At 40.1% G+C, this 72,089-nt stretch overlaps 2 protein-coding genes across 3 annotated transcripts in view; both read right to left on the reverse strand.

Annotated features, from left to right (window-relative positions):
* Positions 1 to 17,153: 17,153 nt before the first annotated feature.
* Positions 17,154 to 53,003, reverse strand: LOC127422268 (beta-secretase 1-like). Of its 2 annotated transcripts, XM_051665668.1 has the most exons (10): positions 52,471 to 53,003; positions 37,785 to 37,873; positions 37,454 to 37,670; positions 28,042 to 28,179; positions 27,715 to 27,849; positions 26,681 to 26,737; positions 25,780 to 25,881; positions 25,310 to 25,459; positions 22,708 to 22,879; positions 17,154 to 18,864 (listed from the first exon to the last, which is right to left on the reverse strand). In XM_051665668.1, the coding sequence occupies exons 1-10, from the start codon at positions 52,741 to 52,743 to the stop codon at positions 18,620 to 18,622; spliced, it is 1,578 nt and encodes a 525-aa protein (XP_051521628.1). In that variant the 5' UTR covers positions 52,744 to 53,003; the 3' UTR covers positions 17,154 to 18,619. The 2 variants fall into 2 exon arrangements, with proteins under 2 accessions (XP_051521628.1, XP_051521629.1); XM_051665669.1 differs by lacking the exon at positions 26,681 to 26,737 and having other exon boundaries at positions 17,155 to 18,864.
* Positions 53,004 to 68,232: 15,229 nt separating this feature from the next.
* LOC127422291 (apolipoprotein A-I-2-like) overlaps positions 68,233 to 72,089 on the reverse strand; it is a 3,860-nt gene continuing 3 nt past the window's right edge. The window contains exons 1-4 of the mRNA XM_051665714.1: positions 71,987 to 72,089; positions 71,377 to 71,423; positions 70,507 to 70,651; positions 68,233 to 69,099 (exon numbers count right to left, since the gene is read on the reverse strand). The exon at positions 71,987 to 72,089 is cut by the window's right edge and continues 3 nt beyond it. Coding sequence (XP_051521674.1) covers positions 68,514 to 69,099; positions 70,507 to 70,651; positions 71,377 to 71,416 — 771 coding nt within the window. The 5' untranslated portion in view covers positions 71,417 to 71,423; positions 71,987 to 72,089 and the 3' untranslated portion in view covers positions 68,233 to 68,513. The remainder of the gene's footprint in view (positions 69,100 to 70,506; positions 70,652 to 71,376; positions 71,424 to 71,986) is intronic.

Below are 72,089 nucleotides of genomic sequence, written 5' to 3' on the forward strand. Positions count from 1 at the left end.
AAATATATGTTCATCTTTATAATCCAGCCTAAGAAAAAGTCTAGAGCTTCATTCTTCAGTATAAGCAACAGAACTTTAAATTAAAATGCTTAATGAAGGCTCAAATGTAAATATGTAAATATTATACAAATTATGTAAATTATATTGACACATAGCCAATAAATAACACAGAATAACAATGTTAAATTTATTGTAAAATATGAAGTAACAAAATTGGTATTGAGAACATAAATATACATATTAATAGTTACAGTAGCCTACTATACTGTTTATAGTATAATTATGTAATAATATATTGCTGCTCACCTTTACACTAATGAAACAAATTCACACACACAGAAACATATACATGCATAAACTTGTCAAAATGAAATAACATTAAACTAAATTATAATATGTTTTTATCTCCAGCAGGTTCCTGTCAGCTCACAGTGGATCCAGACACAGTGAATAAACATCTCCGTCTGTCTGAAGGGAACAGAGTGATTACTTACACTGACACACTCCAGCAGTATCCTGAGAGAGATTTGTTTATCCTCAGGTGTTGTGTAGGGAGAGTGTGTGTGGACGCTGTTACTGGGAGATCGAGTGGAGTGGTGATGACGGTGTGTTTATATCAGTGTCATATAAGAGCATCAGCAGGAAGGGATGGAGTGATGAGTGTGTGTTTGGATATAATGATCAGTCCTGGAGTTTGATCTGTTCTCCCTCCAGTTACTCATTCTATCACAATAATATAAAGACTGATCTCTCTGTCTCCTCCAGCTGTTGTAGAATAGGAGTGTATGTGGATCACAGTGCAGGAACTCTGTCCTTCTACAGTGTCTCTGACACACTGACCCTCATTCACAGTGTCCTCACCACATTCATTTATAGGGGATCATCTGTGAAACTGTGTGATGGAACAATATGATACAGAGATTCTACAAATAATACTGTCATATCACAGGTCTGAGCTGCATGATAAATCACTAACAATGAGTCAGTCTCCTATTTTCTATTGAAAAATCAATACTTCAAATGAACCTTTGGCCGAAATCTGATTTTCTGTTCAAATCCGATTTTTCTTTTCTTTTTTTTTTAAAGATTTTTTTACACGGCATATAGAAATGTTTTTGCACGAGTGAGCAAAGAGCCGTATTACCTCTGCATTTTTTCATGCACATATTTTAATATGTGAAATTCAAACGAACTGCTGAACCCAATTTTTAAAGCCTATTATTTTATTTTCTTATCTTAAAAAGTAACTGAATGCATTAACTAGGAAAGATATTCCTTGAAATTAAAAGTTTGAAACCATAACAGGCATATTACGCTGTACATCAAGCATGCAAGTGATGAATGTTTAGTTAGTTTGATGTAAAAAATCACAAGTGGCGCAGACTGGATTTGAAAATTCCTGTCTCTGTGTCAGATCTGTGTCACAAAAGTCAGATTTGGGCCACATTCAGCTGCAGTGTGAACGTAGCCTTTGTCACTCAAACAATCATCATTGTATGAGTAAAATTCAATTGTTGAGGTCACAAATGTAATGGTCCTTTTTGATCCTTAATATAGTAAACATCCTTGGAATAAAGACTAAATGTGATAAAGGCCCAAAATGCAATCATTTGGGGTTTTAAAATATACACAGTTTTTTGAAGTTCACACAGTAATACACGTAGATAACTATAACATTGGCATTATATTCATGCTGTATAGCCAGAGTGGAACTGAGCCAGCTGAGCATTGTTTCTCCCAAGGTTATTTTATTCAATAAACTAACATCTTGTAGGGTTTTGTGTTCCTTGCCACAGTCACATTTGGCTTGCTCACTGGGGATCTAAAGACAATCAAGTCATGCTTTTTTAATCTCGTTATTCATTTGAACAGCACAATGTCTTTAAGACATAATAGCATCATTTTCGGTTACAGCATGATTTTCTATAAAGCTGCTTTGAAAATGACTTGGCTTTATACAGTATATATAACCAGAGTTGGAGTCTTCATATTGGTCTTGGTCTACCATATAAATGCTGTCTTGGTCCAGGTCTGGGTCTCAACACTTAAAGTCTTGGTCTGGATCTGGGTCTCGGCTTATGGTCTTAGTCAAGACCGCAGTGTATTATCAGTGCACTAAATGTGATAATTATTTTAACCACTAGTTAGCGTGGCATATTCACAATGACTGAGAACAAGTACTTTTTCTGCCTCGTCATCATGTCTCGCTTATTACATGAATGAAAGTGCAAGAAGTATGGTCTAACAACACAAAGCAATCATTAGTGATTTATGGTTATAACTACCATGTAGAGGTCATGACTTAATTTGCAATAGCCACGAGACCCAATAAGCTTGTTACGTTGCAGGAGATGTAAGCTCGATTAATATCGATTACCGGTATTTTTGTGAGTTGTTGCCGGGAGTAGGGCTGCACGATTATGACTAATTTCATAATCGAAGATTATTTCCCTTGATATTGTATTCACGATTAATAATACTGATTAATACTAATTTATTGCATGTCGTATTATTTATGTAGCTACACATCCCAAACAAGCTAAGAACTGTGTTCCTGAATTAGTTCATTGCTGTTCGATGCATCAGTAAATCATGACAGTGACTAAAGGGTCAACTTCACATTGTTCCTCTTAGGAGCATGAAAAATGACTTATTTAAATTTGTATTAAATTATATACAGAAAGCGAGCAATGAACACTCCCTTTATAATCTCCGAAGCTGTCACTTACTTCAGATCAGCGTGAACTCAAGCCAAAACTCCCGTTATAATCAATGAAGCTGTCTACACTGCACAATACATTTCTTATTTACATCGTTTCTACACTTTGTTGTTTATAACAAGATCATTCACGAAAGTGCAGCAGCAGAGTCTGTGAGTGCACGCTGAGCGGATTACTTCTGTGATGGTTAATTAAACGCCTCTGATTGGCCATTGAATTCATGAGCTCAACAGACATGTCTGTGATTTATAAAAATAAACATTGTTATTTTATTATATTAATAATGCATATGAAACACAGTTCTCAGTTACCCATGGTTTTGGGAAGTCCGACTCATTTCCGTAAATCAATTCTTTGAAACTGTTCTTTTCAGTTATTCCAATTTTACATCAGTATTTGTCTTTATTTTGATCAGTGATGGTCAGTGTTATTGTCAGTGAAGAACATTCTGTTTATGCATAGTTGTTTAAAATAGATACATTTTCCAACAACAGTTTTCAATTAAGTTTCCATATCTCAGTTTAACTTTGATTAGCAAAGATACATTTGGCATTTAATGTTAACATCTGTGTTTTGAGAGTTCATTTATGATGCAAAAAATCTTGAAGGAATTTTTCATAATTTTGAACCAATCCTAAAGGAATCAGAAGATTTGTGTCCACTAAGAATACATTAAGATCCTATTGGATAAACTGAAATATTATTTCATTAACAATCTATTAGCATTCCTCCAGGGTTTTATTTTTTATTATGCCTGCAATAAAGAGCCATATATGACACTTTTTAATCTTTTATTACGGTATAAGAATAAACAGCTTTGTGACACCTGGGGGGTTGGTCTGGTAGGGAAATAAAAGGAATGGGTGAACATACAGTGAAAATCAGACCAATGCCATGCAGACCTCTACTAGGGTATTAGGGAGGCCAGCAAGGGGTGCTCACCCTGCAGTCTGTGTGGGTCCTAATGCCTAATACACAATGCTGAGTGTAGTGTCAGAAAAGCACTATATAAATGTAACGTTCGTTCGTTCATCCATTCATACTGTGGTGGACTAGCTTGGATCTACATCTTCTAGACTGTCCACTAAAAAATTTAATTCACTTAACTTTAGTTGTTTTATTTATATAGCTAGGCATTTGGGGTACGAAGGCATCTTGTAAAACTGGACTGTTTTTTTTCTATATAGCCATCTGGAAAATGTTCATTTGAAAACTTTGAAGATTCTTCAAATATAAATTCAGCATCTTGCCTGGTTCTTGAACTGACAGGTCTTGATCTTGAAGGGTCTAGTCTTGGTCAGGGATTTGACTACATCTCTGTATATAACATAACAGGCAATATTCACACCTCACAAATTCTGTGCCACAAACTAGATTTGTGCAGCACCCAAAAAGGAAATCACCGTATAGTCCAAAATAAACAATATGCAATTGCAATGTGGTTTATATTTTACAGCCTTGATCAGTGGATGCCAAACATTTGCTATGTCTGTAAGCCTTTTTAGATTTACTCAATCTCTCTCCCCAGGGAGGACTTTTGTCTTATTGTGTACAGATAAAAGAAATAATATAGAGTGGGGAAAAAAAACAGCACATGGTTTGGAATAAAATAACTGGTTGCTGGTGAGCACAGACCTGACAAGGACACTTCCAAAAAAAAAAAACATGGTTGCACTTCATGACCCCTGGTCTCTTTTGAAAGAAGAAACTTAGGAACTTGTCTAAATGTCAGAATTAATCAAAGTCATAAAGAAAATAGTAAGAAAGACTATTTGTAAATAATATTTTCATTAAAAACATGACTTTGTCCTTGCTACAACCAAAAAACTCAATGATGTCAAAAAGTCACAGGTCTTCATATCTGTTACATCCTCCCCAGTCTAGGGTTAGGGGAGGAGTAACAAAATGGTTAAAAGTGGAGAGATCAGGTGGTTTCCCGTCTCCAGCCCCAGCACTACAAAGACCACAATTCACCAATTAAATTATGTATTTTATTGTATAACAAAGTGGGGGTAACAGAAAAAGTCTCCAGGAGAGGGCTAGGCCAAAATAACACATAAAAAGGGTCTTCTCTTAAGGGGGAAGTAAATTACCTGTAAAAGAACAAAAACAACAGAAAACTTCCCTACCTCCCTTTGCCCCAAAACAAGAGAAAACAAAACTACACAAACAAAACTGGCATCCACCTCTCTACGAATATTTCCACATAAATTATAACTTAAAAGGGTCAAGGCAATGAGGCACACAGCACAACACTGACAGCACACAGCAAACGATAATCCAGGTGGCACACAGCAACACCATTCAACACACAGTAGCATACAGTCACACTATTCAATACGCGACAACACCATCTGGGGCAGGAGAAAGGAAACACTCATTTGGAGGCAAATCTCTTGGTCTTTCTCCTTGAGTATGAGGTTTGTTGGGCCTTTAACATGGCACCCTCCTTCCACTGGCCAATCACAACAGGTAAGGGTTCCAAGATGGCAATGAGAAACCGATGGCAGCCATCAGTACCTGTTAGAGGAGAGCAGAAGGAGCAACAGGAATGGTGGAAAACAGAAAACAACATACAACAAACAGTGGCAAACAACAGAGAATACATCCACAGATGTAATACAAAATAAAACAAAAATACGTCCTGGGACGTAATACTATGTTTCAGTTCAAATCTGAGGGTGATAACGCTTACTTTGAGTTTTTGGGTAATTTTCTAAGACCATGTAAAGTGATATTTCTAAAAGACAACTTCACAAGCTAGCCAGGTTACAACATTCATTCAATTCATTCACAATATGCACACATCGTCGTTCTTATGCTTGGACACCTGAGTGAACATGCTGAAAACTGCTTTGTTAATGTTTTCTCATTCCTAATTACGAATAAAATTATCATGTACTGTACATTACATATTCTGTACATGGCATTGGATTCCACCTCCTGGCGGCCAGCAGCGGCTCCTCCATCCTCTGGCTCCTCTGTCTCCTGGTGGACCGCTCCAGTACCATCAAACCAATCCTCTCCTTGGCGTCACGATCCTCCGTCAGTGGCGAAGGCTCTCTGATGGCGCGTCTTCCTCCAGTCCCGGGTTTCGGCACCAGTGTGGCAGACAAGCCTCTCGTTCATCGGGAAAGGAGGAAGCAGGTACCGGATTAACAATCAAAAAGTCTTTAATTCAACATAAAACACTGAACTGAAACATAACAAAAGTGCACACACAAAACACTGCTGCATGCATGCATGCATGCATGCATGCATGCATGCATCTCTCTCTCTCTCTCTCTCTCTCTCTCTCTCTCTCTGGCATCCCCGGCTCCTCCTTTTATCTCTCTTGCACTGATTGGGCAACTCCGCGCCGGACATGAATCCTCTCGGCCTGGCCACGCCCTCCTCCTTGTCACAGTAAGTAATTTGCATTCTTGGAAATTACTGTCTGTCTGTATAAAGTTTCAACTGTAAAACAGTGGACAAATATCACATGTTTAGCAAGATACTGATATCTTATATGGCACTAACTCTCTTAATCTGAACTACTGACCATTTTGATGTGTAGCGGTTGAATAATCCACACTTTATGTTTAGCTTCTATGAAAAGTGAATCCTGCCTTGTTTGATCTCAAACGACATTGACGAGCGATATTACACTGCTGAGCTTGCTAAAAATATATATATTTTAAATGATTATGTATCCTTGCAACAACTTATTGACAATTAAACAGCAATGCATAATGGACTGCAGCAGAACAGTAACAAAAATATAAATTATTTGTCAACTATAACAACAGTTTAGCCATATCTGATTATTGTATATTTTGGTTAAGGCCCTGTGTTAATGTTTACAGTAAGTTTGACACCCTGTATGTTATTTATAGACCAATCCTTTGTCAACATCACCGTTTATGTCAAACGCGGAAGTGGTGGCAGGAATCGTGCACAAACAATAAAATTTTATCGGATTCCATTGTTGAAAAATTATATTGAGGGTTCTCACAGACCGCTGTGGCTTTAAGCCATCAACAGAGCTGACTGGACTGAGGAGATCATTTCAACTCACAGCTTTGCAGCAAACATATTTAAAGCGAACATTATTACAGGTATCATATTAACTCATATCATTATAATAATTGTATAGCTAAGAACATATGTGTATTTATGATGGTTTTGTGTCGTACTTTTGTTTTATCGTCTAATCTGTCAAATCTAACACAGCATTCTACCAGCTTTCTGTCACCATGTACTGTGCACGTGCTGAAATTTTGTAAACAATGATTGGTCTATTGAGCTCTTAGAAACACAAATCAATGGGTGTCATTAAACTGTTCTTATAATGATTATTATTAATCTCTTTACAAAATGACTCTATATGTTCTTGCTAAGAATTTAAAAGTGTTCCAGGTAACAATGGCATAATAAAATGGCATATGAAACAGAAATTTGTGTTCACCACAACATTTAACTGTTAAGGCTGCTGCAATATTAGTTCTTTTACATGATGTCACAATTGTCAAGCTGGAGCTTTCAAGTCGAAACTTTTAATTATGAGTTCTATTAAGATGCAAACACTTTTTACAAGTCAGAATCTCTTAAAGGTGCACTCCATAACTTTTGTCTTTGTGTCATAATAATAATATTTATATTTCACACATATACAGTGAAATTCTTTCTTTCACATAGTGCAGGGTCAGCCATGATACAGCACCCCTGGAGCAGATAGGGTCAAGGGCCTTGCTCAGGGGCCCAACAGTGGCATCTTGGTGGTGCTGGGGCTTGAGCCCCTGACCTTCTGATCAGTAACCCAGAGCCTTAACTGTTGAGCCACCACTGCCCCTATAATTAAATAGGGGTAAGTCATCTTGGACTTACACTGACACCTAGCGTCTTGGATGCTGCATAAATTAAACAAAATAATTTTCAGTTTCAGATGCCATTGTAGAAATGTAGTATTCACAGTCAGCCATGATTACTTTAATCAATGAGTGAAAGTGTCCAATAACAGGACGGTTACTGAGATTAAGTGAGTAGTATTTGGCTGGTCATGTGATTCTAACATGGCAGCTCCCATGTGTGGACTCTCTCCATGTAGAATAAAACAGCTTTTATGAGGTTACTGATATGACTGGAGTCTTCATTTTAATTTGAGTGCTCATGGTTTAATACATTTTGTTTCAAAATTACACATTTCTTTATCAGTAAAACGTTTTTAATGAGGAAACAATTACTGAGTGCACCTTTAATTATGGTAATTTCAACATAATGTGAACACACCACTAAGGGGCCGTTTACACAACAACGTTTTCAACTAAAAACGGAAAACTTTTTATGCATTTTGGCTGATCGTTTACACGACAGTGGCGTTTTGGGGCCTGAAAATGCAAACTTTTGAAAACGGGTTTCAAAATGCAAGTTTTTGAAAACGATGTCGTTATCGTCTCCATGTAAACATACAAAAACGCGAATTTGTGAAAATGATGACGTCATGCACGCGCGTATTACGTGTTATATAAAGAATGATGGATTGATAGGCATCAATTTGAGATGTATAATTATCAATATGAATACTGGTGTCTGTGCAAATAACAATAATCAATAATTTATTCATTTGGAGTGTTTTGTATGGAGTGTGAACATTGTACAGTTGGCAGAACCTGCTATTTGAAAATCTTGATTAAGGTATGGATTCAGATGGGGAAAATGTATTTGTATTTTAAATGTTATTTATTTACTTAATTTTATTTGATGTACCTTTACCCTGCAATTCATTCACCCACCGCTTATGTATATAGCCTATAGACAGAGATGTGATGCCATGTACAGTATTCAATGATATGCTTAGAATATGAAAACATGAGGCAATGCATGTTAGATCCAGTGTACACAAGACCTCTCTCTCCATCAGAAGATATCCATATATCAGAGTTCTGTCTGATATCCAAAACCAGTCAACATCAACAGGTTATGTTAACTTACTCGCCTACCAACCCAAGAGTCAGCAGGGGTTTTATAGAAAAGGTAGGAGACAAAGTGATGGTAAAAATGAGCAGAGTTTATTGAATAATCTTGAGAGTTCATACGCGCGAGTACTTCAAAACAAAGGACTACAGGACTGTGTTTGTGCTGCTCAAGATTTTGAGTTTATTGACGCTTCTCCAGCAAAGTAACCGTAGTAATAAACAACCTCATCGTCCATCCAGATGCTTTCTCCATCTTCATTGTTTGTATTCACCGCTCTGTGGAAGAACGCTTATGTGCGCAGGCGCGTAGTGTTTCTTTACAAAGTGACATCGCCAACTACTAGCCTGGCATGCATAATACAGCATTTTTAGTCGTTTTTGCGGATCCGTGTGAACGGGGATCATTTTGACAATGTTGTCGTCTGTACACGAAACTTTTCAAAAACGCGAAGGAAAAACTTTTCCATTTTTAGTACATTGTTGTCGTGTAAACGTACCCTAAGAACACATTTAAGTTCAAACAGTTAATTAGGCAGTTAAAATAACTGAAATGATGCATTTATTCATGTTTACTGTCTTTGTTGCACCTTGTCTTGCAAGTGACAGTAAATAGCATCATTTGTCATGCTTCATAATCAATCATGATACACCAATGGTGCAAGATTTTCTGTGAATAACAAATTTGATCTGTTTCTCACACAAAGCTATTTTATGACTTCAGAAGTTCTGAATAAAACACACAAGTCATGTGGACTACTTTTATTTTTGTGCTTTTTGGAGCTTGACAGACCCTTATGGGTTAAGAATTGTTTCTAATTAACATACAAATGAAAGAGATTCACAAATAAAAAAAATGGTTCACAAATAAATTGAATGAGTTCCACAAATATATGTTAGGAGTTTCACAAAAAGAAAGTTAATTCACAAATAAAATGAGATTTGCAAATAAAAAAATGTATTTACAAATATATGTTTTAACTCACAAACACAACTCTGTCCAGCATTCATTTGTGGATCGCTTGCTGTGCATTTGTGACTTGTGAAACATTTCTTGTGTGAGAGCTGCCGGTAATCCACAAGCCAATCAGATAACGGCCACATTACTCGGACCAATCGTAGCACATTCTATCTTCAACCAATCACGCATCATTTTACTATCAGGGCGGGACCAGAGTCACAGGCTCTCATGAGCATGGAATCAAGCACATACAGATAAACACCAAGGCCTAAAACTCTTAAAGAAACGGATGCCATCAGAGGAATACTGTGATTTAAGGTTAGTATCATTTTCTCTCAGTTATAAACATGTGTAGTGTCTAGTTAAATATCGACAGATGAAAATTAACCATTTGTAGAGTGTCCTGATCATTATCTTTATAGCTAACCTGGCTGACTGCATGAGTCTGCTATTTTAATTTTAAACAAGTTTCATGACTGAAATGTGTCGTCAAAACCTTTACTCTTAATGTTACATGGCAGATCCAAACAGACACACTACTAGACACTACAAAAGATCAGTAGTACAGATAGTGTCTTTATAAAACATGAATTATATTAGATGATCTTAGGAGCACAAAACATAAATTAATACCCTACATTACAGCGTACAAGATCTGCTATGGCATTAATTTGGTTTCACATTATGTTAATGTATTTAATAAAAGCAGTTGTAAGGTAACCTTTATTAGAATTTTGTTTTAGGTGTTACTATTACGGTCTCTCTTTCTAAAATACAGCATAATGTTCTGACAGTGATAATTGACTGATTAGTTATTGCCATCTTTTTCATATGTTTCCCCTGTGCACTGCCCATCAACTTTGAGCACTTGATAAACTCAAATACAGGACACCTTTTATAATATGTAATATGAGATTCTTTATTTCTTTTAAGTTGCATCATGTCGTGAAATGAAAGTGCCTGCAGCTCTCACGCAAGAAATGTTTCACAAGTCACAAATGCACAGCAAGCGATCCACAAATGAATGCTGGACAGAGTTGTGTTTGTGAGTAAAAAAAAAAACATAGATTTGTAAATAATTTTTACATGCTTTTTATTTGTGAAATTCATTTCATTTGTATGTTTCAAATTGCTGCAGTATTGTGGCAGTATGTTATCCTGACTCCTAGAATTCTTTGCATGTCATTCTGCACAGTAATGAGCACTTCTGTCCACTAGAGAGAGGGAATGGACAGTTTAGCATGTTGTCATGTGCAGGTGCAGCCACTAGGAAACGTCATGGTTACTGGTGTAACCTCCGTTCCCTGATGGAGGGAACGAGACGTTGGTGTCGATGTAGTGACACTAGGGGTCACTCTTGGGAGCCCGAGACACCTCTGGTCTTTGATAAAAGGCCAATGAAAATTGGCGAGTGGTATTTGCATGCCACTCCCCCGAACATACGGGTATAAAAGGAGCTGGTATGCAACCACTCATTCAGGTTTTACGCTGAGGAGCCGATATAAGGTCCGGCCATTTCAGCGGGTAGTTCAGCGTTGTGGCAGGAGGGACCAACGTCTCGTTCCCTCCATCAGGGAACGGAGGTTACACCAGTAACCATGACGTTCCCTATCTGTCACTCACTCGACGTTGGTGTCGATGTAGTGACACTAGGGGTCCCTATACAAAACGCCACAAGGCTGAACTGTGTTACGTGAACTGGCGGTGTGTGGTGGGCAGACTTGCTGTGTGCCTCATAGCCAGCACACCAGGTCGACACGTAACCTCCCCCAACACAGTTATGAGTGTCGAATGGCCCTTTTTGGGGACAAGTCGACTACCCAGAGATAGAGACAGGCTTAACTCAGTCGTGGCCTCTTTTCCCCTTCTCTTTTTCCACTCCCTAAAAAAGAAGGGGGATTATCCCTCCCAAGGGGAGGACACCGCGGAGACCACACCTCGCCCCAAGAGAGGGGGGGATATTTAAGTGGAAGAATACATCACATGGTCTTTCCAACCATGTGGAGAGCCTTCAAGGTAGATCCTACCTAATGGGGGAGGAGTTACTACAACATGGAGACTGAGGGGCTCTGCCCAAGGAAGACGCAGTTTGCCAGTAGGGAAACGAACTAGCGGAAGATATAGATCGCATGGGGTTAGCTTTACAGGGAACCGCCACATGCGGACCACCTACCCCAGAACCGGGCTCTTAGTTAGCGCGTGTACTGGGCCGGCAGCGAGTCTCTCCGAAAACTCGACTGCCACAGGGCTCGGAGGAAGTCAACCAGGGAACAAACTTTGTGAACACTACTGGGAATTAACAGCGCACGTCTTCAGCTCAAAAGGAGGTGGAAGGCGCTATGTGCAAGCGATACACCCAGCCGGCTATCCCGGGCTTATCCGCTTGTGTTGCGTGCCACTACCTGGGACGAAACCGGTTCCACCCGGAGGTTGTAGAACCTTGCAAAGGTGTTGGGTGTTGCCCAGCCCGCTGCTCTGCAAATGTCTGTTAGAGAGGCACCTCTGGCCAGGGCCCAAGAAGCCGCTACACCACGAGTAGAATGGGCTCGTAGCCCTACCGGGGGCGGCATGTTTTGGGCGAGACATGCCATAGTTATGGCGTCAATGAGCCAGTGGGCGATCCTCTGCTTGGAGACAGCGCTTCCTTTCCGCTGTGCACCGAAGCAGACAAAGAGCTGCTCAGAGATTCTAAAGCTCTGCGTGCGATCCAAATAGATGCGCAAAGCGCGCACCGGACACAGCAACGCCAGGGCTGGGTCTGCCTCCTCCTGTGGCAGCGCTTGCAGGTTCACCACCTGGTCTCTAAAAGGAGTGGTGGGAACCTTGGGCATATAGCCCGGTCGGGGGTCTCAGGATCACATGAGAATAGCCCGGACCGAACTCCAGGCACGTTTCGCTGACAGAGAACGCTTGCAGGTCACCTACCCTCTTGATGGAAGTGAGCGCAGTCAGGAGGGCAGTCTTCAAGGAGAGTGCCTTAAGCCCGGCTGACTGCAAAACTCAAAGGGGGCTCTCTGTAGACCCTGAAAAACTACAGAGGTCCGATGAGGGAACAAGGCGTGGCCTGGAGGGATTCAGCCTCCTGGCGCCTCTTAGGAACCTGATGATCAGATCATGCTTCCCTAAGGACTCACCGTCGACTGCGTCATGGTGTGCTGCTATGGCAGCAATGTACACCTTCAAGGTGGAAGGGGACAGCCTCCCTTCCAACCTCTCTTGCAGGAAGGAAAGCACTGATCTGACTGCGCACCTCTGGGGGTCTTCCTGATGGGAAGAACACCACTTAGCGAACAGACACCACTTAAAGGCATACAGGCGCCTCGTAGAGGGAGCCCTAGCCTGAGTGAATGTGTCTACCACCGCAGGTGGAAGACAGCTTAGGTCTTCCGCGTCCCGTCCAGGTGCCAGACATGGAGATTCCAGAGGTCTGGGCGCGGGTGCCGGATGGTGCCCATTCCCTGAGAAAGAAGGGCCTTTCTCAGGGGAATTTGCCCGGGGGGAGCTGTCACGAGGAGCGTGAGGTCCGAGCACCACGTCTGGGCGGGCCAGTAGGGTGCTTACCAGGACGACCTTCTCCTCGTCCTCCCTGACCTTGCACAGGGTCTGTGCGAGCAGGCTCACTGGGGGGAAAACGCATATTTGTGAATGCCAGGGGACCAGCTGTGTGCCAGCGCGTCTATGCCGAGGAAGGCCTCGGTGAGGGCGTACAAGAGCGGGCAGTGGGAGGATTCTTGGGAGGCGAACAGGTGCACCTGTGCCTGACTGAATCGACTCCAAATCAGCTGGACCACCTGAAGGTGGAGTCTCCACTCTCCCTTGAGGGTAACCTGTTGTTACGGCGCGTCCGCCGAAGTGTTGAGGTTGCCCGGGATGTGAGTGGCTTGCAGCGACTTGGTGCTGCTAACTCCGTTGGAGGAGACGGCGGGCGAGTTATGACATACAGCGGGAGCGCAGACCGCCTTGGCGGTTGACATATGCTACCGCTGCCGTGCTGTCTGTCCGAACTAGCACGTGCTTGCCCTGGATCAACGGCCGGAACCTCCGCAGGGCGAGCAGAATTGCCAGTAACTCGAGGCAGTTGATGTGCCAACACAGCTGCGGACCCGTCTAGAGGCCGGCGGCTGCGTGCCCGTTGCCAACAGCGCCCCAGCCCACTTTGGAGGCGTCTGTCGTGACCACGACGCGCCTGGAGACCAGATCTAGCGGAACACCTGCTCGTGGAAACGAGAGGTCGGTCCAAGGGCTGAAAAGACGGTGACAGACCGACGTAATGGCCACGCGGTGTGTCCCGTGGCGCCATGCCCGTCTCGGGACTCGAGTCTGGAGCCAGTGCTGAAGCGGCCTCATATGCATCAACCCGAGCGGGGTGGCCACCGCCGAGGACGCCATATGCCCCAGGAGCCTCTGAAAATGTTTCAGTGGAACCGCTGTTTTCTGTTTGAACGCCTTCAAACAGGCCAGCACCGACTGGGCGCGCTCGTTCGTAAGGTGCGCCGTCAAGGAGACTGAGTCCAACTCCAAACCGAGAAAAGAGATGCTCTGAACCGGGAGGAGCTTGCTCTTCTCCCAGCTGACCCGAAGCCCTAGTCGGCTGAGGTATGAGAGCACCAGGTCCCTGTGTGCGCATAACCCATCTCGAGAGTGAGCTAGGATTAGCCAGTCGTCGAGATAGTTGAGAATGCGAATGCCCACCTCCCTTAACGGGGCAAGGGCAGCCTCTGCGATCTTCATAAAGACGCGAGGAGACAGGGACAGGCCGAAAGGGAGGACTTGTACCGATACGCCTGACCCTCGAATGCAAACCGCAGGAAGGGTCTGTGTCGAGGAAGGATCGAGACGTGAAAGTACGCATCCTTCGGGTCTACCGCCGCGAACCAATCTTGATGCCGGACGCTCGCTAGAATGCGTCTTTGCGTCAGCATCTTGAACGGGAGTCTGTGTAAGGCCCGGTTCAGTACTCGCAGGTCCAAGATTGGCCGCAACCCACCGCCTTTTTTCGGTACAATGAAGTAGGGGCTGTAAAACCCCCTCTTCATCTCGGCTGGAGGGACAGGTTCTATCGCGTCCTTCCGTAGGAGGGTAGCGATCTCCGCGCAAGGTAGCAGCGTTTCCATCTTTCACCAAGGTGAAGTGGACACCGCTGGACCTGGGCGGATGCCCAGCGAAGTGAATCGTGCAGCCGAGTCGGACGGTCCGGACCAGCCCTCGCGACGGACTGGAAAGCGCAAGCCATGCACCCGAGTTCCGCGCAAGGGGGACCAAAGGGACAACGTCATCGGATGTACCGGCGGGTGGGGCCTCGCGGCGGGGCGGAGCTTGAGGTGCCACACCACATCGTGGACGTGCTGAGTCCGAGGACATCGAAGCACTTACCTGGCTCCTTGTGACCACCCCCGGAACAGCCTGGGACGGGGGAGGAAGAGGCCTGTCCTCATGACCCGTGGAGACTGTCACATCGGGGGTGGATTTGTGCCACAGCTGGGCGCTCAGGGCGGGAGACCGCCGCTGGAGCGCCAACCTGCCAAATGGAGTGGTGGACGGTGGTCGTGATGCCAGCCGTACACACCGAATATGTGACCCAGGGAACAAGGAAACCACTCTTGCGGAGCTCTTGAGTACTGCAGCCACTTGGGCATGCAGCGCAATTAAATGCAAAAGGTAACAAAAAGAAGATCTGCTTACCAGCTCCAGAGCAGCGGGTTTCGTTGTCCCTGGGTCGCCCGTCTCAGGGGCGCTTCGAAGACCTCCGTGGGTTCTTCGGTGCCGGCTGTGAGACGGGTGGCGTCGGCTTCCTGCGGTGGGCTCCACGCCGGGGCCGGGCCGGAGGGGCGGGCTGCGGCGGAGCCGGTGCAGTCACCGCAGGGGGACGCCCTCGGCGATGAGTAGATGGGGGGATCTTGAGCCACGCCGGGGCAGGACAAGCCGGCTAGCATCCATCTACTGCTCTACCATCGAGAACTGCTGGGCAAAGTCCTCGACAGTGTCGCCGAATAGGCCCGCCTGGAAAATGGGGGCAGCAAGGAATCGTGTCCTGTCGGCCTCACCCATCTCGACCAGGTTGAGCCAAAGGTGGCGCTCCTGGACCACTAGTGTGGCCATCGTCCGCCCGGGAGACCGCGCCGTGACCTCCGTCGCTCGGAGAGCGAGGTCGGTCGCCGAGCGCAGTTCCTGCATCAATCCCGGGGCGGAACTACCCTCGTGCAGTTCCTTTAGCGCCTTGGCGGACTTGCAGGAGAGCCATGGCGTGCAGGGCGGAGGCGGCTTGTCCAGCAGCGCCGTAGGCTTTGACCGTCAAAGACGACGTAAACCTACAGGGCTTGGACGGGGGCTTTGGGCACCCACGCCAGGTGGCGGCGCTCTGCGGGCATAGGTGCACCGCGAGCGCCTTTATCCACCGGGGGATTGCCGAATAACCCTTGGCCGCCCCACCATCGAGGGTAGTGAGTGCAGGGAAGCTGAAAAGATCGGGACCGGGCAGTAAAAGGTGCCTCCCGCGATCTTGTCAGCTCTTCATGCACTTCCGGGAAGAAAGGAACGGGGCGGGGCGTGGCTTTGAGCGGCACCGCGAGCCCAGGAACCAATCACAGAGCCGCGAGGGTTCAGGGAAGAGCGGTGAAATCCGCTCTAACCGACGCTCGCGGCTGTCCGGGAAAGCATGTCGTCATCTCCGCGTCAGCCTGTGACTGGGCGATCGACCCCGAAGGGAGGAGCCCAGCCGAGACTTCCGACTGGACGAGCCCGCTCTCCGATGCTGCGCTCGAGAGCTCATCACTTCCGCGGGCTCCAAATAAGAGGTCGAACTCGCCGTGAGACGAGCCGGCGGACTCACCCGGAAGCCCGATCGGGGCAGACGAGCGTGCTGGGGAATGGGAGGTCCGCGGGGGGATACCCGGCGGAGGCGGTCCCATTGGGGTCCCCAAATCGCCCCCAGTGCTAGCCGCGCTGGCCTCAAACCCGTGGGTAAAAGGACCGAGGCGGGAGCCTCTGGGGTGGCTCGCTTCCTTACGAAGGCGAGCCGCAACCGCAACGTTGCCATGGACACATTCTTGCAATGAGAATGTGACCATCTACGAACGCTGTCTCCGCGTGAGCAGTGCCCAGACACGAAAGACAGTGATCGTGACCGTTAGAAGGCGAGAGATAACGAGCACAACCAGGAATAACACACAATCGGAAAAGCATCTTTAAAAAGACGCGTCTTTAAAAAGACGTTCCGTGTGTGCGCTCTTTTAGAGAAATATATACTCTTTTAGAGGGGAAAAAATGCTCTTTCAGAAAATATACTCTCTAGTTTTTCTGCCGAAGCGCCCAGGGGCGTTCTCTGCAGTGCACCAGTGCAGAGGAGGGAGAAGCCGCTGAAATGCGCCGTCAGATCCAGCAGGTGAATGAACAGTAGTATTCAGCTCAATGAGCATGACCGTTCGGCTCCGAAGAGAAAATCTGAATGAGTGGTTGCATACCAGCTCCTTTTATACCCGTATGTTCGGGGGAGTGGCATGCAAATACCACTCGCCAATTTTCATTGGCCTTTTATCAAAGACCAGAGGAGTCTCGGGCTCCCAAGAGTGACCCCTAGTGTCACTACATCGACACCAACGTCGAGTGAGTGACAGATAGGGAACTGAAGAAATGAGGTCACACGCTGGTTCATTATGCCTTTCATTAATTGTAAGAGTTGCCAATCTGGATATATTCATGAATTCAGTAGTAACCTGCTTAGTCACATTTTTCTCTGGCTTAATCTGAAGGTTCGGTTATGATGTATTTATGTTTGTATGTGCTCATCCTAATAAATGTGAGTTATTATGTGGGTAATGATAAGCAGCGATTGTTTTAGGTGCATTTATTTTTGGGGTGTATGTGAGTGTATGTATGCCATCATATCTTCAACATATGAAGTCAGCATTACAATTCCATATGTGTTCAGAGAAAAGATACAGAGCTGATGAATATTTATGACCAATTAGATCTGACTATTGGTGTGAAGCTCACAAAAACATGTCCAGGTCACAAAATAAATTAATAAAAAAAATTAGAAATTATATTTGGCATAAAGAAAATGATGTGCCGTTAAGATTTTTCACATTGTGACATTATTTCCATGACAATTAAATCTATCTATCTATCTGTCTGTCTATCTAAATGAGAAGGAAAACAATGCAACAAATACTACCGTGTAAATATTAAATACAATTTAAATTATCCTTCTTTTTTTCTTTTTTACTATATTATGTTATTTATTAATGAGATAATTTTCATTATTTGTATTTGTTATTTGTATAATATTTATTTATAAAATAAAATTGTATAATAAATCAAAATTATTTGTCATGGAAATGTCACAAATTGCTAAAAATCCTAATAGTCTTAAAATATATTATATACTATATACTGTGTTTTTTTCTTTGATTTGTAGTAAAAAAATAATATGTTCTTGACAGGTTTCATGAGATTCAAGCATTGGCAGTCATTTTTACAAATCTTTTTTTCTTTTTCTATATTAGTCTATTTACGTTAACCTTTCCATGAGTTCCTTTATAGGGCACTGGTATTTTATAAACCATAAAAGAGTCAATAAAATGTGACAAGTACTCAACATTATACCTCAAAACATCTTAATGCTCAATTATTAGTATAGACATAATGACATCTTAATAGTGCACAGTCATAACGCTCTTTCAAACAAGCATTCACATATAGTTTACATATCTTTACAATACTTCACTTGAACAGTCCCAGAACAGTTATCCACACTTTAAAGTCTGTAAGACAAGGGATCATTCACATATCACATTTAGTCTAAACGGGTTTAGAGGGTAAGAAAGCCCTCCAAGATGGGACAGCCCATTAGAATATGCTTGTGTGCATATACACAATTATAACCTTTATAGTTATAATCGTTGTGGTCTCGTTGATGTTTGTCAATCTTTGAGGCGTTCTCTTTGGCCATCTGTTGCAGCAGTGTAATGGCTGTGTTTAGATATGGCTCACTTCAGGAGGGATATGTCATCAGAGAAGTCCCCAGCGCCCAGCGGGTGAAGACAGAGTGTGAAGCGCCACTGACACACCATGAGGCACAGCGGCAGCATGAAGAGGGCACAGATCCCTGCCATTATGTAGGCGATGGTCATGAGGGTGGACTCATCTGTCTGAGGGATGTTGTAGCCGCAGTCCTCCAGATCAACACCGTGAAACAGACCCTCCACTGAAGCAGTGCGGAACTCATCGTGGACTGAGGTGAAATAAAATTAACATCAACACAGACAAAAACAAAGAATGAAATCTAGTGGATGATTTCTCATGACTTTAAAGTGTCCAAATGTTTAACCATTGGGCTTGTTTGTAATTCTCATTATTCTTAAAGATAATTCAAATTAATGTAAAGCAGTAACGCTGGGGTGGGGTCTGGGGGGGAGGGGTAATTCAATTCTATGATGTATAAACACTTCACAATCTAATTAAGACTATGTTTCACATACATGAAAGAAAATTTGTTTCTTTTCAAGTCAGTAACTCCAACGTTGCACCAGTTGCTGACACTAAGAGAAGCTCCTCTGAGTCACGATCTCTGAAGCCCTTTCAAATCATGGCAATTTATGGGCAGATGGCACTTGATGCTCCGCCCCCTATGCACACATCACCACAAGCGTATAAACCAGAGCAAAGCGGCATTTCATGAGACTTGAGTCGCTTACACTGGACACTTGCGAAGTCTCCATTCAACATGGTAACTCGGAGACAAATTTTGTCTCACGCACATCTTCTTGACTAGTTTGTGTCAACAGACTTACTTTCGCACGCATATAATAGGCCATTCTTGAAACTCACCTTCAAGGGCACTGCATACCAGTTCAAAGTCCTGCCCTTCAGCACATCTTTAGCTCCTCAAACATTCACGAAATGTGTCGATAAGAAGCTCGCTCTGCTGAGACTAGAGAGTGTCCTTGTTCTGAATTACCTCGATGACTGGTTGCTTTTAGCATAGTCAGAGGCACAAGCATGTGAGCTCAGGGATCTGTTGCTCGCCCATTTGGAGCATTAAGGCCACAAAGTCAATTGGGCAAAGAGTGTGTTGGTGCCAAGCCGGCATCATCCCATTGGATTTATTACGTATGAGGCCTCTTCAGTGCTGGGTCAACTCGAGAGTTCCTCGTCATTCTTGGTGACACAGTCTTTTATGTTTTGTAGCGAAAAGTCACAACGGACCTGTCCAACGCAGGCTGGATAGCCCTGTGCGATGGTCCACCAGTGTGTGGCCTGGCACATAAATCACCTGAAACTGCTTGCAGTCTTCCTAGCTCTCAGAGCTTTTCGTTCAGTGGTGCAGGGCTTTGACTTACTGAATCAGACAGACAAATCTGACCATATCATTCCCATTCTACATCAGCTTCACTGGTTGCCAGTATCCTATTGCATTCAATTAAAAACTCTAACCATAACCTTTTTCTCCCCAATTTGGAATGCCCAATTTCCAATGCACTCTGAGTCCTCGTGGTGGCGTAGTGACTCGCCTCAATCAGGGTGGCGGAGGACAAATCTCAGTTGCCTCTGCATCTATCACGTGGCTTGTTGAGCGCGTTACTGCGGAGACCTAGCACATGTGGAGGCTTCACGCTATTCTCTGGGGCATCCATGCACAACTCAGCATGTGCCCCACCAAGAGCGAGAACCACATTACAGCGACCACGAGGAGGTTAACCCAACATGACTCTACCCACCCTAGCAAACAGGCCAATTGGTTGACTGGAGTCATTCAGCACGCCCTGGATTCAAACTTACAACTCCAGTGTGGTAGTCAGCATCTTTACTTGCTGAGCTACCCGGCCCCCCTCTAACCATAACCTTTAAATCTCTACATGGACTTGCTCCGCTCTGTCTTTCTGAATTACTATCTTCTTACCCTCTCGTACTCTACGGTCCTCTGGAGCTAATCTTCTCACCACCCCTAAGTTTATGTTATCTTCTTTGGGTGGCAGGTCTTTTTCAGTAGTTGCCCCTCACCACTGGAATTCTCTTCCATCCTCTCTTCGTGAACTTTCTTCCTTGTCTGCCTTCAAATCTCAACTTAAAACTCACCTTTTTACTTTATGTTATGATAACCTGGGTTATTAATTGATTGTTGTTTTTGTTGATTGATTGTTTGTTTTTGTTTTGCTTTAATTTTGTTTTGTTATATGACTTCTTTGAAAGTGACCTTGAGTATTGTGAAAGGCACTATTTAAATAAAAATAATAATAATAATAATAATCATTATTATTATTATTATTATTATTATTATTAAAACTACGGTTGTTGCGTACATAATTTGCCAGAGGGGAGTGTGGTCGCGCCCAATGTTGAAGCTGGCGCGCCAGCTTCTCCTCTGGTGCGAGAAGCATCTCCTGTTGATACATGCAATGCACGTCCCCAGATACCTGAACTGTGGCGCAGGGGATCAGCCAAGGGGAATAGAGGCTTCACCTTCAGATAGCTCTAAGGATTTGGGAGGTATTCAGGAAGGCCGAGGTTGCACCGGAGTGGCCAAACCATCCTTGGTTCCCGGACCTGGTAGAGCTATTGGATGCCCCTCTGTGGAGGATTCCACTGAGGAGGGATCTGCCCTCGTAGGCACGAGGCATGATCTTCCATCTGCGGCTGGATATGTGGAAACTTCATGTTTGGCTCCTGAATGTGGCATGCCTGATGGACAGATGGACTGTTGCAGCCAGTGTCTGACACCACATTACAGGCCAGAGCCCCATCTCCGAGGCGGTTATATACCTTGAAATGGCGAGTTTTCACTGACTGTGCAGACTGTACTTCACTTCTCACAAGAGCGTTTAAATGCAGAATTCAATCCATCCATGCTCAAAGTGTATGTCGCCGCTATAGCAACTGGCCAAAATCCTTTGGGTGGTTTGTCTGTGGACAAACACCCCCTGGTCATCAAATTTTTGCACGGAGTGAGACTGCTGAAACCCTCTCTCCCTGCTACCATCGCGGTCTGGGACTGCACACTTGTATTTAATGCGCTTACTACTTCCCGGTTCGAGCCAAAAGACGCAGTAAGCTTGTGCGTACTCTCTCTAAAGACTGCGCTGTTACTCGCTTTGACTTCAGTAAAACGTATTGGTGACCTTCAGGTCTTATCAGTCAATGACTCTTGATTAGAGTTTGGACCGGGCTTGTCAAAAGCCGTTTTTAAGCCTAGAGAAGGTTATGTGCCCAAGGTTTTGACACTCCCTTCAAGGCTCAGGTTGTTACTATACAAGCTTTCTCTCCTCCTCTGTTTGTGTCAGATGAGGCAAGGAAACAGCACATGTTCTGACCTTGGAGGGCGTTACGCATGTATGTTGTATGTAAAAGTCAATTTATGCTGTCACATAAGCTGTTTGTTGCATTTAGAGGCTGTTCAAAAGGTTTGGCCATATCCAAGCAAATACTTTCTCACTGGGTTGTCGACACTATTGTGCTCGCCTATGATACGCAAATCATGCAATGTCCCATTGGTATTAAGCCTAACTCTACCAGGAGCATGTCCTCCTCCTGGGCATGGGCAAAGGGTGTGTCATTGGAGGACATCTGTCTGGCTGCAGGCTGGGGTTCCCCTAGCACCTTTGCCAGGTTTTAGAACTTGGATGTCTCTTCCCTCTCTTTCCAGGTTATTACTGTTAAGGAGGGTTGATTTCTCAGTGTTCACTACCTTGTTATCTATGCATTGTATTCTGACTATCTGTTTTTGAACGGTGTCATTCTTGGCTCTTTCCAGCATAAAGTAATGTTTACTGTTCTACTACCATGTTAGCTAGTAGTATTATGTCCAATTATGACATTTTTCCCCACCATGGAGTGGATGGCAATAGTTACACTGTGCTTCACTACACATCTTCATTCCACTACATAATATTTCAAACCTAACAAACTTCTTTTTGTCAAATGTTTTAAATGAAACATGTGATTGTGCTTTCTTTGTTTCAAACAAATGTCACTTGCTGTGATATTTTGTGATCTAATGCAATGACATTCAGACATTTTGAAGTGTGACTTTAGTGTCCAAATACTGTTTTGAGTCCATTGTAATTTCTGTCTCTCTCACCGTGGCATGTGCTAACAGCGAAGCCGATGCGTTTGTGTTCTCGGTCGAATACAACATAGAAACCCTCCATGATGACAGCACCCATGACTGTACCAGTACTGGACTGAGACACAGCAAATTTATAACAGTCCTCCTGCGCTGAGGCCACGTCTTCTACAGGCCGCAGGTACTGCTGCAGAGAGAAAGAGAGAGACTGAGATATCAGCTACACAAACACACTCACACATGAAACATGATCGATTTTCAGTCTGGGTTTGCCTCCCCCCCACCACAAAAAAATAAATAAAATAAAATAAAATATAAATGTACCTTAAAAGGTACACAATAGGTTGTCAGGGTACAATGATGTTCCCCAATAAAAGGTCTCCTTAAGGCTACCACCCCAGTGATGGCCGTTTTTAGTATCGTTTAGTAAAATAGCAATACCAGCAATATCCTTTATCCTAGTCCATTGAACTTATATGCATGTGTTTGTGTGGCTAGAGCAGGCACAGTTTTCCAGGACATTTCCAGGACATTTAATTTGGCCAACGGGTGTAATATTTAAGCAAAAACACAGAGGTCATTATGTATATTATGTTTATTGAATGGTTATTTTTTCTGAATATAATTTATTACACACATTCATTTTAAAGTGCACAGCACATGCAGATAATATATATTTATGGCAGCCTTTTGCAGTTTAAAAATCACACTAGGACATATTGCAATCTTAATTTGATTATTTGTGCATTCAAAAAAAATTTGTACCAAATTTGTCAAACTCTGAGACATTCCGTGTTTTATACATGTAGCTAATGCCATTTTTATGACTGGATTCAATGATTCCAACTGAGTTCTCGACATCGCAGAAATCATAGTGCCCTACATGTGTTAACCGCAGTATAAGCGGTCGCGGATCATTAATTTATTATTGAAAATTCATTCACATCCCGAGGTGTAAAGGCCGCATCACCATGCTACCGCCTCAGGTTGTGAACTAATAAAAAAGTCTGACTGTCGACCATTGTCTAAGATTTACAACTCAATTGTTTTTGTAGTTAACACAACAGCAATGTTAGAATGAAAAAATCATATTTTTCACTATATCAATACTTGAACTATTTTGGCAGAGCAAAGCAGAGATTGTACGATACAGGGTTTATTTCATGACATTCAACCATTCACAACGTACAGCTGCCGGCAGAGACTAAATGATACAAATTTGAAACCTATCATGAGTCCCAATCGTTACCATGTTTTTGTTCATGTAACAAAAACCATGTTAGCCACGGAGTCAAACAGTTTAATTATAATTATTTTCCAGGACATTTAGGTATTTTTCTCATTTTCCATGGTTAACCCAGGTTTCACCTAGGCTTTTTTCAACCCACCAGGGTTCACACACATTTTGACTAGTACATTTCCATGAATTTTCCATGAACTTCCAAAACTCAACATCTAATGCAGAGTTTTAAAAGGTTAACCATTTTTCACTGTCTGAAAAACAGTCAAAACATACACCTTATCCTGTACCACAAAATCAACGTAGAGCACCTGCTCTACTATAATAAAAATAGTTGTTTTTTTTTTCACTTGCGAATGCATTGTTTTTGCCTTTCTTGTCCTATCCCCTATCTTTTGTGTGTCTCACTGTCAATATTGGAAGCCCTTTATATAGTGCTGACTATTTATAACACTTGAATATTTTTAATACCCTACATGGTATAATAAATGCAAAGAATTTGATTAATAAAAAGTAACTTGTTTGTTTCAGGGTATGAAAATGTTATGACAAACAGACATAGTGGTTGATGAATGCATAATTTTACCAGCCACTTTCCCCCCATTCAAATTGAATTTTAAGTGAATTAAACTCAGAGCATCTCCTGAGATGGTCTAAGATCATTTGCAGTGCTCATATAAATAAACATTCTTGCAAACAGTTTGTGCAAAATAGTATTTGAAAACGGTTTTCAACAGTAAACATTTTAAATGAACTTTTAAACGTAAGCTCTGGAGGAGCTTGTTCATCTATACCTGCCAATCATATCCCAAAGATATATAAGCAGCTGTGATTCTTCCAGCATCTCTCCACCTATATATTTAATCACACCTATACCAATTAATGGACAGGCTATCCATAACGGAGGGGCTCGTCCAGGACAGCACACCAAATCTGTTTACCTTAAATGCGCTTCACAACTATATGAACCAGTGAACACTTGAAATAGTAGTATAATATGGTGTAGTCACATGACATCATCATGTTGCATGTTTAATTCAGTGAGTTCTGTCCAGTTATTTTCTTGGAATAATTTGGTAATCTTGTCAAAAGATGTCAAAAATCACAGTTGACATTACTTCCAGTTTATTCATCAAACCAGAAATGGAAGGTCAAGCCAAGCATATTGCATTGTGGCATACAGTGTATCACGCAGCGTGTTCTGTTGTATATTGCACATTTTGGCAAATGTGTATGGTATGTGCAAGGTATTCCATGCATATATGTAGAAAATTTGCAGAAAACTGTGCACTGTATACACAGTACATATTGCATAAATAGTATGGTAGTATGTTATTGAGAACACAGCCACATACACACAAAAACATGAAGATGTACCTGTGGTAAGATGGAGATCCGGAAGGACTGGTTTCTGTTCTCACTCATCAGGTACAATGAGATGACAGGGAAGATGTGCCAAGGTGTGGTGCCCGCCTGCCAACATACCAGCTGCTCCCCCAGCCAAAAACCTGAGGGGAACTGTTCAGTCTGGAATGAAGAAAAAGACAATTGAGCGGTAAGCGGTGCATTGCGACATGACCAGGGATCCCCAGTGGCAGACCCCTTATCCTATGGTAATTGACCAGGGCAATTTGGCTTAAAAAGTAAACAGAATTAGTATTAATAATTAGGTAATTAATAAAATAATTGCAAAAGCAAACTTATGTCAAAAAGTGTTCGACAATATCATTGTCAAAAAACAAAACAAAAAAAAACATAATTATTTAGAAAATGGTTAAAAAAAAAATTACAGTTTTACTACTCAACAAATTAAATGTGAAATGTGACAGGTAATGACATAAACTGACAGATGAGGCAGCTTCAATGGCCTTCACCGCAGCCTGGAACACTTTACGAGGGAGACGTAAGTTGGTTGTGCCGCTGTCCACAATACTTTTGTCATAGTTATACTGACAGAGAGAGAGAGAGAGAAGAAAAAAATTATGCCTGATTTCAGCAATGCCTCGAATTCATTTTACTTTTTTTTTTAAGACAAAACCCAACAACAGTGCTTTATTTGGAACTTCCAATATAGCTGTGCTCAATTCATGTCTCGTATCACTCCACACTCTCTTTCTTCTGAAATAATAGGTAACACTATACAACATATTCATTACATTGGTCAACAAAATAGTTAACATGAACTAACAATAAACAATACTTTTACAGCAATTTTTAATTTTGGCTAATGTTAATAATAATAATAAATGCCTTGTGTGATACAGGACCCAGGTGTGACTGACTGCACATAATCCCTTACATAGATTTTAAAGGGGTCATGACAAACTCTTTTTTTTTTAAATAATAGTATTACCTTCCCTAAGGTCCACTGATAATGTTAGTAATGTTTTTTTGCACCAAAACAGTCTTAATTTAGTAATATATGATCATTTTTAACCCTGCCTCTGACTGAAACACTTAGTTTTGGCCTAAGCGCATCATTTAAACTTCAACGTAAACGCCCTCTATTATGATTGGCTACCATCATGCAGACCCTCGAATACAGACATATTTGAAACTCAATCGGTAGAGAGAAGCTACACAACATTGTAAAACTAAATTTAAGGGTTTACACATAACGCGCATCCAACACGTTGCATCCAAATATAATAAACTGTTTATCTCAAGAACAACTGTTAACACTCAGCACCATAAACTATCAAACAGTCATGACATTTGAAATATTAATGAATTAAACGTTTTACTTACTGTTTTGCAGTTGGGTCCAATATTGTTTTTAACTGGCCCATCCTTCAATAACAGTTCCTTTGCAAAGCTTGAATCATATTATGACTGGTTCACAAGAAATTCACGCTGATACTATATGTGCCCAAAAACAAAAAGGCACACACAGTCCAAAGCATGGCGAAACAAGATGCACACACACATAAATTATCACATCGCTGGAAACGCATCAAAATGGTCAAAGACATCCACCTAGTGCATGTTTACATACACCAACAATTAAAAATAGTGCAGATAGGTGCAAGAATGTGTCCAGGATGCTTTTGTGCTCAAAACAACAAGATGCAACAGCTGAATAAAACATGGTCTGCTTTTCAGAGTTGTAACTTGGCACTGTGTCTTTTAAAAGTGGCACAAGATACTGTACATGACAATGGTCAAAGACGTCTGTCTAGTGCATTTCTATATACAAAAATTATTCAAAATAATCCAGATGGGTCCCCTTTGGTTTTCAGGAATAGTTGGCTACACTAGGCCTGTCTGTCCTGCTCTCTCTCTGTTTCCAAACTGAGCCCCCAGTGGGCGGAGCCAAAGGTGCGATGACATAAAGTAGGTGTTGATGTTTTTTTAGCTGTAGAGGAGGTCATGAATTAATGGACCCCCTAGTTACATAGGGAAGTCACGGAAGTAGAGAACGAGGCATTTTTGCAGCTTGGTTTCAATAAATGCTTTTATTACATTGGGGATTAAGTTTGAGTTCTGAAATTTATAGTATGTTTTTATAGTAAAATTATGTCTTATATGTAAAAATATCAAGGCAAATTGTATTACTCATGACATGACCCCTTTAAAATAATAATTTAAATAATAAAAGTAAGAAAAAAAAGAATGAATAAATAAAAGTGCAATCTATTCAACTGCATTCTTATTTATGACCAATAATCAAAAGTTAAGGAGAAGTGAAAATTTGGTAGAAGAAAAAAACATCAGTGATGCATATTTTTTTTATAATAGGAATAAATGCTACATGGGCCAAAACCCAGGAAACTCATGCTTACTTCTTTGCAATCCATATTGAGATCCTGTCCATTAACTTCAATGCGCACAATGATGACCTCATAATACCACTCCCGTCGAATTGGTGTATACCACAGCTCACCAACGTATAAAGACGTATCTATTCCCCCAATAATCTGAGAAGAATAAAGAAAAACTGAATCAATACCTGCTTATTTCATAAATCCTTTCAAAAGAGTGATAGATAATTTGTTTATTATATATGACTTGGAATATAGTGCACGACGAGTCATACGAAATACATTTGTTTACAAATATGGGATAAAAATGCACTGCTTCTTTTCCATTTTGTTTTCGGTGTCTCTCACCATACTGCCCCCTACAGTTGAACTGCCTGTGCTGTAGTTCTGTGTGAATCCTGCTCCACAGAGCTGCAGAGAGAAGATGTTTGGAACGGTGGTCTGTCTCAGGAGAGAGTCGAAGAACGGTTCTAGATTCTCATCCGGCTAAAAAAAGAGAAAGAAACAGAACCATATTAGATCCAATTCTTTATTGAACTTTCCATGTGATAGTGTAACCATACATTAGTGCTGGGCAGTATGACACAAAACAGAGTGTTGAGATTTTGCCATACTGTTTACTCTGCAGTAGATATTTTGACATGACTTTATTTATAAGTGAGAGTGACAAAACATGGAGTAATGTGAAATCACAAAGCCTACTTTCCATATTTGTGTGTGAGTTTTAATGACAAAATTGATTAAAAAAATGGTGTATAGTGCTTTTAGATTTGGAAAAATAAGTCTTTCAATCAATCTAAGCGTGTTAGCAATCGAGAAAAATTGTATCTCAAGTTACCTGTCTGACACTAGGGGTCACTCTTGGAAGCCTGAGACACCTCTGGTCTTTGATAAAAGGCCAATGAAAATTGGCGAGTGGTATTTGCATGCCACTCCCCCGGACATACGTGTATAAAAGGAGCTGGTATGCAACCACTCATTCAGATTTTCTCTTCGGAGCCGAACGGTCATGCTCATTGAGCTGAATACTACTGTTCATTCACCTCTGCTGGATCTGACGGCGCATTTCAGTGGCTTCTCCCTCCTCTGCACTGGTGCACTGCAGAGAACGCCCCTGGGCGCTTCGGCAGAAAAACAAGAGAGTATATTTTCTGAAAGAGCTTTTCCGTCCTCTAAAAGAGTATATATTTCTCTAAAAGAGTGGCACACACAGAACGTCTTTTTAAAGACGCGTCTTTTTAAAGATAACTTTCCGATTGTGTGTTATTCCTGGTTGCGGTCGTTATCTCTCAACTTCGGATGGTCATGACAAGATCGCTGTCTTTCATGTCTGGGCGTGACCCACACGGAGGCAGCGTTTGTGGATGGTTCATGTTCTCACTGTGAGAACATGACCATGGCAACGTTGCGGTCGCGGCTTGCTTTCGTAAGAACCCCAATGGGATCGTCTCCGCCGGGTATCCCCCCACGGACCTCCCATTCCCCAGCATGCTCGTCTTCCCCATTCGGGCTTCCAGATGAGTTCGCCGGCTCATCTCACGGCGAGTCTGGCTTCTTGTTCGGAGCCTGCGAAGATGATGAGCTCTCGAGCGCAGCATTGGAGAGCGGGCTTGTCCAGTCGGACGCAGAAGCCTCAGCTGGGCTTCCCCCTTCGGGGACGATTGCCCAGTCACAGGCTGATGACGAAATGACGGACATGCTTTCCCGGGCGGCCTCAAGCGTCGGGTTAAAGTGGAACCCTCCGCTCTCCCCTGAACCTTCATGGCTTGATGATTGGTTCCTGGGCTCGCAGCGCCGCTCAAAGCAGCCACACCCCGCTCCAGTGCATTCTTCCCTGAAGTGCACGGGGAGCTGACGAAGTCGTGGGAGGCACCTTTTACTGCCCGGCCCCGATTCCGCAGTTCCCCCACTCTCACTAACCTTGATGGCGGGGTGGTCAGGGTCTATACAGCGATTCCCCCCAGTGGATAAGGCACTCGCGGTGCACCTATACCCGCAGAGCGCCGCCACCTGGCGCGGACGCCCTAAGCTCCCGTCCAAGCCCTGTAGGCTCACGTCGTCTCTGAAGGCTAAAGCCTACAGCGCTGCTGGACAAGCCGCCTCTGCCCTGCACGCCATGGCTCTCCTGCAGGTCCACCAAGCCAAGGCGTTGAAAGAACTGCACGAGGGCAGTTCCGCCCCAGATTTGATGCAGGAACTGCGCTCGGCAACCGACATCGCTCTCGGGTCTCTCGGGCGGACGATGGCCACACTAGTGGTCCAGGAGCACCACCATTGGCTCAATCTGGTCGAGATGGGTGAGGCCGACAAGACACAGTTCCTTGCTGCCCCCATTTCCCAGGCGGGCCTATTCGGCGACACCGTCGAGGACTTTGCCCAGCAGTTCTCGGCGGTGAAGCAGCAGACGGAGGCCATCCGGCACATCCAGCCCTGGCGCGAGATCCCGCACCCCGTCTGCTCGTTGCCAAGGGCGTCCCCCTGCGGTGACTGCACCAGCTCCGCCGCAGCCCGCCCCTTCGGCCCGGCCCCGGCGTGGAGCCCACCGCAGGAAGCAGACGCCACCCGTCTCACAGCCGGCGCCTAAGAATCCACGGAGGTCCTCAAAGCGCCCCTGAGATAGGCGAACCAGGGACGAGGGAACCCACTCACATGGAGCTGGTTAAAAGATCACTCCATCCCCCGGTGGAGGGCCAGGCAGAAAATCTTTTGTTGCCTTTTTGTTTGATTTTGCCGCATGCCCAAGTGGCTGTGGTACCCAACAGTTCAGCAAAAGAGCGGCTTCCTTCCTCCCTGGGTCACATACCCGGTGTGTACGGTCGTCACCACGACTACCATCCACGGGTTTTTTCTTGCTGGATTGGCACTCCAGCGGTGGTCTTTCCGCCCCCGAGCGCCCAGCTGTGGCACACAGCCGCCCCCGATGTGGCAGTCTCCACGGGTTATGAGGACAGGCCTCTTCCTCCCCATCCCAGGCTGATCCAGGGGTAGTCACAAGGAGCCAGGTAAGTGCTTCGAAGTCCCTAGACTCAGCACGGCCACGACGTGGTGTGGCACCTCAAGCTCCGCCCCACCGCGAGGCACCACCTGCCGGTACCTCCGACAACGTTGTCCCCTTGGTCCCCCTTGCGCGGAACTTGGACGCGTGGCTCACGGCATCAAGATTGGTTCGCGGCGGTAGACCTGAAGGATACGTACTTCACGTCTCGATCCTTCCTCGACACAGACCCTTCCTGCGGTTTGCATTCGAGGGTCAGGCGTATCAGTACAAAGTCCTCCCTTTCAGCCTGTCCCTGTCTCCTCGCGTCTTTATGAAGGTCGCAGAGGCTGCCCTTGCCCCATTAATGGAGGTGGGCATTCGCATTCTCAACTATCTCGACGACTGGCTAATCCTAGCTCACTCTCGAGACATGTTGTGCGCACACAGGGACTTGGTGCTCTCACACCTCAGCCGACTAGGGCTTCAGGTCAACTGGGAAAAGAGCAAGCTCCTCCCGGTTCAGAGCATCTCTTTTCTCAGTTTGGAGTTGGACTCAGTCTCCTTGACGGCGCGCCTTACGAACGAGCACGCCCAGTCGGTGCTGGCCTGTTTGAAGGCGTTCAAACAGAAAACAGCGGTTCCATTGAAACTTTTTCAGAGGCTCCAGGAGCATATGGCATCCTCGGCGGTGGCCACCCCGCTTGGGTTGGTGCATATGAGGCCACTTCAGCACGGGCTCCAGACTCGAGTCCCAAGATTGGCATGGCGCCACGGGACACATCGCGTTGTCATCACGCTGGTCTGTCACCGTCTTTTCAGCCCTTGGACGACCTCTCGTTTCTACGGGCAAGTGTTCCTCTAGAACTGGTCTCGAGGCGCGTCATCACGACAGATGCCTCCAAAACGGGCTGGGGCACTGTTTGCAATGGGCACGCAGCCGCTGGCCTCTGGACGGGTCCGCGACTGCATTGGCACATCAACTGCCTTGAGTTGTTGGCAATTCTGCTCGCACTGCAGAGGTTCCAGCCGTTGATCCAGGGCAAGCACGTGTTAGTTTGGACAGACAACACGGCAACGGTAGCATATGTCAACAGCCAAAGTGGTCTGCGCTCTCATTGTATGTCACAACTCGCCCGCCGTCTCCTTCTCTGGAGTCAGCAGCACTTCAAGTTGCTGTGAGCCACTCACATCCTGGGCAACCTCAACACTACAGCGGACGCGCTGTCACAGCAGGTTACCCTCAGGGGAGAGTGGAAACTCCACCCTCAGGTGGTCCAGCTGATTTGGAGTCGATTCGGACGGGCACAGGTGGACCTGTTCGCCTCCCAAGAATCCTCCCACTGCCCGCTCTGGTACGCCCTCACCGAGGCTCCCCTCGACATAGACGCGCTGGCACACAGCTGGCCCCCTGGCCTACGCAAATATGCGTTTCCCCCAGTGAGCCTACTTGCACAGACCCTGTGCAAGGTCAGGGAGGACGAGGAGCAGGTCGTCCTGGTAGCACCCTACTGGCCCACCCAGATGTGGTTCTCGGACCTCACGCTCCTCGCGACCGCTCCCCTCTGGCAAATTCCCCTAAGGAAGAACCTTCTTCTCAGGGACGGGGCACCCTCTGGCACCTGCGACCAGACCTCTGGAGTCCATGTCTGGCCCCTGGACGGGTAGACACGATCACTCAGGCTAGGGCCCCCTCTACGAGGCGCCTGTATGCCTTTAAGTGCGTTTGTTCACTAAGTGGTGTTCTTCCCGACGCGAAAACCCCCAGAGATGCGCGGTCGGATCAGTGCTTTCCTTCTTGCAGGAGAGGTTGGAAGGGAGGCTGTTCCCTTCCATCTTGAAGGTGTACGTTGCCGCCATAGCAGCACACCATGACGCAGTCGACGGTAAGTCCTTAGGGAAGCATGACCTGATCATCAGGTTCCTAAGAAGTGCCAGGAGGCTGAATCCCTCCAGACCACGCCTCGTTCCCTCATGGGACCTCTCTGTAGTTCTTCAGGGTCTACAGCGAGCCCCCTTTGAGCCTTTGCAGTCAGTCGAGCTTAAGGCACTCTGCTTGAAGACTGCCCTCCTGACTGCGCTCTCTTCCATCAAGAGGGTAGGTGACCTGCAAACGTTCTCTGTCAGCGAAACGTGCCTGGAGTTTGGTCTGGGTTACTCTCACGTGATCCTGAGACCCCGACCAGGCTATGTGCCCAAGGTTCCCACCACCCCTATTAGGGACCAGGTGGTGAACGTGCAAGCGCTGCCACAGGAGGAGGCGGACCCAGCCCTGTCGTTGCTGTGTCCGGTGCACACTTTACGTATCTATTTGGATTGCAAGCAGAGCTTTAGAATCTCTGAGCAGCTCTTTGTCTGCTTTGGTGCACAGCGGAAAGGAAGCGCTGTCTCCAAGCAGAGGATCGCCCACTGGCTCATTGACGCCATAACTATGGCATATCTCGCCCAGGACATGCCGCCCCCGGTAGGGCTACGAGCCCATTCTACCAGGGGTGTAGTGGCTTCCTGGGCCCTGGCCAGAGGTGCCTCTCTAACAGACATTTGCAGAGCAGCAGGCTGGGCAACACCCAACACCTTTGCAAGGTTCTACAACCTCCGGGTGGAACCGGTTTCGTCCCAGGTAGTGGCACGCAACACAAGCGGATAAGCCCGGGATAGCCGGCCGGGTGAATCGCTTGCACGTAGCGCCTTCCACCTCCTTTTGAGCTGAAGACGTGCGCCATTAATTCCCAGTAGTGTTCACAAGTTTGTTCCCTGGTTGACTTCCTCCGAGCCCTGTGGCAGTCGAGTTTTCGGAGAGATTCGCTGATGGCCCAGTACACGTGCTAACTAAGAGTCCTGTTCTGGGGTAGGTGCTCCACATGTGGCGGTTCCCTGTAAGGCTAACCCCATGCAATATATATATCTTCCACTAATTCGTTTCCCTGTTAGCAAACTGCGTCTTCCTTGGGCAGAGCCCCTCTGCCCCAGTCTCCATGTTTGTAGTAACTCCTCCCCCATTGGGCAGGATCTACTTTGAAGACTCCCCACATAGTTGGAAAGACCATGTGATGTATCCTTCCACTTAAATATCCCCCCTCTCTTTGGGCGAGACCTGGTGGCCCAGTCAGATAATCCCCCTTCTTTTTTAAGGAGTGGAAAAAAGAGAAGGGGAAAAGAGGCCACGACTGGGTTAAGCCTGTCTCTATCTCTTGGGTAGTCAACTTGTCCCCAAAAAGGGTCGTTCGACACTCATAACTATGTTGGGGGAGGTTACGTGTCGACCTGGTGTGCTGGCTATGAGGCACACAGTAGTCTGCCCACCACACACCGCCAGTTCACGTAACACAGTTCAGCCAATTGTGGCGTTTCGTATAGGGACCCCTGGTGTCACTACATCGACACAACGTCGAGTGAGTGACAGATAGGGAACGTCATGGTTACTTGTGTAACCTCCATTCCCTGATGGAGGGAACGAGAAGTTGTGTCCCTCCTGCCACAACGCTGAACTACCCGCTGAAATGGCCGGACCTAATATCGGCTCCTCAGCAAAAAACCTGAATGAGTGGTTGCATACCAGCTCCTTTTATACCCGTATGTCCGGGGGAGTGGCATGCAAATACCACTTGCCAATTTTTATTGGCCTTTTATCAAAGACCAGAGGTGTTTCGGGCTCCCAAGAGTGACCCCTAGTGTCACTACATCAACACAACGTCTCGTTCCCTCCATCAGGGAACGGAGGTTACACAAGTAACCATGACGTTTTACATAGTCTGAAGATTTTTTCACTGATGCCAGACTTCATTTGTTATGAAAAATCTTTTGGTTTACGTCCACAAAGTTTTTAACAAATAGAGAAACATATGCAAATGAGACAAGGAACTTTTTATTTGTAAAGTGTTTAATTCACTGAGGTATCCAAAAATAGGCATCGCCATATGGTTATTTCATCTGTAAACCTTGTTCTCATTAAATTTCCTTCAAAAATAGCTACAATGAGATACTTAAGCAAAATCACACAAGCAAGAGTGCTGTTATTCCTGTATATTAGCACTGCTATTATTCCGCACCAGGTATTCACAACCATGGTGATATACGGGCCAACGGCACTCTTGCCTGTGTGATACTGCTTTTAAACTATAGTTCAAAAAACAAGTAAATAAGTATGGGAAAATCCAGGAGCATCTCAAAAATGCTATTGTGTGTGGAACTACTTGTATTCCACAGATTCAGGATCTTGCTTAGAAACAGCAAAAGATGCCATTGCTAGATCGAAAGATGTGCCCAAGCCTCCTTACTAATTTAAAAATGTCACTTTAGAATAGGGCTGGGCGATAAAACAATCTCAATATTTATCGGGGAAAAAAATCCTTGATATCGATGAGAAACTTTTGAGTAATTTAGCATTTAGACTATGTGTTGCATCTAGACGATCAGGTGCTGCAAATTTGCCACTCAGTATTTTCACAAGCTTTTGATTCGCCACAAAAGTTTGCCGGTAGTGGTGAACATGCAGCAAACCTTTGTCAAAAATGGGCAGATTGCCACAAGTTTGGGGCAAATTTGCCATGAACTCTCGATTTTTGTAAAAGTTTTTAACACAGGCAAATAAGTCTTTCAGTGGACATAATGACTTTTAGGCTACAGCAATTACGTCATGTACGGGTTACATAGGTAACAACGGCTTGTTTACTAGTTCTAGTTCTATTAAGCTTGTGTAATTACCTCTGTCTATCACAACTCTCAGCAGTGATCTTCAGTAATGCTGAAGCTGTTGATTTAACTTTATTTTCGGCTATAGTGTAGTAGTAATCCAGTGATCACAGAGTGAGAGACAATGCCGATATTTTGAGTAAAACCCGCTCATTTACTGACTGACAAGGCAGTCTCTCTCAACGTCAACTCACTCATAACACATAAAATACAGTGCTGCTTGAAAGTATGTGAACCTCTTGCGCATTTTGGAGTTTTCTATTTTTTTACCATTATTTCTTTATTTAATCAGAACCAGTATGTTTTATATGAAATAACAGGTGTATGTTTATCAATTCCATATAACTTTTGTGTAGTCAAAAGACTAAATTAAAAATTTGTATGTAAACTTTTGTAGGTGCAAATGTTAGTGAACCCTGAGCTGCATTGCTTAAAACAATCAGGTAAATACAGTCCGAGATCTTTAGGGAAGAAATTGAGCAGCGCTGATTGAAACAGAGATAAAACCAGGTCAGTTTAGTCTTACCAAAGTGAACCCATACAGGTCAATCATGCCGAGAGGAAAATAAATCTGAGGACCTCAGGAAGAGGGTAGTGACAGCACATTTGTCTGGGGAAAGCTATATATTCATCTAAAAAAAATTTGAGCTCCATCGGTCCACCGTGAGGCAGATCATCTACAAATGGAGAGCACTGAAAATTACTGCAACTCTGCCTAGAAGTGGACGACCTTCAAAAATATCCGCAAGAGCCGCAAGAAAAGTGATAATTCAGGTAAAAGCCAACCCAAACATAACATATATGGATTTGCAGACCTCTCTTACTGCATCTGGGACACATGTGCATGCTTCCACAATAAGAAGAAAAATCCATCAACATGGCTTTCATGGGAGGGTTGCTAGGAAGAAGCCTCTGCTCTCAAAAAAGAACAAAGCTGCCTGTCTCAACTTTACCAGAGAGTACCTGGAGAAACCTGAAGCTTTCTGGAAGTCAATTCTGTGGACAGATGAGTCCAAAATTGAACTGTTTGGTCACAACCAAAACTGCCACGTTTGGCGAAAAGTCAGCACTGCATACCACCATAAGAACCTTCTCCCAACGGTGAAGCATGGTGGTGGGAACATTAAGATCTGGGCCTGCTTTTTGTCCTCGGGACCTGGACAACTCCACATAGTCCAGAGAATCATGAATTCTGAGGAATATTGTAAAATCCTGGAACAACCTCAAGCCGTCAGTTGTGAAGTTAAAGCTTGGCCGAAAATGGATCATGCAACATGATAATGATCCAAAGCATTCCAGCAAAACAACCAAAGAAGGGCTGAGGAAGAATAAGATTCGTGTTTTGGATTGACCCAGTCAAAGTCCAGACCTGAATCCAATTGAAATGCTGTGGCGGGACCTGAAGCGGGCAGTTCATGCCAGATGCCCATCCAACCACACTCGACTGGCTGCGTTCTGTAAGGAGCAGTGGGCAATAATCCCCCAAAGCAGATGTGAGAGACTGATTAGTCGCTACTGAAACCGTTTGGTTGAGGTTATTGCTACGAAAGGAGGTTAACTGAAGGGGTTCACATATTTTTGCACCCATGAAATCTGAGTTTTTGTTAAATCAACCACTTAAGTTAAATAAACATTGACAATATATCATTTTCTTTTGTATGAGTCCATTATTTGGAATGTCAGTATTATGAATTGGGGTATAGATTAACATTTAATAAGGTTATTTTAGTATTTTTTACAAAAATACTGACTATCTCTGTAGGGTTCACAAACTTTCGAGCAGCACTGTATGCTCATTTGTTGCCACCTAATGGAGTAAATATGTACTGTCACTGGGATAAATAAAATCTCCACCTCTAGCTCTTTGTACTGCTCTCGTTACTCTAGTTTGAAACGCCATGAACACAAGTGGAGTGATACAAACAGTAAAGTGCTGCTGGACTGTAAATCAACACTTTTGGAATTCCTCTCATTCAATCAGATTTAAGGACCGGAAAAAAACATTGTATAAATATCTTTACCGGGACATAAAACGATTTTGTTCATACTGCCCACCCCAACCATACATGCCAGTGAAACACAGCGTGGACCGACCCTTGCGATTTCAGCATAGGCAAGCCCAAGTATGCCCTCCCAGTTGGATCCGTTGATGAAGAAGCGGTCAGACTGGGTGATGGCAGCGATGTTGGCCCTCAGTGAAATGTTGGGTCCATGAGGAACTGACACCAGATCAGTGCCCAGCTCACCCTCCCATCGGCCCTGTGTGTACGGAACATACACACTGCGGCCCAGATCTCTGTATGATGACGAACTAAAGGCACAAACACAGAAAGAGGGACATGTTGGGTTAATCTCACAAAACTATTTAGGCCTATACATCACATAGTAGTATGGTAGCTGGATTAATTCTCCATGAAGTACTTACAGTGAGCGATGGTAATATCTGTGCAGGAACGGGTGAGCGGCAGCACCCACTGCGAAATTACTGCTACCCGTATCCACTAAGATATTCAACTGAAACAGAAAGTGAACATACTGAACAACAGGAGTTGATGAATGGTGCTTGCACGTTCAAAACTCACCACCACAACGCTAGGTTGTAGTGGGGGGCTGAGAGGGTGTTGCAATGCGGTTTATGTGGTGTAATGAGTGGTTGTTACAATGTTGCTGTGTGGTTGTAGGGTTTTCTGGGTGGTTGCTAGCAGGTTGCTATGTGATTTCTAGGGTGTTTTTGGTGATTGGTAGGGTGTATTTACATCTACATCAAAACTTATTTTTTAGGTTGTTCGCTCATCTGCAAAAGGTCTATAAGACATTTCCTCTCGGATGTCAATAAGACATTAAGCAGATGTCTTTGAGACGTTTATGATTTAGAATGTTTGTAAATCTGATCTTTTTAAGATGTTTAGTAGATGTTAATTAGAATGTGATGCTTTCCAGATAAAAAGATATAAAACAGACATCTTGGAGATGTATGTGTGCTATCGGTGTTGCTAGGTAGTTGCTAGGGTGTTAGCTATGGTTTTCTGGATCATTGCTAGGTGGTTGCTTATTGGCACAAGTAAAAAGAGTCTATCCCCCAGTCTCAATGATTTTCTGGTCTCTGGATGTGGCATGGGTCTCTTCTTCAATGTAAGTCTATGGGATTTTTTCACTTTTTTTATTGTCTGTCACGCAAAAAACATAGAAAAGTAACAAACACCTCTCCTCCACAAGACACATGATTTGAGGTATAATTCCAGTCCATAGCACAAATGTTATGGGACGAATTGCACATTTAAGTTTAATACTTATTGGTAGAGGTTTGCTCAAATCACTATGAGCAAGAGTAATGTTGACACACACCCTTAACCCTTTAAGTTCAGAGGGTATTTTTAAAGATTTCCTGTTTCAGTGGCATACCCAAAATTACTGGCTTATAACTAAAAAAAACAACAACAAAAAAACAAGGACAGTCAAGTGTTTGGTATCACTGTAAACAAAACTTTAGATTTTGATAAATACTGAGACTTTCATCCTAAGAAACTGCTGCAAAATCACAGCCAAAAATTTACTTTTCTTCCTTTCTCTCTGATTTGACATTATATATCTCTGGGTGTACATAAGGTGGCTCCAAAAAACCTCACAATAATGTCAACTGTAACGGAGTACAATTTTATGTTGACACAACAAAGGAATTAAAAGTTATAGCATTACAAATATAATTTATCCTAGTGTACAAAAATGTCTCCAAGTGTCCAAAAGCCTCTCCAAACAAATAAAACATAATAACAAAATAATATCTAATTACGCATGCAAACACAACAATGACTAAAGGTTTGCATAGCATGCAGACATGATTTTAGTAATGAGATTTCACAGAATGAGTTTCATTCTGTGTCATTTGAGTCATCGTGTCATAAAGTGTCATGTACTTGACGCCATCTCCTGGTGGCCATATGTAACATTGTGATTTGTGTTGATTATCTAATGATCTATGCATCCGATTACCTTGTGTGTGGGCTCGTTTGAAAGATAATTGCCTCCTCTAAATAATGTTGTGATATTTTATGTTCTATTTATTTTCCCTGAAGTTCTAAGTGAAAATGCGCCATATAGCAACACCTGTTCAAATGAAATATAAATGTCAAATACATATACTATTACTCGCTATATTTTTGTCTGTGAGTAAAACAAATAGGCTGTTGTATTCACTCTCTGGGAGCTTTCCAATGACATATGACACATGGCTATTTGATGAGATTTTACTGATTGCAATAATATTTACAGTGCAATTTTATATATATAAATTATGAAAACAGAGTACTTCTGATTTCTCTGCAAATTTCAAAGCACTTGTTCAGTTTTGGTCATAATTCCTGCATGCATAGGAAAGTAGAGCTTCTAAGCTTTCAAACGATACCTATTTTGTGTTGGTTTTTAATATTTTGAATAATTTGTTTTTTCTTGCGGGCCCATTGTCGGGCTTAAAGGGTTAACAACCACTTGTTAGCAGCTGATTATTCTTCTATTGACAGAGAGTTTTGACCTTCCTCATGTTTGTGTGTTTGTGAAGGGGTATTTAAGAATGAGTTAAATTACTGATCAGCCCCCTGCAGTCACCAGAGACTGACTGTCTGTCCCTTAGCATTAGACTCTGACTGAGCAAAATGTGATACACAAATGAGAGGGAGAAAGAGAGAGAGCAGAAAGAGGTATGGGCGGAGGTGTTAGAGACAGAGAGAGAGAGTGTGTGAAACTTGAGAACATGGTGAAAGAGTGAGAGGAAAGAGAGGCACCAGCTGCCAGACGTGTATGGACTGGTGAAATCTCTTGTGGTGACAGACTGATGTATCAGCCAGACCGTTTATTGGTCATTTTGAAATTATTAGTATCATCCGATTACTGAACAAACTTGGGCATTTAACAGAAGAAATGGAAGCTTGTGTCAGTTTTGTGCATTATCCATTGACAGTCTTGGCACATTATAATTCCACATTCATGAAACCAGAGCAGAATGAATTTATGTATATCATTCATAAAACATTTCTTATGTTTGTAAAATGCATTCTATCCTACTTCCGAAAGTTGATGTACCTTGAAACCGACCCCATTCTGCCAAGTTACTGCCAAGCGGCTCCTCCCTACACACATTATTGCTTCAGTTCAAATGTTTACCTTTCCCTTCGGCACTACTTAGGGTTGGGCGATAAAACGATAACGATTTATAAACTTTTGAGTAATTTTTTATATTTAGCTTATGTTATACATCTAGACCAGAGATGCACAAACTAGGTGCAAACAACTTCGCTGGATGTCCTTTGAATTGGCCCGCATTGATGTATATGACAAGAGTAAAAAAAAAACATTTGATGCAGGTTGTCATTGCTTTAATTTAGCAGATTGCAGAGTAATGTTTTTTTGTATAATGAAATCATAAAGCAGGGGAACCAGGGCAACTTTAATATTTTCATATAATACAGTTTGCAGAGCCTGAAATTCGGCTAATAATTCCTGCAATTTCCACGTTCATAATGCGGGAAATTCCCACACACTTCTATTCACTTTACAGTGCAGCTGCGAATTAGTAAACCAATAGATATAGATGAACAAATCAAATCAATAAACTTGTTTTTGTATCAAACTGTAATTCAAGAAGCTCTGTCTCTCACTTTCTCTTGTGCAGCTGTCAGCGGTGTCAGAAGTGTAAGCACACGCAGTGAGAGTGCTTTGTCACATAGTTACTGAACTTCAGATGTTACAGATGTATAAACCTCTAAACCTGTTAATTCGACATGCAAATGGTGTTATACCACGTCTCCGTAAGCGAGCCACACAATAAAACTATATCGTTCCTGTTTATAATCAACAAAGCTGTTAACATTGCAAGCGTGTGCGCCTTTCATATCTTGACGCTCCCTCGTTATTCTTAATGCAGCACATTTGCAAGAAAGGCCAGCTGCATGATGAAGAGAGACGCGTAAACACCTGTTACATCTCTCATCTCCATCTCTTGTTCCATCCAGGGGCGGAAGGCTTAACGGAAGCTCAGAAAAACAAAACCAAAAAAAAATCCCCCGCAATCTGACATAGTTCCAAATTAGTATATCCATCACGTTCTTCATTTGAATTTTCGCTGAACATTATCTGTTTCATGACAGCCATTGTCCAGATGTTGCCTAGTCAGTAGCGGATGCTCGCGCCATAAACGTGCAGATGGCTTCTCACGTTCTGCATCAGTTCGGTGTCGTGCTCCCGTGCAAAAATTATAAAATGCTACAATGTAGTTAATAATAATATTAACAAAAACAATATCTGGATGTGTTAAATGGCTTTGATGTTAAATAAAACATTATTAATGATACAATAATAATTTGACAGAACATTAACCACTTTTGGTGTATGAATCATATCTCTGACTAATGTTCATTGTTTTATTAAGTTGGCTTGAAGCAGTTGCTATGTTTTTTTTGTTTTTTTTAATAAGCTCCTCATTCCAAATCTGGAGAAATGCTGTCATCTACTACTCTGTGTCGGTGCATTTGTTTTGTGGGTTGTTAATTTAATAGCGCTGTTTTTATTTGTGTTTTATTTTTTTATTAAAAACAAAAAAAGAGTATGTTACAATTATTAGAGTATACAAGAAAATACAACATAAATGTAACAAATAGATGCACCAATAGAGGGGGGCTTAATGTAGATTTACATAAAAATATTCAAACATTTACAAATTTTCAAAGTTTTAACTGCTTTTTGCTTAATAGAAAATCGGATTGAGTCGATATAAAGTTCCAGTTCTTTCTTGAATGAAGTAAAACAGGGTTTTTTATAGGAAAACTTACATTTGTGAACATGGAATTTTGCCATTAAAAGAATAACATTTATTATATAAATCTGACTGTGCTCGTCTCTACAATTCTCCAGAAGACCAAATAATAAATGTTTCCAAAACAGCACAAATTGGCCATCAGTGTTTTTTGTGATAAAATCACAAACATTTTGCCAAAACAGTCTTACAAATGGGCAGTGCCAGAATAAATGAACCACAGTTTCAGGGCGACTGTCAAAAAAAGTGCAATTAAAATCAATATCACCTTTAAATTTTACAAAGTAATGTTTCACTGGGTAAATTCTATGTATAATTTTGAATGATACCTCCTTAACTTTGCTTGTAATTAAATATTGATTAGGTATAAGCCAAACCTTTTTCCACACAATATTGTCTGTCAGACGATTCCAATATGAGTAAATAAAGGCAGAGACACATTATTTCTTTGAAATAACGCTCTTATGGATCTGTTTTGGGAGTTAAGGGAAAAACAAATATTTCCTACATAAGAACTTACTATAGTAGGTGGGGATCATTGTTGAATGTTACTACTTTTCTGATGTCTAAACAGCATACAGATTTCAGGAGATATTGCACCAAAAACTTTTGCATAGTCCCCTGGTGTTACAGGAATTTTATACTGTGCCAAAAACTCATTGTAAGTGAAAAGAAAACCATTGAAATTAAATAACTGATCCACCGATATGATGCCATTATCAAAGCAAAGTTTCAGAAACAACGACTTGCATTCATATAATATATCCTTATTGTTCCATATATAATGCTTATGTGGTGAAAAGTTATGCTTGAAAATCAAGGTCCATGATAAAAAGGCCTGGCGATGAAATTCAGATAGTTTTACTGGTATTTTATCAATATTATAATTACAACTAAGAAAAATAAAATTGTATTACCAAGATTAGAAAGTATATGGGAGGGGATAAAGTTCCAAATGGAGTAAGGATTTCTATCAAAGCCAATTAACTTTAAATGTATTATTTAACATTTCAAAATCCAAAACATTTAGGCCACCATTTTCATATGAATTCATTATAATTATTTTCTTTAAGTAATGTATACTTCAGAACATTCCTTGATGGCCATTAGCTCACATTTAGCCAAATTTAATATACACCAGATGCCCTTGAAAAAATAAAAATACCAAAATCAAATTTCTTAAGCGTGTCAAAGATGAACTGATGCTCTACTGAGTCAAATGCTTTATAAAAATCTAAAAATAGTATAAACCCATTATCACTAATCAATTCTGAATAGTCCAGGACATCCAAAACTAATCTTATATTATTTATTATATGCCGACTTTTCATAAATCCCGATTGTGATTCATCAATTACAGAATCCAAAACCGTTTTCAATCTTCTAGCTAAAATTAGGGCCAGCAATTTATAATCATTGTTTAATAAACAGATAGGGCGCCAATTATCAATATACAGCTTGTCTTTTTTTTGGTTTGAGAAGCAATGTAATTAAACCGTGTGTTAGAGTGGGTGGAAGAAACTGCCTCTCAATGCTTTCAACAAATACCTCTACAAGAAAAGGAGCCAATTCTTTGGAAAATAACTTATAGAATTCTGATGTCAAACCATCAGTACCTGGTGATTTGGAATTTTTCAGATGTTTAATTGCATCCGTCAATTCAGAAATTATAATAGGTTTATCACAAGTGTCCTTTTCAGGTTTATCAATAGGTTTAATTTGCAACAAATTCAAAAAGGCATCAGCTGTCACCTGAGAGTAACAAGAGGTATATAAATTCTTATAAAATTCACTACAGTACTGAACGAAGTATGCCGATTTGCCCTTCTCTCTTGCCTTTTTAATCATTGGCCACAGTTTCTGCCTTGATTCCCTATCCTCCTTCGTTAAATCTTCAGTGAAATGCAAGCCACGATCTCGAAGGAACAGGTTGTTTTTTGCAGCTTTCCACACTGCTTCCCTGTATCTCCTCACAACGAAGCGAATGATGACAGCTCGTGGCCTCGACTCGTTCAGGCGCTTGGACCCCACACGGTGCGTAACATCTATCGCAGCTGGAAACTGATCGCTTTCTTGCGGTAACACTTCTTGACAGATGCAAATCACTTCCTCGTGAACATTCTCCTTCGCTGCTTCTGGGATGCCATGTAGTTTCAGATTCCATCTTCTGCCGTAACGCTCCAGGTCAGTCACACGATTCATGCAAGTCGGGGTAGGTTGTTCACCTATCTCCACACATCTTTCAATACAGCTCAATAATTTTCTTTTAAATCCTTGATTTCTTCATGTGTCTTTGACCATCTCTTCTAGAGCGTCGCTTCTGGTGTTAATGAGATTAGCCAGTTTAACAACAATCTCGTCAGACTTCAAGTTGTCCGTACTTGTTTGGGAGAGCATAGGTTTTTTGGCTAACGGAGGTTTACTGGTGTTATGGGAAGTCGAGGAAATTCTTCTTCGTTGTCCAGGTCGTGAATCAATCTTCGTATCTTCATAATCAAGATCGGTGTTAACCTGCATGCTATTTCTGTGCAGATATGGGCATTTTACATCGACATTATAATGCAAAAAAATATGCCGAAATGCTGTACACTTTTGCTCAACTTGAAAGATCTTTCCATATTCTTGTCTATCCTACTTAACTAAATTTGGTGCTGAGAGCTCGAAAGTTCTGTCCGTTCATACCGCCATCTTGGTCGGCTCCTCCATAACGCTGTTATAGACAAGAAAGTGTTTCTTCTTCTTCTTGTAATGTTTATTGGCGGTTGGCAGTCCAGCTTATGGCATTACCGCCACCTACTGAGCTGGAGTTTGGAGCATCAGAAAGTCTTTCAGTGTAGTCAAACATCAGCTGAAGATGATGAAATTGGTGAAATTTCATCGAAAAGAGGTCACACACACCTTATGCAGGATTAAATCCAAAACTGAATATACTTTAAATGTAGCTTACCCTCTGGAGTTTACTTGTAAACAAACAAGTTATTTATAATTCATTCTTGAGGTCTAACAAACACGTGGAATGCAGTTCCACCCCCATTAATGGCATGAAATGTATATCATAATAAATATCAATATCGAGCGATATGAAAAGAAATATCATGATCATTTTTTTTGGCCATATTACCCAGCCCTAGCGCTACTGATAGCACGTTATGCGAACAACTACCGTTACACGGGTTCTGGTCCCATGGAAACCAAAAAGTGCTGTATTTTCCAGAAATAAAGTCGAATGTGTGTACATGTCGCACTGACAGAGGATGCAGGACCCAGGAGTAGCCTCCCAACTTTCCTTTCAGCCGCTCAATTTGTCAAGACATGCTCTGTAAAGATATCGTTTTACGTAGTCTTTGGCCTTGTTTTAATCGAGAGCATTTGCTTTAAGTAATTGTGTGTATTTTCAAGTTTGATTGGATGCTTATTAATTTAAATGTGAATGGATGCAATTAAAAAGGAATGTTACAAATGTGGATATGCTTGTTTCAATGCTACCATAATCTAATAAATATGTATTCATGTAAGAATTGCATTACGTTATTTTATATTTGTTTTAAAATGTTAATCGATTTTGACCTACTGGAACCGAATTCACAATTTGGAATTTCACAAATAAATTTGTTCTGCTTATGTTTCATAAATAAATTTTGAGAAAATGATGTTAAATTATTCCGGAAATAAAGACATTCTCCATGCATGCAGTGACTCAAGTGATTTACGTTTGAAGATGAATTGTGTATTATTGCTTTAATAAAACAGCAGCAACAGCAATATGATAAATGACACCAATGTACAATAACTAGAAACAATCCCAAAGAAATACTGTAATTATTTTCATTAGTCAGTTCATTAGAACTGTAGGCCAAACAACATGCAGCAGCAGCATTAAAGGAATATTCCAGGTTCAAAACTAGTTAAGCTGAAGCAACATAATTTGTAGCATAATTTTGATTACCACAGAAATTTATTTTGACCCTCATTTATTTACAAAAAAAAAAAAAAAACGCCAGTTGTAGAGGGTGCATACAATGAAAGTAAATGGGGTCTACATGACTTTAATTTGATAAAATAGCTTACAGGGTATACCGGTGTTGTGCAGACTAACTATTTAGATGATGTGTGTTATAGTTGTTTTTGCTTTTTAATTCAAAGAGGCTTTTCTTCTTTTTCCTACCTCTCACCCCATTCCTCTCCAGTTTGTCTGTCTGTCTCTCTCTCTCTCTCTCTCTCTCTCTCTCTCTCTCTCTCTCTCTCTCTCTCTCTCTCTCGTCAGTGTGTAGTAAAGCTTGAGCTGACTCCTCAAGTCATTGATCCGTCCTGTGGACTTTCTGTTCTTTCTGCTTGTTGAATCCTGTTCGTCTATCTGCATCCTGCCTGCATCAGATGTGCATTCACCCCAGTGCTCTACAAGCATTTCCTGCAGCAACCCCAGTTCTGCACAAAATTATTATTATTATTTTTTTTTAATTTTATTTTTTTTGCAGTTTAGCTGCTATACAAGATTTTATCATGGCTGTGAGGTCGGGGGTAATTGTAACACTAGTTAATAAAAACTATTATGACCCCAGGGGCATGGACTCTACAAGACCCCTGAAGGTGTCCTGTGGTATCTGGCACCAAGATATTAGCAGCAGAACTTTCAAGTCCAGTAAATTGCCAGGTGGAGCCACCGTGGATTAGACTTGTTGGTCCAGCACATCCCACAGATGCTCAATCGGACTGAGATCTGGGGAATCTGGAGGCCAGTGCAACACCTTGAACTCTTCATCGTGCTCCTCAAACCATTCCCGAACAATGTGTGTAGTGTGGCAGGGCACATTATCCTGCTGAAAGAGGCCACTGCCATCAGGGAGTACCATTGCCATGAAGGGGCGTTCCTGGTCTGCAACGATGTTTAGGTATTGAAAAATGTACATCCACATGAATGGCCGGACCGTGGGTTTCCCAGCAGAACATTTCCCAGAGCATCACACTCCCTCAACCGGCTTGTCATCTTCCCACAGTGCATCCTGGTGCCATCACTTCCCCAGCTAAACGGTGCACATGTGCACGGCCGTCCACATGATGTAAAAGAAAATGACTCATCGACAAAAGACTCATCGGACCAGGCGACCTTCTTCCAATGCTCCAAGTTCCAGTTTCGACACTCACGCATTGTAGGCAGTTTCGACGGTGGTCAGGGGTCATCATGGGCACTCTGACCGGTCTGTGGCTACGCCGTCCTATACGCAGCAGGGTGCGAAGTACTGTGTGTTGTGACACATTCCTCCTTTTACTATCATTACAATTTTCTGTGACTTGTGCCACAGTAGACCTTCTGTTGGTTCGGACCAGACAGGATAGCCTTCGTTTCCCTCACGCATCGATGAGCCTTGTGCACCCAACACCCTGTCGCCGATTTGTGGTTTGTCCCTCTTCGGACCATTGTCAATAGGTACTCACCACTGCTGACCGGGAGCACCCCACAAGCCTTGCCGTTTCAGAGATTCTCTGAACCAGTCATCTGGCCATAACAATTTGGCCCTTGTCAAAGTCGCTCAGGTCTTTACTCCTGCCCATTTCTCCTGCATTTAACATGTTGACTACGGCAACTGATTGTTCGCTTACCATCTACTATACCCAGACCTTGACATGTGGCATTGTTAGGAGATGATCAACGTTATTTGCTTCACCTGTGAGTGGTCATAATGTTTTGGCTCATCAGTGTATGTTGAAGACTGTACACCAGTGAATAAATATACTGTAGGACAAAGATTGTCCAATTTAGACATCTGCTTTTAACACATTTTTATTCCTAACAGCTAAAATAATTATGACCATATAAGGTGAAAACTTTCATGTAATATTACTAAGTTTTAAAGCAATAAAAAATTATTACTGTTCTCTTATTTGAGATACCATGGTTAATATCAGGATCAGAAATTAAGGGGGACTTGGGGGCAAAAATGTCACAGAAAGTGACAAAAATGCCCCCAAAATTCAAAATATGGGGGCAGCCACCTCCCCCAGTAATGGGTTCCTTATTCTTATACACAAAATCATATCTTATTTCTTATACACAAAATATGGTCGGTAGATTTGTAGTAATATGTGAAAATGAACAAAATTACTACTGCCCCAGTTTCCCGGGCAGTCTCTGCTCAAGTAGTCACATTGGTTCTTTCACTGTGTATTTCTCTATGTTTGTGGGATAGTAGTGGACTATTACTCCAAGTCAGTGCAGCATGACAGAGTTGTGCAATGAATCATGTGATTCTTCAGTCATCCTTGTGTCAGCCTGTGCTCTACTCCACAGACATCCTTAATACACTTCACAAAACAGATCTTTCATTAAATCATACAACCAATGTCTATTCATTAAATCAATGGTCTAAATCACAGAGCTCAAAACAAGACATGGGCTGCACAGTATATATTGTATACTTTCTCAAATTTTTAAATAGTTTATAACTATGCAGTATGCATACTAGTGCTGTAGATTCCACACATTAATTCAGTGCACTTAATTATATAAAAAAATAATGCATCAAAATAATAACTTAATTAATTACGCCCCAGGAAGGTAATAAGGAATGTTCCTGCCATCAGAACAATTTAAGCTTGAAGTACCATCTTAATGATTTTGCTAGTCCCAGTCAGCAGGAGGCAGTAACTCCAGCTGTACAGGCAACAAACCACACTTGCTTGACACAGCGACCTAAAAATGGTATGTTTATGACACAATGCAACAGAGATGTTCCAAAAGTGTTCGTCTGATGCAGGTGTACACTGACGCACCTTTAGTCAAGCCCTTATAATAAATCTTGGACTTATTGACGAATTCAATTGCAAAATGGATTGATGTGAACTGTAGGCCAATGATAGGCTTATGTTCAATAATATGCAAATAAAAAATATATTGGATTCTAAAGCCACTTTTTGTATTGAATTTTTGGTAACACTTTACAATAAGGTTCTATTCGTTAACATTAGTTAATGTATGAGGTATCATGAATAAACAATTAACAATATATTTTTTATAGCATTTATTCATCTTTGTTAAAATTTGTTAATAAAAATACAGTTGTTCATTGTTAGTTCATGTTAGTTCATAGTGCATTAACTAATGTTAACAAACACACCTTTTGATTTTAAAAATGTATTAGTATATGATAAAATTATTATTAACTAAGATTAATAAATGCTGTAAAGGTATTGCTCATTGATAGTTTATGTTTACTAGTGTTGTTAACTAATGATAATAAATGGAACCTTATTATAAAATGTTGCCATCTTTTTTTAATGCTTTACTCGTGTGCCATAATAATGTAATGCATTTTAATTATCTGAATTATTATTTTTTATAATATATATTTTAATTATAATTATTTTAATATAACTATTTATAATTATTTAATCATTAAATATTGAATTATTGCTTTTTGAGGGGCTTTTTCAGCAAAAAATTTTTTTTAATTAATTTGAATAATTAATCAGCATACCATGTAATTCATTCAATTAAAATGTTTAATTGATTGACAGTCCTAAAATAATATATATATATATATATATATATATATATATATATATATATATATATATATACACACTATATTGCCAAAAGTATTCGCTCATCTACCTTTAGATGCATATGAATTTAAGTGACATCCCATTCTTAATCCATAGGGTTTAATATGACGTCGGCCCACCCTTTGCAGCTATAACAGCTTCAACTCTTCTGGGAAGGCTTTCCACAAGGTTTAGGAGTGTGTTTATGGTAATTTTTGACCATTCTTCCAGAAGCGCATTTGTGAGGTCAGACACTGATGTTGGACGAGAAGGCCTGGCTCGCAGTCTTCGCTCTAATTCATCCCAAAGGTGCTCTATCGGGTTGAGGTCAGCACTCTGTGCAGGCCAGTCAAGTTCTTCCACACCAAACTCGCTCATCCATTTCTTTATGGACCTTGCTTTGTGCACTGGTGCGCAGTCATGTTGGCACAGGAAGGGGCCATCCCCAAACTGTTCCCACAAAGTTGGGAGCATGGAATTGTACAAAATCTCTTGGTATGCTGAAGCATTCAGAGTTCCTTTCACTGGAACTAAGGGGCCAAGCCCAGCTCCTGAAAAACAACCCCACACCATAATCCCCCCTCCACCAAACTTCACAGTTGGCACAATGCAGTCAGACAAGTACCGTTCTCCTGGCAACCGCCAAACCCATACTCGTCCATCAGACTGCCAGATGGAGAAGCGTGATTCGTCACTCCAGAGAACGCGTCTCCACTGCTCTAGAGTCCAGTGGCGGCGTGCTTTACACCACTGCATCCGACGCTTTGCATTGCACTTGGTGATGTATGGCTTGGATGCAGCTGCTCGGCCATGGAAACCCATTCCATGAAGCTCTCTACGCACTGTTCTTGAGCTAATCTGAAGGCCACATAAACTTTGGAGGTCTGTAGCGATTGACTCTGCAGAAAGTTGGCGGCCTCTGCGCACTATGCGCCTCAGCATCCGCTGACCCCGCTCTGTCATTTTACGTGGCCTACCACTTTGTGGCTGAGTTGCTGTCATTCCCAATCGCTTCCACTTTGTTATAATACCAGTGACAGTTAACTGTGTAATATTTAGTAGCGAGGAAATTTAATGACTGGACTTGTTGCACAGGTGGCATCCTATTACAGTACCACGCTGGAATTCACTGAGCTCCTGAGAGCGGCCCATTCTTTCACAAATGTTTGTAGAAGCAGTCTGCATGCCTAGGTGCTTCATTTTATACACCTGTGGCCATGGAAGTGATTGGAACACCTGAATTCAATTATTTGGATGGGTGAGCAAATACTTTTGGCAATATAGTGTATATATATATATATATATATATATATATATATATATATATATATATATATATATATATAGATATATATATATAAAAAACGCGTTAATCGCATGCAATTAATTTAACAATTTTAACACGTTAATAAAGCATAAACCAGCAAAAACACCTGTTGGGAAGGTGGAACCTTTGTAATGTGTCCGTTGACGCTATGACGTGACTCATGAACGCAGCTTCACAATTGATTTAAGAAAGCGGATAGTCTCAGCCTACTGGCAGATTAATATTGTGTAGAATGAGAGTTTAAAAGATGTAATGCCCATTGCAGTGAATACTAAACCTATGGGGACTAAAGCCATCTTTACACAGCAAAGGTGACACAGATGCTGCATCTGAAGTGGCAATTAGGTGTATTTTCACAGAGCAGGAATAAATGCATAAATAATGTTATGAGATTAATATTTTAAATGTAAAATTATGAATATAGAAATATGAAATTAATGAAAATATGAATGAATACTCAACCTGTTATTTCAATTAGTCAACCTCCCAATTAGACTTTGGCAGACGTTTAATGTTACTTGAGTTGGTGATATTTTAGTGCATTTCTATCTTTATATTGTGGAAGGCTTTGTTTGGAAAATGTTAATAAAGCATTTTATTGTAACATTTTGTTTTGTTTCATTTCCTAAGATGGAAATAAATGCATTTTCACAGGAAAATAAGTATATATAATGTCAAACTCCAGCATTTTCAAAATCTGCAATTGATTGTGATTAATTAAAAAAAAATAATAATAATTTTTGATTAATCACAATTAAAAATATTAATCGACTGACAGTCCTGATATATATATATATATATATATATATATATATATATATATATTTAATAATTATAGCTGTAATTATATAAATAATTACATTATAATTATTTAAGCATTATACAGTATATTAAATGATTTGTATTTGAGAGCTTTCTCTGGAAATATTGATACAGTTTATTAATTCCAATTAATTGCATTATATTAATTAATCTGCATATCATGTATCATTGTTGTAACATGACCTGTAGCATGTTTAACTATTTTTTTATTCTGTGTTTAATAAATTGATCATATTTGAAACTTTTGCTCTGCATTTTATGGGATACAGTAATCTATTCCGCACAATGTGCTGCTTGTGTAGTCTACTGCACATTTATACTGTAGGTCATCCGAGGGTCTCATGCAAAAAACAATATATATATATATATATATATATATATATATATATATATATATATATATATATAGATAGATAGATAGATATAGATATATATATATACACACACACACACACACACACACAGTACATAGTGTCAGTACTTTTAATACTGTAATATACTGCATAATACAAAAAGAATTAAAAGTATGCTAGTATGCCATTCCAAACACAGCCACATTGATAATAAAGATCATATTTGATCATTTATTTTGGCAGTGTACCAGTGAATCAGTCTCACCTTCTGGGGCGGTGTGCCCACGGCCATTTCGATGTAATACCCTTGTCCTGACTTTCCTCGGAGGTTATCAATCATGTTTACAAAATTCATCCCTCCGGCTCCTCTCCGTGTACGGGTGGCCCTTGAGGAGCCCCGGTGGGTCGCGGGCTGTGAGGGCGGCCCCTGCCGCAGGGGGACACGGAGCAGCAGTGAACCAGGACTCCCACCAGAGGAGGTGACAGGCAGGAGGGCCACAAATGCCCAAGAATACAGAATAAGACGGGGAACTTTCATCTTTCAATGATGTAGAATCCTTTTGTTTACTTTAGTAGACCTCGAGATGATTATACAATGCGCAAATTGCAAATCCCTGAAAGCCACTAGAGGACATTTACTCTCATGTTTATTATCATCCGTCTTCTCCATCCTCCGCATTCACAATCAGCACAAATCCACGTTGAACAGCGTTTTAGTTTGCTGTTTGACAATCTGACGGCGCAAACCTCCATAATCCGCATCTACATGTCCTCCTCCATCTTCTCTGCATCCGCACGCACTGACTGGAACGATGTCCGAATCGAGAAAGAATCAGTCTTTGGAATCGGTTCTTTTGAACGACTCGATCAAAATGATTCGCCAAATGTTTGTGAATTAAGAACAAGTTTCAGGAGTGAATCACAAACAACACGACATTTCACACACTCTATGCATCTTTATCAAAAGCATAGGTATAATCAGCAAAAATTCACGTCATATTTATTTCACTAGAGTGATGACTCGGTAAATCTTTAGAACAAGTTCAATGAAATGAATTGTCCAAACGAACCGATTCGCTAAAACAGGTCACACTTCTCAACGCACTGAGCACGCTACACACTAATGTCAAGCGCTGGATTGATGCATTATGGGGCTTGAAGTTTACTTATTAAATGAATCTTGGCGTCTAATACTTATGGGACCAAATAAGGTTATCCAGGGTGTTAAAATGTGAAAACTTTTAAAAATCTAGTTTAAAACGCGTGTCATGTTCTCAGAAATGTAATCTTTGTGTCCAGTTTGGTTTCATACATTTTTGAAAAACTTTTATAGCATTTTCTAAACAAACAAACAAACAAAAAACTTTAAAATTGTCATATGTTGTAACCATCAAGTAAAAAGTATTAAAATACTTCATTTGCACCTTGAATACATGAGAGTATAAACAACTTAATCATTCATTTCCAAAAAGTTTTCAAATACATTTTTCAAGGTAAAAAAATATTTTTTATAAATATTGTACATTTTTGAGTCAAAAATATGAAGACGTTTTATCAAGGTTACACCACATGACTTGAACAAAATTGTTTTCATAAAAATGTCAAAATAAATACATGTTTTTTAAAACTTCACACTCAGTCTTGAGGTGTCCGCTCTGTTTTATGGTTTTTATGGTCAACATAAACCTACATTTTGGTTACACCCAATGATTTTTTTTTTTTTTATTATTATTGTTTTTTAAGAAATAACAATAAAAGATTATTCTGCACTATTCATGGCAACTTTTTTTTGTTGTTGTTTTTTTTTTCTTTCAGGAATTTCACTTTTTAATGAGAATTTTTTTATTACTGTTTCTGGACACCATGTGGCATATTTTATTTTAAGCCCCAGAAAAAATATCAATATGACTTTAAACTCAGAAATTAAAAAATATGCTCATCATAGAAGAGGTAAACTCAAGTAAATGGTTTGTGTGAATTGCATTTTGTATGTATTTTTAATTTAATAGATCTGGAAAAAAATGAACGGCACCAGGTGTGTAAAAGCATGTGAAATGTCTCTCAAACAGATGAGGTTTTAAAGCTTAGTGTTCTATCGAGATTTAAATCAACAAAACCAACCTTCCTACCCTAAACCTTAAACCTAAACTTAACCGATAGTGTCAGAAAAAGCGAATGTGAGATGATAAACAACCATGTCATTTTGTAGTGCTTCTATGACACTTTTGGCTTATGTGTCGACTCGCGTGCTCTTCAGGACACGTGCCCCAGTGCTTTGTATCGCATATGCAACACTCAATCAGTTGAGCAACCATGCAATTTGATCATGTTGTTAATGTAGTTGATTATGTAATGCAAATGTTAAAATGACTCGTGCTATAGTAAAAGTGTTTATATGTCATAAGATAGCATTGTGTGAGGAACAGAGCGAAAAGTGTTTATTAACTTATAATCTGCCGTTTTACTCGTGATATTAGTAAAAGTGAATAAAAGACATTAACCTAGTTTCCATCCACTTTTCGCGCTATTTTGTTATTGACAAAGTGAAAATGCGTAAAAATTTTTGCGAAATTTGCCATCTTCTGCCTGTTTCCATTCAAATGGCCTTTTATTGATAAAAATGGTGTGTGTGATGACGTCATGTCTAAAAAAACACTTTGTCGCATAAGTTTTATGGTTTATCGCAAAAGAAATCTGCCCTGTAGCCGTTTCTATACAGAAATGTGTGTTTATCGCTAATTCACCTGCCAGATGTCCCTAATCCTCCGAAGTTTTGGTAAAATGGGGAGAGTATTGAGACAATTCATTGAAATTAACCAGCATACTGTCATTTTAATTTCACAGATAAACGCAATCAGAAAATGAGGAATTGCAATCAAAAGGGAGCAGTTGCCCTTCTGATAGGACTGTAATATTGGTCCTGATGTTGTGCCTATCGTAGGTTGCCATCGGTTCCGACCCAAAAGCGAATCGTCACGGCCCTGTTCAAGCTGGCAACCTGCACCAAGTAGTGGGGGAAACTTTCAGTCTTAGTATAAGGAGCATCCATCCATGTGTATATGCTGTGTGTACAGCTATTAAAGAAAAACTGATGTGGTTTTTGAAACAATTTACATTTTCTGAAGAAGCTCAGCAAATGTGATCCGAGGTAAAGAGGGTTAGATTGAAAATATTTAAACGTTTTAAAAGGTTCAAAAGCTCGTTTTCTGAAAGTGAACTCTGCACTGGACAAATAGTTCAGATAATTTATAGTCTTGAAGTGTAGAAAATGTCATTCAGACGACTTTATTCATCTACAGAACAGGGTACGGCTAATTTAAGTTTGTGTAAAGAAAAGGCATATATAGGTCTAAACATATAATATACTAGCATTGTGTGCACAGAAATATGTTTTTTGTATTTTGGTGTAATTCCATGACTGCCGTCTATTATTTTGAATGGTGTGGAAAAGTAACTTTAATAAATAAACGGATGGATTAAATTAATCACAAACAGTGACCATTAATTTGTTCTCCGTTCACTTGTCCATGTGCATGATACGAGATATTTGTGTTGGTACTCCTGGAAGTGACATGTTTGCAGTGATCGGATCTTTATGCCGTTCAGATCAATCCATAATCACGTACAATAAATTGGCTTTCAAGGATGTATACCGTCGTCATGATTAACACAGGTTAACGATTGGGGTAAATTCTGTCATGTGACACTATATTTTTGTGTTAATGCCAATTTCCCCGACAAAAAGTGTTTCCAAACCAGTTTTTCATGACATTTGATGTATCGATATAGAGTTTATGCACTAGAGTTAAACAGAAACATATTATGTCGACACATGTGAAATTTTAGCAATAATTTCATCAGCTTAACTTTGATGCGCTAAAACTTTTTCCGCAAAAAATCCTTGGATGGAAACGTTATTGTTGTTCTAGCGCCTCTAGTGTTCATTCCACCAGGAAATTGACGTGTTATGTACAATGGCCACATAAAAACCATTATGCAAAAATGTAGTTATTGTAATATGATTCTTTGACCAGGTTGTGAATGCCACTGGGGGAAATATGTCAGTCGTCAGAAACAGTAAAAAGGCAACTTAATAAACCAATCAAATTAAACAACATCCTCCCTCACACAATCTCCTCTCTTGATTTCATAACAAGGAAAAAAGTTACTTTTTTAATACTCAAGAACTAATGTGAATACTTTATTACTTTCACTCAAGTTTATTTTTGACTAGATACTTGGACTTTTAATTGAGTAAAAGTTTTACTCAGTATCCATACTTTCACTTAAGTATAATTTCTGAGTACTTTTTACACCCCTGAGCATCACTTCACCCTTAGGACACACGGCCATAATATGCACCAGTTACCCTTTGTTATTGTGTTTTCTGATGAATTTTGTGAAAAGAATCCACGTTATGATCATGAAAAAGGTTTTTTTCTAGATCACTTGCCCACTGTAACAGACACACATTTTTGTACTCCAATAACCAAACTAAACGAAGTTTGGGCTGTTTCTATGAAGGATGCTTAACGTTTTTCTACACACAAAAGGGTTTTATGTATGAAACTTTGAAAATTGCTTGAATTAAAAACATGTACTGTATATCCAAACTATACAAGTGTCAAGTGTCAAGATCTGATTGGGGGATTTCACCTATAGAAATCTGATAACCACACATGTCCTCGCTAATCGCCCTTGATTAAAGTTTGTTATTTATCAAACCTAGAAAATTTAATATTTTACTTGCATGATTAACTAATACTAAGAAATCCATGACAAAATTATTCTAAAGGGGATGGTAAGGGGGGATGTTGGTTTTATTTCTTGCAACAAGGGGGATGGCATCCCCTCGCATCCCCCCTCAACTCAAGCCCTGCCTCTATTGCTGCACATCTTTAAAGAATGCAATTTTTGCAAATTCTTTAACCCCAGAAATTATGTGTTTGTGTGGTCATGCAAATGGTTTACCTCAGCCACTGCAAAAACTCTAAATGTATTTTATATTAACCAAGTTCTAATAGTGTTGTGGTACCATATGATACTACCGTGTAGAGGTCTGCAACCTGACCCGGGCCCGACGGGCTTCAGGTCAGTTTTTCAAGTAGGACTTTGGGTTGGGGTTTGTAATTGATGCAGAAATAAACAGGTCTACTGAACTTGTTTCACACATGTGCTTTCACTCACAGACATGCATGAATGGATGAGTTAGGGGCCATTCACACCAAATGTTGTGCATGTTTTTGTGTGCATCTGTTCTATTTTCCCATTGTTTAAACACATGCTGGACAAATGTCTTTGACTTCTGCACTGTGTCTCGCTATTTCTTCAGTGGATTTGAACTTGTGACTCCAGGGGTGGCTGTCAGTGTCTTTACTGGCTGAGCTACCTAGGCCCCCTTATTTCAGTTTTTTAACCCTAAGAGTTAAAGCAGGTTTACTCCACCATGCATTTAAACACATTTAGACTTATAAACTTTTCATTTCAGGACCTTTTAAGCTCAAGCTCGTCTCAGTGGTAACCCCCAAAACTCCATTACAGAAACTCTTCTAAATCTCAACATAACAGAACATTAAATACTTACAAATTTCCCCCTTTATTCATCTTGCACCAAAACACATAAAATTGCTCTTAATTTTAACATTTACTCTCCCCCAGGGCCTGGGTAGCTCAGCGAGTATTGATGCTGATTACCACCCATGGAGTCACAAGTTTGAATTCAGGGTGTGCTGAGTGACTCCAGCCAAATTGGCCCGGTTGCTAGGGAGGGTAGAGTTACATGGGGTAACATCCTCGTGATCACGATTAGTGGTTCTCACTCTCAATGGGGTGTGTGTTAAGTTGTGCGTGGACTGTGCAGGGTAGTATGAGCCTCCACATGCTGTGAGTCTCCGCAGTGTCATGCACAACGAGCCACGTGATAAGATGCGCAGATTGACGGTCTCAGAAGTGGAGGCAATTGAGACCTACTAAGTAGTGGGAATTAGGCATTCCAAATTGGGAGAAAAGGGGATAAAAAAAAAATAATTAAAAAAACATTTACTCTCCCCAACAAGTCTCATGCAAATCATGCTGGGAAAAAAATACACAGTAAAATACCATATAAATTTACAGTTCACTACCGTTTATATTATTAAATGTTAAAAACTTCAAATATGATCCTTCTGGAACTACAAATATCTGTTTTTCACTTTATCTGCTTTTTATTTATTTATTTATGTATTTATGTATTTTTTATCTATAATATTAAACAATGTAACTACTAAAGGCCACATGATGACTTAAAGATCTTTCCAGGAACAATAATTAAATTAGTATGCATGCATAGACAGTGCACAGTGTTACACAAACACAAAACATATGTGACACTAAAATGATGTAATTAACATTCACTAAACTGCATAAAATATTGTACATAACTGATAACGTTTTTTACAGTTATAGAAATCCCAACATTAATTAAACTTGTATACTAAATTTGTACACTGTGTTTTTCACAAAATTAAAATGAAAGCAAACCAAATTTCACTAAGTAAACTGAACAAGCAGCAAAACTGTATTTTACTTTGAAGTTTACAGATTAATTTTGACACTTTAAATTATTTGTTGAGTTTCTTCATTATTATGAATACAGCATAAATGTAATATCTTATTTTGTAATTTTGACAAAGTACAAAACAACTATAAGTAAAATATTTTTTTCAATGAGCAATATTTGCTGAAAATGTAAATTTGTTGTGAATAAATTTATTTTTATGGGAATTTAACATTTTTATTAAAAAAATTAAATTAATGTTCAATTATACTGTATTTTCACTTTAAAAATAAATGTTTTTACACTGGAAGAAATCCTTTTTAACGGGCATATTTTTACAGACATCTCTGATTAAAATTTCATTTTGACATGTAAAAAACATGACGTTTACCTTCATTTAAAGCAGAATGCCTGTTTTTGTTATTAACACATATTATCAGTTAAGTAACGGGAAATGTAAATTTAGTGTGAATAAATGTATTTTAGGGGAATTTCACACTTTTAATGAAAAATGGGGAATGAATGTTAAATTAAACTGTATTTTCTCTGTATAAATATATTTACTGAGACACTGAGCACCCCATGCAGGTGAGTCTGGGTGGAAATAAATCTCCATGACCAGCTACCTGCCAGGAAGAGCTGTGGAAAGCATACCTGCACACAATAACATCAAGAACTTCCAAGATAGCCCCCTCTCAGATAAAAAAAAATGACCGGTTCCTATAGGAATTAGGTTTCTAGAAGATATATTTACTGCACTGTTTATTGCAGGTCTGTTGATAGGCCCAAGAGGGTAGTTACATTACATCTTGTGTCAAATTAAGGTGCATGTGCTGTGCTCCTTGTGTGTATTCTGTGTGTGGGGGTTCAATCCAAACCATTACTGGAAAAATCAAGTGGTCTTAATTAAACATTACTTGGAATCTCCAGTTTTGGGCTCATAACTCAAATATCTATGTTTCTCAAACTTATTTTTCTTAAAAATCCATAGACATAAGATTTTAAGTGTTAATAATTCAAACTATTGAGTACAAAATTGAGGCTATGGGGAATACCCACAATTCCTTGTGCTTGAATTGTTTAATTATGCTTCCTTGATCAAAGGGAACACATGGGGGCATTTAAATAGTTGTTATTAAGAATTCATAGAAGTTTGATCTCTTTTGTAGTATTATTTCTTTATTTTGTTGCAAATAGTTGTTTCATGTGATGTCAACATTCGAGGGATCTGTGTCCCCTTTGGTCGAGTTGGAACCAGTTAACACTATCTCAGTTCTCCGAAGTACAGGTGTCTATGCATTTCTGTGGAAAAATACGTTTATTTTATGATTCACCTTGCATCAATTTTAATCTTTATTTGAGCTGTGATATTGATCTAAATTTGAGTCAATTAAATTAAAATTATTAAGTAGAAACAACAACATTTAAATGGCAAATCTAAGTTAGGTCTACTTATCATCTAGTTACCTTAATTTAAATAGTTCAGTTCATTCTACATGATCACCAATTTAAGTGAACTTAATCACAAAAGTTTTGGAGACACCATTACTCTCAAATTTAGTGTAGTCAACTTATTAGGGTTTTCAGAGTAGAAAATGCTAACCCTTAAATGTTTTGCCAAACATTATTACATACCTTGGGTCTTTAGCAAGGCTGTCAAGCTATTTGAATTGGTTATATAACATGTATTGGTACAATAACATATAACTTCCAACACTGAACAATCAAATATTTTTTGGTTTCTCTCTCTACCTCCCTGTCTCTCCATATCTAAAAAAAAATGCCACATTTACCAGATGTGCCCAGATTTGTCTTCTAGCACTGTTTTGAGCTATGTTTGAGAAGTCTGATACCTGTATCGTTTGTCATCCATGGGAATGAAGTCCATTAGAAGAACATATTCTGCTGCAGGGTCCATGCCTGAGATGTGCACTTGATATGTAGGAAACATCCTTCTATAGGAAAGCAAGCAACAAGACAGCATACATATGCTTAATCATGCTGAACTGATGACAACATACACTAATTAGTGCTGCTTGCTAAGGCAAACATAACTATTATCATTGTTCATATATTTAGAGTTAATTATTTGATTAGAAAAAAAAAAAACTTGACCCTTGCCAAATGAGGGCATGCTAGTGCGTGCTAGGGCCAGTTGTGTTCCCACAGTTACTTCCAGGGCTTCATCGTGCCTCCTCTGGGCTTTCTCGGGGCCAATGGCCTTTGGCCCGCCAATTACTCTTGGGCCAAGCAAGGCCAACAGGGGATTGAGGCGAGTTCAGTGTCAAAGGCTGAATTTCACCAAACTTGCCAGGTTATGTATCCAGTGCACAATGGTACAGGTTCGGGAAAAAATACATCTAAAAACTTTCATAGACAGTGTGCTGGGACATTGTCCCGCTATTATTGGAGAGACCACTCGGGACATCATGGCAGTTACAGTCGGTGAGTTGTCAATACTAACTTATCTTGCTAGCTAGCTATTGTTTACAAATTATATAAACTTGATATTCTAGAAAACTAGATAACATGATACCTCAGCTTGAGCTTCCCTCTTGCTTGTGAAATGGGTGGGGTGACGTTGGCATCGCAGCGGCATATTAAGGGTGAGTTTTGGGCAACAGTGCTGGGTTATTGGCCCGATGGTGGAAATGTAGATCGATTTTGGTCTTGCTGCTCGAGGTCCGAGGCTACTGGCCTCGGCTGGCCAGTTAATAACCTTGGCTCGCACTGGTCCGATAGTGGAATATCATCTCCTAAGTGTTAAACTACTACACATAACTCATCCAAAACTGTTTAAAAGATACCTAACACCATAAATAAATGTGCTGCTTGTTGAGAAGAGATGTGCTATTTCTTTTCTAATCAGACTTATGATTTCTATTTTTATTTTTCACATGGCGGACGATAAAACCGTGAACAAAATCATATAGACTTACACTGAAAGAGGGACCTGAGCCATGTCTAGAGACCAGAATATCATAGAGACTTGAGGATGTGGACTCTTTTCACTTGGGCAAGTAAATAACCACCTTGCAACTGCATCACAATGGCCAAACAACTAACATCAAGGCATGGTTTTACTCGGGCAATAACCATTCATATTTTTCTCAGAAAATGTTAAAATCAGAGGTTACAGTGCATTCAGAAAGCATTGATGCCCCTTATCTTTCACATTTTGTTATGCTGCGGCCTTATGCTAAAATGCTTTAAATTATAATTTTTTTCACATCAATCTACACTCCATAGCCCATAATGACAAAGCAAAAACCAGATTTTTTATAACTTTGCAAATATATTAAAAAGAAAAAACTGGCATAAGTATTCAGACCCTTTGCTGTGACACTTGAAATTTAGCTCAGGTGCATCTCATTTCTCTGGATCATCTTTGAGATGTTTCTACACTTTGATTGGAGTTCACCTGTGGCAAATACAATTGAATGGACATGATTTGGAAAGGCACACACCTATCTATATAAGGTCTCACAGCTGAAAATGCATATCAGAGCAAAAACCAAGCCATGTGGTCAAAGGAACTGCCTGCAGAGCTCAGAGGCAGGATAGTGTCGAGACACAGATCTGGGGAAGGCTACAAAAATGTGGCTGCATTGAAGGTTCCCAAGAGCACAGTGGCCTCCATAATTCTTAAATGGAAGACGTTTGGAACAACCAGGACAAAGGTGACCAAGAACCCGATGGTAACTTTGGTTGAGCTCCAGAGATCATGTGTGGAGATGGGAGAAACTTACAGAAGGACAACCATCACTGCAACACTCCACCAGTCTGGGCTTTATGGCAGAGTGGCCAGATGGAAGCCTCTCTTCAGTGCAAGACACATAAAAAAGCACCTAAAGGACTCTCAGACTGTGAGAAACAAGATTCTCTGGTCTGATGAAACGAAGATTTAACTGTTTGACCTCAATTCCAAGCATCATGTCTGGAGGAAACCAGGCACCGCTCATCACCTGCGCAATACCATCCCAACAGTGAAGCATGGTGGTGGTAGCATTATGCTGTGGGGGTGTTTTTTAAAGCAGCAGGGACTTGGGGACTGGTCAGGGTTGAAGGAAAGCTGAATGCAGCAAAATACAGAGATATCCTTAATGAAACCAGAGTGCTCAGGACCTCAGACTGGGCTGAAGGTTCACCTTCCAACAGGACAATGACCCTAAACACACAGCCAAGACAACGCAAGAGTGGCTTAGGGACAATTCTGTGAATGTCCTTGAGTGGTCCAGCCAGAGCCCGGACTTGAACACAATTTAACATATCTGGAGAGACCTGAATGTGACTGTCCACCAACAGTCCCCTTCCAACCTGACAGAGCTTGACAGGATCTGCAGAGAAGAATGGAAGAAAATCCCCAAATTCAGGTGTGCAAAGATTGTGCATCATACCCAAAAAGACTTGAGGTTATAATCGCTGCCAAAGGTGCTTCAACTAAGTACTGAGTTAAGGGTCTGAATACTTATGTCATTGTGATATTTCAGTTATTTTTTTATTTTTTTAATATATATATAGATTTGCAAAATTATCAAAAATCTTTTGAAAAAAATCAACAAAAAATCATTATGGGGTATGGAGTGTACATTGATGTGAAAAATAAAATAGCAAAAGGTTGCAACATAACAAAATGTGAAAAAAATGAAGGGATCTGAATATTTTCTGAATGCACTGTATTTAACTGTATTGAGTAATTAGTGTTGAAACCTTCCAGCATTTGTGATGATCATTTCAGTGCCATGTTGATCAAAATGCCACCACAGGCTCTGCATCTCCAACTGAACTCTGACACTGGCAACTTCAGGAGCTTTAGCGCATGTCTGCTCATCATTAGGAGAACACGGCAGGGTGAAAGAACAATCAGATGCTACAGAGAAATGAGTATTAGAACAGATATTCTCGTTAGAAACAGGTTTAAAACTGTAGCTTCCCACAGTAGCAAAAAGCTACTCATAACCAGGGTTGAGAGGTTTACATTTCAAATGTATTCCACTACAGATTACAAAATACATGTTATAAATGTAATTTGTAACATTTTCCATTAGATTACTCAAGGTTAGTAATCGTAATCTAAACACTTTGGATTACTTTTTTAGCACTGGCAGATTTTTTCCACTTGTTTGAACTATAAACAAATTAATAACAAATGAAAAACATTTCTGAAAAATATCTAAACATCGTATGCAGTGTTGCTTATAAAACAAGGTAATTTATCTTGTTTTAAAGATTTTATTTTTACAGGAAAAAAAAGAAATTATATATATATATATATATATATATATATATATATATATATATATATATATATTTTTTTTTTTTTTTTTTTTTTTTTTTGCAGTACTTACTGGCCCTAATTTTAAATATCATACTAAAGAAAAAATATTTATCATGTAATGTGGACTTTCTTGATAGAAACATACAGTATAATCGTGCTTGATAACAGATGCTAGAAATAGCATTTTAGCTTAGCATAAAGCTAAGTGTTCATATGTCAATTTACTCAAGGTTAACTGTTTCTGCTGCTCCAAACTCACTTTAAAACCCCACAGAGTATAAACAACTATATCATCTTCTAATTGTGTAACATAATATGCACTTTTTGATTCATAACATTGCGAAAGCGCCCTTTTCTGTTCGTATTGATGTTTGTAACGCATCATAAAAAAGTGTTTAATAGCTGTTCAAACACTCCTTGAATCACATCATTTATATGGATGCTTTCCAACTAAGCAGACTAAAACTTAAATGAAATAAATAATGATAAAATTCAAAGTAATCTCTTCAGTAATCGAAATTTATTAAACTTTTCAAATGTAACTGTGTTCTAATTACCAATGATTTAAACTGTAACTGTAGTGAAAGTTACTAATATTTTGTATTTTAAATATGTAAACCTGTTACATGTACTGTATTTTGTTACTCCCAACTCATATCATAAATTTGTTAAACTTAAAATACAGTCAGTCTACTCTTTTAAATAAAGTATTTAGCTACACTTCAAGCTACATACACAAAGTTGCTAACTACATTAATGCTATTTAAAGAAGAAAATATTTGTAGATATTTCAGATTATATTATTTACATCATTTTTTGCTTACAATGGAAGTGAATGGGGCCAATCCGTAAACGTTAAAATACTCACTGTTTTAAAAGTATAGACACAAGATATAAACAATATGTGTGGTAACGATTTTAGTGTGATAAAATCACTTTTCTGTGTAGAGTTATATCCAATTTTACAACTTTGCCATGTTGGCGTATCACCGGTAAACCCTAAAACTTGTAACGTGAGTTACAACAGAAGAGTGCTTTATAAAATTATAAGCTTCACATTTCTGACCTTAAACCCTCTGAAAATTGTCCCCGTTCACTTCCATTGTAAGTGTTTCACTGTAACCTCCATTTTTGCTCTTTTAAAGAAAAGGAGGGACGAGTTGAAATAAATTTTTGTGATAATCAACATTATACCACAAAAGCTGTCGATTGAGCTTAACTTGTATTGAACTGGAATATTCCTTTAAACGCGGTTGTCACTCCCAAAACATTGTATTTGCTGTACATTGGAAACTACACACTGCAGAATTCACCAAGTACAAATAGAAGAAGATATGAATATTACCATTCATAGTATTGCTGTGCACAGTAAACCTGGTCTGAGCATGTGCAGTTCTGGCTTTATATGATCAGAGACATCCAATATGCAGATTTTCAACACCTTGTCCTTTTCATTCACTTCAAGACCCACGATGCCCATAAACTCTGTATTAAACTCAGGCATTTGTTAATTACAGTGGTCAATGGCCTGCACTTATATAGCACTTTTTTAACCTTAGCGGTTCCAAAGCACTTTACACTGTGACTCATTCACCCATTCATGCACACACTCACACACCAATGATGGCAGAGCTGCCATACAAGGCGCTAGCCTGCCATTGGGAGCAACTTGGTGTTCAGTGTCTTGCCCAAGGACACTTCGGTGTGTGGAGTCATGTGGGCCGGGAATCGAACCGCCAACCCTGCGATTAGAGGCCAACCCACTCTACCAAACATTATTGAGTGAGAACTGAAGGCTTTCAGTTGCTCTGTGGCAGCAATTGATCAAATGCTTCAGTATCACACCTGCAACACTCAACACATGGCTAATTGACTTTCACCATCATTGTTCTGGTGCAAAACCACCTGTGAAGCCCTAGTGCTGACCTTTGACCTGATCCAGGAGCGCTCCGTTAGAAGATTTCTGCTTGGCAGGAACTTCAGGCTGAACTCAAGAATTCAGAGTGGACACGTAGTGAAGATGGATCTTAATAACATATCAATGTTAATAACATCCATGCACCACTAAGAACATTTATGTGTGTTTCTACAATGTTGAGTCTTAAGCACTGTAGAGACATGCTTGTGATGTCCAGTAGAAAAGAAATATTACAAGTGAGAATTCTTTAAAATCTCAATTGCTTCTCCAAGACAGCAATGAGATTAAATGGAGAGTAAAGGTTTCTTGGTTTTCAGACTTCTTTAAGTTTCATGTTTTAAATCCGGAAATACAGTTGAAAATCTGAATATATAGTTATAAATCAGAATGTATAGTTGTAAATATGAGAAATGTATACTTAGATTTATAACTATGTATTCAGGATTTACATTTATATATTCAAATTTATAACTTTATATTTGGGATTTATAAATACATATACAAATGTACAATTATATATTCAGATTTACAATTACATATAATATCCTGATCTATAACTATATATTCAGATTTACTACTATATATTCATGATTTTTTACTACACATTCAGATTTGCAATTATAATTTAGATTTATAATTATATATTCAAATGTATTTTTAAATATGTATACACATTTATATAACACTATATATTAAGATTTACAACTACATATTCAGATTTGTAATTATGTATTTAGATTTTATAACTGTATATTTCGGAGTTATAAATACATATACACATTTACAACTATATATTCAGATTTACAAATTTATATTAAGGATTTATACATTCAGATTTTCAATTACAGTTTAGATTTATAATTATATATTCAAATGTATAATTATATATTTGAGATTTATAAATATATATAAAAATGTACAACTATATATTCAGATTTACACATTTATATTCAGGACTTACAACTATACATTCAGATTTTCAAATATAATTTAGATTTATCATTATATATTAAAATGTATAACTATATATTTGAGATTTATAAATATATACACATTTTTTATAATATATTCAGATTTAACACTATATTAAGATTTACAAATATATATATAGGATTTATAACTATATATTTGGAATTTATAAATATATATACTGTACAAATTTAACTTTACATTTAACTATATATTCAGATTTACAAATATATATTAAGGATTTATACCTATACATTCAGATTTACAATTATAATTCAGATTTATAATTATATATTTTGATTTATAAATATTTAATCAGTTGTACAAATGTATATTCTGATTTACAATGAATTATTCAGGTTTACAAATATGTATAGAATTCATATATTTTCTTCCAGTTTGCCAGTTTTCTTGTTTACGAAATTTTCCCCATGTCTAGAATTCTAGACCTAGTACGAACTACTAAGTAGCTTTGGATAAAAGTTTTAGGTCAATTTATAAATACATGTAAATCTAATGAATCTGCCATCTTGTCAATCCTTCTCTGTCTTAAGCTGTTACGGAAAGCATCACATCGTTTTGGTCCATTACTTAGTGTTATCATAGTAGCCCCAGCTAGTGTTTTTTCAAGGCACAAACGACTTTATATTATTTATTTATTTTCATCATCCATAATAAAGGCTGATGTCCTTTTTCATTTCACCAGCAACTTTATTGGTAGAATAGCGTAAATTTATCATATACTTGGATTTTAATGCAAAACTTGTCAATAAGACGTAACCTAAACAGCAAATGATTGTGTTTTTCATTGATATTTTCAGCTAAATATTATGGTTTGGTGTTGACTTGGTCTTACCCAAGGGCATTAATGTGGGCACCTCATCAATCTTCCCCATTACTAATAAATAACAGATCAGGATTTACTGACTTCTGGTGACACATTTTTGTAATCAACTCATGAATAAGGTCTGAAATGTATAAAAGTGTGTTTTATTTATATTTTACGCTACTTGATTTTTAAGGTTGTTTTTCTTTTAGAATGAATAAAGAAAACTTTTAATTCAGCATAATTGCTAAATCCTTATTGTGTGATTTTGGATAAAAATATGCTTTTTTGTTGTCATATATTGTAATAAAAATTATTTTGAGAACTAATTGCACGTTGTAATTTCAACAAAACCCTTACAAATGAGAATGGTAGAGACACTGAAGAAATAATCTGAAAGTTTTAATAATATACTTTGTTGAAATCATAATATGCAAATTAATTTCCGTCATGTTCTCCTTCAATAAAGTAGCCCTCAAAAACATAAACACATTGAAGAAATAGTATGAAAGTTCTTTTATTGAACATTGAAAATGAGCTTTTAACTAAAAGCAGCTTCACAAATGTTAAGGGTTTCGCTAGGCATTTTGAATGTTAAACCAAACAGATTTTCAGGTTTCAGATATTCTGTGTTTTATTGCCAGTCCTGTAGTTGTGGGAATTTGTGGAAAGTGCAAGTGAATTTGATATGAGTATGTGTTAGTTATGCTCTGAAAAAAGCCTTGCGGTCAACAGGCCGAGGTGGAGAGGAAGAAGAGACGGGAAGTGTAAAAAGGCTTGCTTTACGCCTTGCTAGCGGCCTTCTGGATAGCTGCAATGATGGCCTCGATGTGGGGCTTCACCTCCTCACCCAGGTTGTTCATCTTTTTCCTCAGTTCTCCAGACCTCACGCTCTCACGGAACTCCTGGATGCCCTTCTCTAACTGTTCCTTGTATTCCTGGATGTAGGGATCCAGCGTAGTCTTCAGCTCCTGAAGATGCTCCGTCAGCTTGTCACGCACAAGCTCCACGATGGGCACCAGCTTGGACTTGGTCTCCTCCCAGTTGGTCTCGATTTTCCCCTTTAAGTTGTTCATCACGGGCTCCAACTTGGTCTTCAGCTCTTCCATCTGCTCACGCTGTTTCGTCAGGTATTCCTCGAGGAAAGGCTTGAGCTCATCGTGGTACTCCTGGAAGTGCTTCTGCAGCACCTGCCTGAGCTCCTCGCGCATGGGCTCGAGCTGCTTGCGGAGGTCCTCGATGTCCTTCGTCAGCTTCTCACGCATGGGGGCGGAGGCTTCTAATACCTGAGTGGCGACTGGTGTGAGGGTATCGAAGGCATGCTGAAGATAGTTGTGGATGTTGTCTATGGACTGGCCCAGGAACACCCTACAAAGAAAGAGACAAAGTACATTAAGGTTGTCTGTCAGTGGGTTAATTGTTTGTTAACGCTTAACATGAATGTTTCCTTTGTTAAGCGTTTGTAAATGGGTTTATTAATGACTTATAATACATCTATAAATGCATTATAAATTATTTATATGAAGTTATATGAAGCATTTTAACTTAAATGTTATAAATGCTTATTTTTTTACACTTAATCATACTTATATTAATCAAAAACATAAAATACCCTCATTCATTATTTATTTCACAATGTAGCAAAAACAGAGATTAAAAAGAGGGATTATGTCATTTTGATACAGTCCAATTTGTGTTTATATTCATTACTGTAAATTCTTGTGTCACTTGTGTCGTCACTTTCCTTGTCACGTTGATGTCAAAAGAATTGTTTTACCTAGTCCTAGTTACCTAAATTCCTCTGCCAAAAAAACTTTTTTTACTCTCAATCAGAGCACATATTATATAATAAAGCCTGTTGACCATTAAACCATACTGAACTTTATATACAGGTTTCTAATATTGTCATTCTTAATAAATGATTCATAAATGTGTCAATAATCCATTAAGGTACATTTTCATGGGTTACTACTGTCAAAAAAAAAAAAAAGTGTTATTAAGCATTTATAACATGTGACATAAAATGGCTTATGATTTATAATGCATTTGTAAATGATTCATTAGTCATTAATAAACCCCTTTTTAATTTCTTAACAATTAATGTGCTACCATTGTTTTTCTTCTTAAAATAAACAGATGTATGGGTTTATAGTTGTGGAATTACTTAAAATCTACAAATTTTAATATCAACATGAAATCAAAATGGACACAATTTGTTAAAGTGTGTAATTTCCACATCACAAGAAGTATTAAATAGAATTGCAATCTGTATGTTTGAGCGGCCCGAGATGATAACACTGCCTTGTAATGGCATGAGCTGGGACGGGACTACCTGTTTATTGACCAATGGCAGACAGTCATTATTTTTGCAATTCTGTTTGGTGCCACTGGTGGCCCAACACTTTACCTCTAAAAGAAGTTCCTCATGTTATTGTGAACTATTTATTGATGCACATTATTCAAAAGAAATAAAACTGTTTGTCTTCGTAATCTTTCAATTAAAACAACTTTTCCTTTTTCTTCGTCCAACCACCTGGCTCCATTGTGGAATGTAACGGTCGCTTTTCATAATTTAATCAATCCCAGTGGATTTAATAAAGTTCTGCCCTACATTTTTTCTTACTGAATATCATGTTGTTATCAAAAATATGTCCAATTACAGAAGTAAAATGGGTTTCAAATGCTGTTTCATGTTTACTTTTAAGATTAGTACCATTCTACTCGTGGTGATAACTGCTCTGATGCTCTTGAGGAAAAGTGTGTGGTGTTTCTTACTTGTAGTCTTTGAATTCTGTGTCATCGAGATGATCGAGGCTCTTGTGTGCGGCCACCTTCAAATTATCTACATAAACCTGCAGCGCCGACTTCATGTGATCCAGCTGTGATGGAGCTTCATCCTGCAGGAAACGGGCCTGGCAACCTGGAGAATGAAAACATGAAAGCTTGAGTTTTAAACAAGAGGCCCGCTCAAGAGGGAAATTAAAGTGCATGTATGTTTGAGTTTCTGAAATATCAACACATAAATATCAGTATTTATCTCTCATTTTCCAAAAAATACAAAATAAATAATATATTATTTTTATCCTTACAACATGAATGTACTTGAGAAGCAAAATTGTGTAATATATTACAACTTTTTAAAGAATGAATCTTGAATTAAGTTTGTTTTTCTTACCCTATTGGCAAGATTGTTTTTCTTTCTTTTTTCATTTATGCTTAAAACAAAGAATTAAAAAAATCGGCGAAGAAAACCATCTGAGGTAGGAAAAATTAAATAAAAATTACAAATAAACTAAGGGTATTTTTGTCTTGTTTTCTAGTAAAAATGTAGTTACATTTATTACAAGAAAATATTATTTGTCAATACGGTAAGAAAAACAAAATTGATTGGGAAAACAAGTTTATTTTTATTTTCCCACTGGCAAATAGTTTGTTCTTGTTTTAAGCATAAATCCCACCAAATTAGGTTAAATTTCTCTGAAAACAAGACTTAATATCTCATTAAGTCTTGTTTTAAGCATTAACATCCTTAAAACTATTGCTTCTCAAGAAAGTTTTTGTTTTAGGGATGTTTAGAAAACAAGACTGATTAAAATTTGATTTTTCTTTTTTGCAGTGTAGAAAGGAAATAACGCATTTATATACCTGCCAGCAACACTGTCAGTGCGAGAGCTACAAACCTCATCTTGGATCTGGATTTAAAAAAAAAGAGACAACATTAGATATTGCTAATATCATTGAAGTAACTCACAATTAATGGATATGTTTAAGATTTGTAACAAAAGGGAGAGCACTGGGGGCTTCATCACAATTCAAAATACGATATTACAAAATATTCATTATAATGATATTACTCTTCAGAACTGTAGCAGAGCATACAACCAACTCAGACTGCTCTGGACTGGTTCACTGTACAGCATATGTCAGCCTATTAGACTAGACTCTAATTTATCCCAGATTAGACAGAGTTACAAAGACTTCATAACCAGATTAGCTCTCAACGGTAATCTGAAATCCGATGGATTAACTTGAACATATCGGTAGTAGACCTGGATAACGGAACGGACTTCAGTCTAAAGCCTAATCTTACTATTAGCATGTCTCAATTGACTGCCAACAAAAAGTTTCTTAATTGCAACATTTACAAAGTACAATTCAATACCAACTGGTTTCCTTTCTGACAATTCCCCATCTGTTTCCAGAGACAAACACTGACCCGAATTAGTAGCTATGGCTACCATGGCTGGACTCTTACCTGTTGATGTAGCTGGTCAGGGAGAGACTGATGAACGGAGGAAGAAGTATCTCTTTTATATGGCTCAACGAAAGGGGGGCAGGTATGTGGAGGTAAACCTCAC

The sequence above is a fragment of the Myxocyprinus asiaticus genome, chromosome 31 (assembly GCF_019703515.2).
Source record: "Myxocyprinus asiaticus isolate MX2 ecotype Aquarium Trade chromosome 31, UBuf_Myxa_2, whole genome shotgun sequence".
Lineage (NCBI taxonomy): Eukaryota > Metazoa > Chordata > Actinopteri > Cypriniformes > Catostomidae > Myxocyprinus > Myxocyprinus asiaticus.

Excerpts from the sequence above, each read along its gene's own strand:
- LOC127422268 (XM_051665668.1), bottom strand. The coding sequence starts at position 52,743 with ATGAAAGTTCCCCGTCTTATTCTGTATTCTTGGGCATTTGTGGCCCTC. Across the intron at positions 37,671-37,784 it reads AGATATTACCATCGCTCACT|TTCGTCATCATACAGAGATC; the intron begins GTAAGTACTTCA and ends TTGTGCCTTTAG. Across the intron at positions 18,865-22,707 it reads CGCTGTTAGCACATGCCACG|TCCACGATGAGTTCCGCACT; the intron begins GTGAGAGAGACA and ends ATTTCACCTCAG.